Raw genomic sequence first — 70,446 nt, forward strand, 5'->3', positions numbered from 1 at the left:
AGCTAAGAGAATTCAGCACCACCAAACCAGCTCTACAACAAATGCTAAAGGAACTTCTCTAAGTGGGAAACACAAGAGAAGAAAAGGACCTACAAAAACAAACCCAAAACAATTAAGAAAATGGTCATAGGAACATACATATCGATAATTACCTTAAACGTGAATGGATTGAATGCCCCAACCAAAAGACATAGACTGGCTGAATGGATACAAAAACAAGACCCATATATATGCTGTCTACAAGAGACCCACTTTAGACCTAGGGACACATACAGACTGAAAGTGAGGGGGTGGAAAAAGATATTCCATGCAAATGGAAATCAAAAGAAAGCTGGAGTAGCTATACTCATATCAGATAAAATAGACTTTAAAATAAAGAATGTTACAAGAGGCAAGGAAGGACACTACATAATGATCAAGGGATCAATCCAAGAAGAAGATATAACAATTATAAATATATATGCAGCCAACACAGGAGCACCTCAATACATAAGGCAACTGCTAACAGCTATAAAAGAGGAAATTGACAGTAACACAATCATAGTGGGGGACTTTAACACCTCACTTACACCAATGGACAGATCATCCAAAATGAAAATAAATAAGGAAACAGAAGCTTTAAATGACACAATAGAGCAGATAGATTTAATTGATATATATAGGACATTCCATCCAAAAACAGCAGATTACACATTCTTCTCAAGTGCGCACGGAACATTCTCCAGGATAGATCACATCTTGGGTCACAAATCAAGCCTCAGTAAATTTAAGAAAACTGAAATCATATCAAGCATCTTTTCTGACCACAACGCTATGAGATTAGAAATGAATTACAGGGAAAAAAACGTAAAAAAGACAAACACATGGAGGCTAAACAATACGTTACTAAATAACCAAGAGATCACTGAAGAAATCAAAGAGGAAATCAAAAAATACCGAGAGACCAATGACAATGAAAACACGACGACCCAAAACCTATGGGATGCAGCGAAAGCAGTTCTAAGAGGGAAGTTTATAGCTATACAAGCCTCCCTAAAGAAACAAGAAAAATCTCAAGTAAACAATCTAACCTTACACCTAAAGAAACTAGAGAAAGAAGAACAAACAAAACCCAAAGTTAGCAGAAGGAAAAAAATCATAAAGATCAGAGCAGAAATAAATGAAATAGAAACAAAGAAAACAATAGCAAAGATCAATAAAACTAAAAGTTGGTTCTTTGAGAAGATAAACAAAATTGATAAGCAGTTAGCCAGACTCATCAAGAAAAAGAGGGAGAGGACTCAAATCAATAAAATCATAAATGAAAAAGGAGAAGTTACAACAGACACCGCAGAAATACAAAGCATCCTAAGAGACTACTACAAGCAACTTTATGCCAATGAAATGGACAACCTGGAAGAAATGGACAAATTTTTAGAAAGGTATAACCTTCCAAGACTGAACCAGGAAGAAACAGAAAATATGAACAGACCAATCACAAGTAATGAAATTGAAACTGTGATTAAAAATCTTCCAACAAACAAAAGTCCAGGACCAGATGGCTTCACAGGTGAATTCTATCAAACATTTAGAGAAGAGCTAACACCTATCCTTCTCAAACTCTTCCAAAAAATTGCAGAGGAAGGAACACTCCCAAACTCATTCTATGAGGCCACCATCACCCTGATACCAAAACCAGACAAAGACACTACAAAAAAAGAAAATTACAGACCAATATCACTGATGAATATAGATGCAAAAATCCTCAACAAAATACTAGCAAACAGAATCCAACAACACATTAAAAGGATCATACAGCACGATCAAGTGGGATTTATCCCAGGGATGCAAGGATTCTTCAATATACGCAAATCAATCAATGTGATACACCATATTAACAAATTGAAGAATAAAAACCGTATGATCATTTCAATAGATGCAGAAAAAGCTTTTGACAAAATTCAACACCCATTTATGATAAAAACTCTCCAGAAAGTGGGCGTAGAGGGAACCTACCTCAACATAATAAAGGCCATATATGACAAACCCACAGCAAACATCATTCTCAATGGTGAAAAACTGGAAGCATTTCCTCTAAGACCAGGAACAAGACAAGGATGTCCACTCTCACCACTATTATTCAACATAGTTCTGGAAGTCCTAGCCACGGCAATCAGAGAAGAAAAAGAAATAAAAGGAATACAAATTGGAAAAGAAGAAGTAAAACTGTCACTGTCTGCGGATGACATGATACTATACATAGAGAATCCTAAAAATGCCACCAGAAAACTGCTAGAGCTAATGAATGAATCTGGTAAAGTTGCAGGATACAAAATTAATGCACAGAAATCTCTTGCATTCCTATACACTAATGATGAAAAATCTGAAAGAGAAATTATGGAAACACTCCCATTTACCATTGCAACAAAATGAATAAAATACCTAGGAATAAACCTACCTAGGGAGACAAAAGACCTGTACGCAGAAAACTATAAGACACTGATGAAAGAAATTAAAGATGATATCAACAGATGGAGAGATATGCCATGTTCTTGGATTGGAAGAATCAACATTGTGAAAATGAGTATACTACCCAAAGCAATCTACAGATTCAATGCAATCCCTATCAAATTACCAATGGCATTTTTTACGGAGTTAGAACAAATCATCTTAAAATGTGTATGGAGACACAAAAGACCCCGAAGAGCCAAAGCAGTCTTGAGGCAAAAAAATGGAGCTGGAGGAATCAGACTCCCTGACTTCAGACTATACTACAAAGCTACAGTAATCAAGACAGTATGGTACTGGCACAAAAACAGAAACATCGATCAATGGAACAAGATAGAAAGCCCAGAGATAAACCCACACACCTACGGTCAACTAATCGATGACAAAGGAGGCAAAGATAGACAATGGAGAAAAGACAGTCTCTTCAATAAGTGGTGCTGGGAAAACTGGACAGCTACATGTAACAGAATGAAATTAGAACACTCCTTAACACCAGACACAAAAATAAACTCAAAATGGATTCGAGACCTAAATGTAAGACCGTACACTATAAAACTCTTAGAGGAAAACATAGGAAGAACACTCTTTGACATAAATCACAGCAAGATCTTTTTTGATCCACCTCCTAGAGTAATGGAAATAAAAACAAAAATAAACAAATGGGACCTAATGAAACGTCAAAGCTTTTGCACAGCAAAGGAAACCATAAACAAGACGAAAAGACAACCCTCAGAATGGGAGAAAATATTTGCAAACGAATCAACAGACAAAGGATTAATCTCCAAAATATGTAAACAGCTCATTCAGCTCAATATTAAAGAAACAAACACCCCAATCCAAAAATGGGCAGAAGACCTAAATAGACATTTCTCCAAAGAAGACATACAGACGGCCACGAAGCACATGAACAGATGCTCAACATCACTAATTATTAGAGAAATGCAAATCAAAACTACAATGAGGTATCACCTCACTCCTGTTAGAATGGGCATCATCAGAAAATCTACAAACAACAAATGCTGGAGAGGGTGTGGAGAAAAGGGAACCCTCTTGCACTGTTGGTGGGAATGTAAATTGATAGAGCCACTATGGAGAACAATATGGAGGTTCCTTAAAAAACTAAAAATAGAATTACCATATGACCCAGCAATCCCACTACTGGGCATATACCCAGAGAAAACCGTAATTCAAAAAGACACATGCACCCGAATGTTCATTGCAGCACTATTTACAATAGCCAGGTCATGGAAGCAACCTAAATGCCCATCAACAGACGAATGGATAAAGAAGTGGTGGTACATATATACAATGGAATATTACTCAGCCATAAAGAGGAACGAAATTGAGTCATTTGTTGAGAAGTGGATGGATCTAGAGACTGTCATACAGAGTGAAGTAAGTCAGAAAGAGAAAAACAAATATCGTATATTCACGCATGTATGTGGAACCTAGAAAAATGGTACAGATGAGCCGGTTTGCAGGGCAGAAGTTGAGACATAGATGTAGAGAATGGACATATGGACACCAAGGGGGGAAAACTGTGGTGGGGTGGGGATGGTGGTGTGCTGAATTGGGCGATTGGGATTGACATGTATACACTGATGTGTATAAAATTGATGCCTACTAAGAACTTGCAGTATAAAAAAACAAACAAAACAACTAATACTAAAAAAAAAAAAAAAAAAATCATAAAGGTCGCATCTCTGAAGGTCAGAGCCCTAGGATGTCAATGGAAGCACTGTAGCTGGGTCTGGTACATCAGTGCTGACAGGATCATACAGAGAAACCCAGAAATGTATTCCATTTAGATTACAGATTCAAGAACTATCACTGACCTTCTAGCTTCACAAATAAATTGTATGCTGAATATGAACACTGTTGATTCATTAAAAAAAAAAAAAAAAAAGAAAAGGAAAGGAAAAGAAATCCGAATACTGCAAATTGAGATCTACCCCCAGAAGCTGCAATTTGGCATTCTTCCTACAAAACAAGAGTCTATGTGGGAACTGAATTCAGCTAGAAAGGGTGACACACTTTGCATACTGAACAAATACAAAGTGAACAGAAATTATGACTTATTTATGAGGTTTTACAGAGTTCAAACTCGACTGAAAGTATAAAAATAAACTTGGACTTTGTTCATTCGGTTAGTCTTAGTGTGTGAAAGTATTTCTCTGAACCTGGTGTGTGCCAGTTGGGCAACACCAAGTGCGGTCTACCTGAACCTAGATTTTTTTTTTTCTGAGCTTCCTAGATTCTTAATTTGGGGTCCTTTTGTTTGATTTTTAAATGGTTTCAGGAAACGGAGAGTCCTAGTTTGGCTGTGGGTTTCACCTTTTTGTCTCATTTTCTTACAAGTGAGTGCACAACAAAGGAACCCTTTCTATAAATCTACAAAAAGGAGATCCCACGTTGATCTGCTTAGTTTTTGTTTTTTTGTTTTAAAGGCAAAAGACACTAAAGGAATGAGGTGTGTGTGTGTGTGTGTGTGTGTGTGTGTGTGTGTATGAGATATTGGAGATGCTCTGGTGAAGCTGCTGTGTTACTTTTTATTTTGATCTTTGCTGGTATCTCGTCACCCATCATGCTTTGCTCTCGTTCTCCTTTGTTTGTGTGGCATCGTTGGGGACCGTCTTGACTTCGCCTGGCGCTGGCTTCGTTTCTGTCTCCTGGCACTCCGGCTTTGCTTCTACAGGACCCTTCCTGCGGAGAATCAGGAAAACAGCACTGAGACCACGGTCTGCAGTAACGCACCCTCTGGCCAGTTCCTCAAAGGGGGCTCCAGTTAGAGCACTGGTCTCCAAACTCAGCTGCACGTCAGGATCACCTGGCATCTCTAAAAATCACTGATGCCTGGGCTGTGTCCCCAGAAATCCTGATTTAATTGGTCTGAACGTGGTGACTTTTAAAAGCACCCAAGTGGTTCTAACTTGCAGCCAAAGTGGAGAACCTCTGAATCAGCGGAAGGAGCACTTCCGGCCCTAATCTGATGCAGGGCCTCCAGCTTTACCTGGGGTGGTGCAAGTGCAGCAGGTGCAGCCTTTTCCTCACCCTGCATGGCTGCGGCGGCCCAGCTTGGTATGAATCATGTATGTTGGGCTCCCTGGTACTGATTCCGGAGGGCCCTCTGCAAACCACCTGTTCTTGCCTGTCCTCGCCCCCCCACCTCTGTGCTCTGCCTTTCCTGGTGATGCCTCTATGGCTTGCCCGGGCAGGGTAAGAAAATGCTCTGTTACCGAGGCAGCTTTCCATGGGAGTCGGGTGAGAGGCCAGAGTGGGCTGCCGGCCTGCAGGGGAGCTGAGTGGGGTGGAGTGGGCGGGGCTGTCCTTTTATTTTCTGACAGATTCGGGGCTCCTGGTGAGGGTCCCCTTGCTGCTCTTGGTGGCAGCACCTCTGCTTATCTGGGAGCAGCCACAGGAGCCTCTATAAAAGCCTCTGTCTGACTCTGCCTCTATCAGTCCCAAGAGTGAGAATCTGGTTTAAGGACGCACCAGAGCAGACTCAGACCCCAGCCCCAGCTGGTGCCCCTGCATCTTGGCCTCACACTGAAGAAACCTGTAAGCTGAAGGACCTGGCCTCGAACTTGGAAGACCCAGCGGTCACTCAGTGCTTGGGAGCTCTGCGTCTTCCCAGTCACTCAAGGGCAGGAGAAGCAAGGGTGGGTGTGTCGGTTGGAGTGTGACGGGGCCTTCTGGACCACACAGAGCCTCTCCCCACACGAGCCTCAGGGTCTGCCTCCTTACTTCCCGAATACCCGTGCCATTCTGCTGGGGACTCGGCCTTGCCCTGGATGACACACAGCCTGCGGGCCCCAGGGTGGCCGATCAGGGCACCTTGACCTCCTTTAGCTCACTTCCCAAGCTACGCTCATCCGTGGCCCGAATGCAAAGGCTCCTGCAGGGACGACGGACGCCACTGCTAGGACGATAAGGATACAACCTAATTAACGTGGCCTAATTAGTCAGCAGGCGGCTGCCTGCCGGGCCTGCTGCCTGTGCCCACGCTCTGCCTCGGCCCAGCCCCTGGCTGACAGTCGCCTCGGAGAAGCTCTGGAGTAGGCTGAAGACACATCTAACAGGGAGGACACAGCACAAACGCACACCACCACGGGACACCCCCCGACGACAGTGGACAGAGAGAGGCCGTACTCGGTCTTGGCTGGCGCAGGAGGAACAGCGCCGTCGGCCGTGGAAGGAGCAAGCTCAGGGGCTTGTCCACTGGCCCCGGCGGCGGGAGCAGGAGAGCCCAGGGCTGCAAAAACATCCTTTGCAAGGTCAATATCTGGGGTCTTGAAGTTCCCTTCATCCATTTTAAAGTCCTCGCCCTGGGCAGGGTTTGTGGTGCTGATGGAGGCCGCCTCGCTCTTCGGGCTGGCGAGGGCCCTGGCTGCCTCGGCTGGGCTCTTCGCGGTGCCGGGCTGGGTGGGCTCAGGGTCCGGACCTTTGGTGCCGGGAGCCTCCTGCTTGGCCTGGGGGGCTTCTGGGGTGGGAGTCATCGGTGCCACCGCTAGGGGACCGGCTGCCCCTGCCGGGGGGGGGGGACCGGCTTGCTGGCCGGAGGGGCCTTGGGGGCCTCGCCTGCACTGACAGGGGCGCTGGGGCTGAGCACGGCCCCCTGGTTTGCCAGGACGCTAGAGGACAGGTTGCTGGCGGCGGGGGCTGAGGTCGGGGGGTCGCTCAGGTCAACGAGGGGGGCGACCTTGGGGGCTGAGGCTGGGGGCGGGGAGGTGGCGGCGGCACCGGGCCCCTTGGAAGGGGTGGCCTGGCTGGCGGGCACAGAGTTTGAATCAGGGGTGGCCGTGGCCACGGGGGCGATACTGGAGGTGAGGGTGGTGGTCTCACTGGTGGGGCTGTTCTGAGCAGTGGCAAAGGTTTCGGTGATAGTGTCAGAGTTAGCAGTGACGGTGGTTGACAGAAGGCAGCATGTCCTCAACAGTGGCTGTGGTGTCAGCAGGCAGCCTGTGGGGAGGACAGGAAGTAGAAGAGATAGACGATGAAGCTGAGACGGACAGAGAAGCCGGGAAGGGCGGAGGCCAAGGCGGGGGCCGGGGGCTGGCATGCGGGGGACGCACAGGCATGGACACAGGCCCACAGAGAGAGGAGGACGCGAGAGAAAGCACACGCCCAGGCGGGCAGAAGAGGACACAGGAGACAACAGAGAACTCGGCAGTCTAACAGGGCCTGTCACCTTCCTCCCTGCTGACTCCCCTCCCGATCTGCACGGGGCTCCCTTCCCTACAGCCCTGGCGGCCCTTTCGGACCCCCGCCTGCATCTTGACTCAGGGAGAGGCCAGCTGGAGCTCAGCGTCCACCACCGCAGGCGTCATAGGTCCCTGCGGAATTGGGCCCACCTGCCCCGGAGACGAAGAGGGCTCCACGTGGTCCCTCAGGGCTGTGGGTGGTCCAGCCAGAGATTTTGTGCTTCCATGAAACTCCATTTCCTTCAAACCCACAGGACCCATGATACCCACGTGGTCATTACCATCACAGCTGGATGTGGCTTCTGACCGAGGGTCCCCAACGCTTCCGAGACCAGGAGAACCAGGGAGCTTTTACCAGGGCCCCAGCTTCCCTTGCCCTTTTAGGAAGAATGCAGAAAACCCTAGAATTCTTGGAAATCCTAAACAGAATCTGCTAAGCTCAGCCTCTCTCAATGAAGTTTTGTCTCCTTAAGCCATTTCCAGAATGTGTGTGTGACCTGGGCACAGGGTCTAGGGATCCCACGTACGCACGGAGGCTTTAAGGCATCCACAGCCACCCAGGTAGAATCAAGAATGCCTCGTGTCTAGGGAGAGAGTGGGGTCAGGCGCTCCTGGCCCAGCACTCCAGAATTCTGGCCTGCCATGCTCGGCGGGGAGCCGTGGGTGGGAAGCATGGAGCTGTGCGTAGAGTGATGCGGTGGGTGTGAGGCTCTGCTGAGGAGGTGGCAGCCCGACCCGCCCACGTACTCGGGCTCCGTCAGCGGCGTGGTCTCGTTGGGCTCTGTGTGTTTCCCTCCATCGTGTTTTGGGGTCCGCTCCTCCTCAGTTCGCACCTCCACGATGGGTTCCTTGGACTCATCTTTCCTGTGGAGACAGCTCTGCTGGCTCCATCCCAGGGAGCTGGGGGATGCAGGGGGCTCCCGGGGAAGCCAGCTACAGCTCAGGCACCTGTGCCTGGCCCGAGGCTGGGGGGTGGGGGGGCAGTGGGATCCAGAACCAGAGTCAAGTGCGGCATCTCAGCCCCCGCTCTCTCTAGCTGTGTGACCTGCTCACCCATACCTCCGTTTCCTCACCTGGAAAATGGGGCAAATAACAGTTTCTACCTTGCCTAGACGTTATGAACATTAACTGAGATAATGGATATAAAGTGCTTAGCACAGTGCCTGGCACAGTTCAGTGCTCAAGTCATCTATATTCGTATACACTTAAGTATGTACGCGTATGTGTATGTGTATACGTAAGTATGAACACGGATAAGTATATGATGTATATATAAGTATACGTGTACATATATGTACGTATGTATACGTGTAAGTATATGATGTATGTATACCTGTAAGTGTATACGTATATGTAAGTACATACGTGTATAAGTATAGCTATACGTATATGTAAGTAAAACATGTATACGTATGTGTATATGCATGTACATACATGTATAAGTATATGATATATGTATATGTATATACAGTGCCTGGCATGGGGTGGTGCTAACAACTTATTTCCTTGCTCCGTCCCTTCTCGCCTTGCTCCACCTCAGCCCCACCCAGTGACAGTTTGTGAAGGTTCCTGCTATTTGGCTCAGGATCTGTTTCTCCACAGATGCTGGAGCACATCCTCCAGGAGGATGCTGGATCGTCCTCCAGGAGGACAGGTATTTTCATCTGCTTTGTTCACTGCTGTCCCCTAACGCCTGGGGATGGCGCCGTGCCTGTAGCAGCTGCGCCATAAATATTTGTTGAATGATGGATGCATGAACGGCAGCAAGGCAAGTGTGTCTCTCAAATGCTGACTCCTCCCTGGTAGCTCCCCTCCAGGCTTAGCTCTGACAATTCCCCTCATTTTGACCTACGTAGGGATTTCAAACGTCTATGCGATTCTAGTTGTGGGGTTGGGTCCAGGTGTCTGCTTTTTAAACAGGTACCCCTGAAGACCCTGCTTTGAGAGACAGTTCTCTAATGCTCTGCTCCCCTCGGGGTTTCCAATGGGGAAGCTTGAGGTGGCTCCCTTGCTGGGTCCCAGGCCGGGGCAGAGTCTAGCACTCCGCAGCAGCGGGCGGGTCTGCACTCACGAGAAGGCGGCTTTGCCCTCCTCCATGTCCTTGCCCTTGGCTCCAGGCCCGGCTTTTCTGCACAGGTTGATGGCGATGCACATGAGCAGGCCACACTTGTTCAGGAAGTAGCAGGTGACGTCCACGGCCACCAGGAGCAGGACGAAGGTGACGACGAGGATGCCCACGATGGCGCCCGTGCTCAGGCCTGAGGTGGGGCTGCCGTTGGCTTGGTGGGGAGGGAGAGAGGGATGGTGTTGGTTAGTACACTGAGATGCAGACCTGGACCTGCCGAGCAACAGCCCTGGGGGTGGGGTAGAGCCCACAGGATGGCTGTGGCATCTGTGTTCAGAGTGACACTTTCCCTGGGGCCTTTCTACCCCTAGGTGTTGTGACAACAGGGTCTCTTTCTATCTTCAAGAGGGAAGGATGGCAGCCTCCTTTCATAGACCAGGGGACAAGGGCACAAGGCACCCACAGTCAGGAGGAGACTGGGCACTGTGTCTCCATCCCTGCTGTCAACCCACACTCAGCTGGTCTCCCCGTGAGCCCTGGGAGCTGCCAGGGACAGGGTCCCAGATGGGGCGACAGAGGGTTCCCAGGGCTTCCTTTGGGCTTGTGGTGACGTCAGGCACAACAAGATGCCCCGCGCACCTCCGCGCTTCCTTCCCCCTCTTTAGGAGCCGCTCCAGAGGATCCCGACTTTGGACCACATCCTTCTTCATTGCACCAGGAAGACGAATGAAGCTCACTTACTCTGGAGATATAGGGGCCTCGCCAGGCCCAGAGGGCAAGGTGGACGGTCTGGGAATACTCACCATCTGGGAGCCAGGCACGCTTGGATCAGATTTCAGGAAACCCAGCCGACTCACCCAGAGATGCACGCATGCACGCACGACAGGCTCACTCACACAGGACATGTGCCCACCACAGACGGACACACATTCTCACCTCTGAGCAGCACCCAGAATCCCCGCTCTAGCTGGACTCACTTGAATGACTCAACCTCTGTGTCTTACTCCCTGGTGTCCATCTAGAATCCCCTGGGGGCCCTGGGCTATTGATGGTATCACAGAAGGACCCCAGGCTCGGCTCCATTGGGTCCCCTTGTGATGGGTGCTAGGTGCCTGTGGTGGACCCCTGACCACTTGGTGATTCCCACCAGCATCTGGGAGGCGGAAGGCTGTGCTGGGGGAAGCAAGGACCCATGCGGAGCTCTGTGGAAGCCAGTGTGGAAACCATGACCCCAGGCTGAAAAGTGGGTACCCTGCTTCATTTTTCTTCTTCTGGGAAGACAGGGTTCCAGAAGGGGCAGCCCCATCGTACCACCAGACCTTGTCTGAAGCTTCCTCTGTCCTCCGGACCCACTGGGGTCACCCAGGCCTGTTGACTGGAGGCAGGAACTGTGGCCAACACAACCTGGGTCTCACTGGGCCTTTGCTGAATCTGGGCCAGGCTCAGGGGCCTCTGGCCACATCACGTGCCAAATGATGGAAAGAACAGGTAACTCAAGGTGACAGAGATGGGCCACACACTCTGTCTCCCTGTGGTTTGTGCTCCTGGGAGGCCCTCTGTGTGTCCCAGGGGCCCTGCTCAGGCATAGCGGGGCTCCTTCAACTGCTGTCCTATTCTGATGGCCCTTATTTCTAACTTCAATTCAGGGTATAGGCCACCGGCCAGCACATAAGAGACGACCACTCACAACCTAACTCCTGGCACCCAGGGCTCAGCTGGGCCTGCGCCGCAGGAGCCTCCTAGGATCTTGAATATTCATTTTTGGCTCCTTGGGACCTTGTTCTTGCTTCCCAGCCCCTCCTCAGGCTCCCCCACTGGTCCCTTTCAACCCCACACTGAAGACACAGCCTGTTCCCCAGGAAGGCCCGAGTCTGGCAACGGGCTCCATGCTCAGAGGACCCAGCTCTGGCCACTCTGTCTCTGGCCTTTGGCGGCAGGAAACCGGCCACGGGTCCCTGCGTTCAGCTAGAGCCGGTCTTCTCCCCAGTAGCACACCGTCCACTCTGCTTCCCCGTGGTGCTCACACATCCACACACAAAAGCAAAGAAATACATGCAGGCCTTCCTGGTCTTCAAAATACCAAAGCTGCTTCCCTGAACAGGGAAGAAATATGGCCTTGGGCTTCCTCCCCATCCCATGACTCAGGGCTGGAGGCCACCTGACACCCGTACCCAATAGGTGTTAAGTGTCTACTTCCTGCAGAAGGAGCCTAAGGTATTTCTGTGGGGAAAGAATGTCTGTATTTTTGGACTCAAAGGCACTAACACCATGTTCTGAGGTTTATACATAAATATCGTTTTAGGGAACTAGTCATGTCTCTAAGGAAGAAAAATAAACCACTGCAAAGCTGCTCCGTGTGGGAGAAGCAGCCGTTATCCACCTGTGCTCTGGGCTCAGCAGACCCATCAGAGGGCTGCACTGCTCTGAAGGCCAAGGCCAACACCTCCAAGGGCCAGGACGGCAACGAGACTGATAGAAAACAGAAGGTAGGGCAATGGTCTTCTCTCTCATTTGATAGAAAATTCAAATTCTTTCCCTTAGTCTAAAAGGTGCTACACGTGCTGTGGACTCTCCCACTCCTCTGAGCATCATAACTCAGGGCACTGAGCCCCGCCCCCCACCCCTGTGCTCCAGCCGGGAGCGCCTCCATTCTATCTGCTCACCACGCCCAGCCCGTTCCTGTCAGAGCGCCTGGCTGACGCCTTGCCTGGAACCCTCCAGCCCCGTCACCTTGTGGTGGCTCTTTGTTATCCTGCAGGTTCAGCTCAAATGTCACCTTCTTGCAGAGGTTCCCCCCTCCCCTGCCCCGATCTCTTATCTACTCAGGCACCTCTACCCAGTACCTACCACATTACCCTGTTTTATTCTCTTCTTACCACTATCTGCCATTTTCTGTTCATTGACATGCTTTTTATCTGGCTGCCCCACCCTCTAGAATATCCTGGCAGGTACCCTGTCTGTCTCTTGTCTCCCCAGCATCTAGGACAACCCAACTTACAAGAAACGTTCAAAGAATATTTGTTGAACAAAGGAACAGTGTTTAGCCTTGGAGATAAGAACACTGTCTCCAAATATTTAAAGGTGTGTCACGAGAAGGAAGTAGTCTTATTCAGTGTCCCTAATGGATGGCAACTATGGGGGTAGGAGGCAAACTTGAGCTCACATGAGACAGAACTAACACACAAGAGCTATTTAAGTGTGGTGTGAGCTGCCTTGGAAGAGCTCCCTGTTGCCAGAGGCATTCAAGCAGAGGCTGGAAAATCCCTTGGCCGGGATACCGTAATGCTCTGGATGAGTTTCCTGCACTGGGAAGAGCCTAGGATAGAGGATGTCTTCAGGTCCTCTTCAACTCTAAGAACCTGTCATTGCATGTGAGATGTCCTACAGTCCCCAGCACAGGGTACAGATTCCCTAATGTCCATGTCCTCCACAGTGTGTACTGAGCAGGACTTTTTCCTGCAAGACAATCGGTAGGTCCCATCTTTATTCATTGATTCTTATGATTTTATCTTTAGTTGAAAAATAAATACCTTTTAGCATAATGTTTCTCTACCTGCAGCAGAATTCCTGGGGTGCTCTGTTAAGAATTCAGATTCTGGGGATCCCCCATTCCACCAAGTCAGAATCTCTGGGGGTGAGGCTCAGGCTCAGGATTTGATGGAGCACCCCAGTGATTCTTATGCACCCCAGACTTTGAGGACCACTGTTTCTAAGTTTTCTGCCTGCATTACAATGAATAACAGCTGTTCCTATGACTCCCCACCCAAGGATGAGTTGTGCAGTCTTACCTGGTGGCCCTGACCTAACTGATGTACTGGATGGATGGAGAGAGAGCAAAGACTTATCCCCAAGGGACCACCCAGTTCACCATTAAGAGTCTAGACTTCCAGAGGAAGTGAGGTACCCCTCAAGCTGGAGAAAGGATGTGCGGAGCTTTTACAAAAAACTGTAAATAAAGGAAACACCGGATGCAAATGAAAGGGTATCCAAGTCAAGTCAACATTCATTACCTCTTGGCGGCTGTTACAGAATTGTTTAGTCCAGGAAACTAGAAGGACAAAGGTTATCTCCTGCATCCTGCTTAACATTTTACAAAAGGAAAAGAAAACAACTTTGGGGTCTATCTTTGCATGACCTTCCCCTGACCTCTCCTGGCTACCCCAACTGCACACCTGCATACCTAGAGTGCTTCTTGGGAGCAGTTCCTCCACAACCTCTGGGCTTCGAGCTGCGCTAAACGGTGGGGTTATGAAGCTGGGGCTGCCCATCCTCTGTGGTTCCTGGTCCGGGAGGTGTCGGCACTGAACACCCGGCTTGCCCAAGACTGAGACCTACAAGTGCCTATGCTCATAAATGCCTCAAAATGGGAAGATATCTCCCACCTTACAGTTGAGGGGGCCCGAGTCACTGTGTCGCGGGACATCAGTGCAGAAGTGTCCCCTCCTGCCTCCGACTCTCGGAACCATTAAGCTGAGGTTCTGGTTCACTCGTCTGCTTGTTCCTTCCTGGAATCTGCTGAATAGATGGCTGGTCTTGGGGCTTTCAGGAGGCATCCAATTAAGTGTGATTTTGAACAGAATAGGGCTTGCCAATGAGACCCTTCTCTTAGATTCTCTCTGTCACCACGTCACTCTGTGAAGCCTCTGATATGAAGTCGTGAAGGGAGCCGTGCAATCGGGAGAACTTGCAACAGAGTTGTGGTTCTGCTGGCCCAGAGTGTGCCCCTGATCCCAAGGTGACCACCTTCTGGCTCTGCAAAGGCACTTTCCCCTCGCCCTGTCTGCTGGGGAAAGTCCAAGGAGGCGGTGACCCACAGCAGCTCTTAGGAGAGCTGAGAAAACTGCATCACTCCTCATGAGGAAGGGAAAGCGATTCCTTTGGCTAGAACTCCACTCAGCAAGCTACGAGTTTGGGGTCCAATTTAAAGGGCTCTCTGGGGCAATCAAAGTAATCCAGGTACCTGTGAGGTGGAGGCAAAGGGATTTTGGCACTTTGTAGGATACACAACTATCAAATAAAATCCAAACACGCTGGTGAGTTCACATGAACTGTTATTTCCTTTAATAATGCGAAGGTGTAAATTTCATCAAGGCCTCGCTGATTATCTACACAATGTTAGCATTCTTATTAGTAGAAAAACGTGATCCAAACCTGCCGTAAAAATATTCCAAAAAATGAGCAGAGAAGCCCTGTGGCGTGTCGAGACTGGGCAGCACTGAGACAGGGCGCAGGGGCAGGGCGGCTGAACGGGGCAGCGAGCGTTCCCTCCTTCAGGGCCTATCTTAGGGGTTCCCGGCAGGGCTGAGGGCTGCAGCCACCATGAGAGAACTCAGTGTCCGGTGGGAGCGGGCGTGCCTGAATGCTGTCCCCCGAAGGGCATCCCTTACAAACCATGGGCCTGTCTGAATGGGGCCAATGCAATGACCCCAAAGTTTCTTCAGCTGAGGCCTGCTTGGCCCAGAATGAGCTGAGGGGACAGGGTCATGGATGTCAGCCCTCCCCACACTTTGGGCCAGATCTTCAGAAACACAGACATAGGCCCTTGCCTATGGGATTGGGACCAGGGTGGGGCAGACCTCTGAGATGGGCCCTCCTGGGTGAATATGCAACTTCTGCCGAAGATGATACCAAGAGCCTGCCGGGAGTCAGGGGACAGTGACGGGTGACCTGCGTGAGGACCACCTCTCCCTCCTTTGCCCTCCTAATGGCCCTGGGATTCTACACCGGGCCCGGAGGCACCATGGGCCTCTTCTTGATACTCTGCCTTGTGCCTAAGAACCGTGTCTGCTCCTGCTGCCGTGGTGGGACGGGAGATCGGGGATCCCGGGGGAGAGGTTCATGGCGGGGCTGGAGGCCAACGGGGCTGGGGCGACAGGCGCTGCCTGGCTGAGCTGTTGGGTAACCTGTGGCCTCCGGTGTGTGTACCTGACCCTCTAAACTGCCAGCACTGGGGACACGGGCCTGTGCCCACTGACACGGGCAGCTCTGCCCTGCAGACCATAGGATCATTTGGATTCCCAAAGAGAAAGGCTCGTCTTTGAACATTAAAAAATAACAACAGAACCAAAAAGTAAAGAAACCAAAAAGAACAAAGATCAAACTTCTGTGGAGATGCTCAGAGATGAGATATGTGGAATGATATGTGACCACAACGGAGGGGGCAGTTTTTATTCAGGAGAAGGTACACCCGAGCTCAGACACTGACGCCCCTGAGCAGGATTCACCCGAGTCTCTACGGGGAACTTTAACAAACGCACCTCACCTCCTCTCCTGGGCATGTCGTGGGGTACCCCCAACAGCAGAGGGGCAGCTGGCTTCCAACAGAATTTTTAAAATATCACTGAAGCCACTGACCGACAGGGGGTCGGGGCACTCGGGCAGTATGACAGGATGGCTGGGTTCCAATTTATGGGCACTCCGGGCTGGCCCTGCCTTGCGCTCTACTGAGCACGTGTGGGGAGGGGGGCGCAACTCGCGCCAGGCTCACAGTGGATGCTTCCAACCTGGGGGACTGATGCTTACGCGATAATGTGGGTCACAGTTGGGCCACATCCACCAAGACACGAGGTCTGTGGCTGATCTGTAGCCATGCAGCAGGTATCACCCTGACTGGGAGACATGCACCTTCCAGAGCCCACAGCTGCTGGGCACGTCCTAGGGTGGCCCTGTTCACAGAGCCAGCGCCGGGTGCTGGTTATACTACCAGGACCAAAGTGCCTCCCAGGATGTTGGATCAGCCCCAGAAAATACTCAACAAATCCAAGTTCTTCCGCTGCATGGGCAACAGGGTGACTTACTTTGCCCATCATGCCAGCAAAATGCTCCGGCGAATCGCAGCAGGCTTACCAGGGGCACTTAAATGCGAGCGAAGCCAACTACTTATTGAAGGGCAGCAGAGGAGCACAGGGTTACAATGGGGACACGGGGTGATTTTAACAATCTGATGCAAGCTTTAGAGAGTACTTAGAAATCCTTCTCTGCTACATCATTTTCAGGTAAGAACCAAAAATGCAACCAGTAGCAGATGTGCAGAAACTTTTCTGTAAACCTAGTGTAATGGTTTTTTGTTGTTTTTTAAAATATATATTATATAGAGAGAGTTTAAAGAGAAGAGCTCCCAAACATTTTTATACTGCTATGAAAAAGGGGGCAAACTCCTTATGAAGTGGCACAAAAGTATCTGTGAAGGGTAATAAGTCCGGAGGTCCAGCTTTTTCCAATTGCCAAACCTTCCTCTTCCACAGAGAGCTTGGTGGTGTGGCCATGGCAGTCCTGACAGATTCTTCCAAAGGGGGCACTGATCATTGTCATAGGAACTGGGCTTTTAGGCAAATTTAGTTTTTTGGCATTCAAGTTCCTAACAGAGCAAGAGAAGAGTCACTGCAGAGAAAAGCAATGAGACAAAGGTGTAGGACGCGGAGGAGCCTCCCAAGGTCACTGCAGGTGCCAAGCAATGGGTCCTCAGAGAGAATGTGGTTGTTTAAAAACAAATGTGGCAGTGGGGATGTCCCAGTGACGTCCAAGGTGATATGTGTGACAACAGACACAGGAAGGGGAGGGGGGAGGAGGAAAGAGAAGGAAGAGATAGAAACAGAGAAAAAAAAAATAGATAAAAAGAAAAAAAAAAGGTCAAATATAGAAAATGCACGAATCAAAGGTTAATTCAATTTTGTAAATTAAACTGACAAAGGTTAGAGAAGAGTTCAGTGCGGTATTATCACCATAAGGCCAGTTCCGAAGCTCAGCGAGGCCAGAAGCAGCACAGCAGGGTGAATTCAGGGGTTAGGGGTCAGCGAGCAAATGAAACTAAAGTGAGAGAACAGAAGCCTCCACAGGCAAATACAAGAGTCTGATTAGGAAAGTGTTACCTTTGATAAGGGGAGGTCTCTAAGATGCAGTCAGGAGTCTCCCCACGGCCTTCTAGTCTCTAGAGCTTTTTACACATTGGGGTAGAGATACATCTGATCACTGTAGTATGTGCAGCAAACTGTATGCAAGGACGGGGGCCACCTTTTCAGCAATATATCGGACTCTTCTTCCTATTGTACAATCCCCCCACCCATAGCGCTCTTAAAGAGAATCTAGTTCTGCACCTCTCACCTCCACCACCCACTGACCACAGAATTCCACCGTGAACGTACATCTCATAATTCAGAGGTTTTATTCGCAGGTCCCAGAGAAGTCCAACCAAGCAACCTCCTTCTAAAACCTATGCAGTAGAGGCCGAAGCCCTCTTGGGGAGGTGAGTAGCCCCTCCAACCCTCCCCTTTAACTGGGAGCCTGGGAGATTAGCCAGAAGGACTCTGACAACTCCAGTGGGCAGGACCCGGGGGACTGGTCTTCCCAGAATTTCTGTATCTGACACACAGTGGCCCCAACTTCTCCAACCCCAGAAGCTGATGCTGCTGGCAGTACCCAGCCTGGGAATGCAGTGTGTCGGAATCACCACCTACGAAGTCTTACCCAAGGAAATAGATGCCAGGAGAAATCTGTCTCACTGCAAAGGAATCACTCAAGGCTTCTCACTCCCCCATCTCCTAAGTGCCCCATAAAAGCCAAGCAGCTCTGGACACTCCCACCAGACTGTCAATTTCAGGGAAAAACTGACCCAAGAACGCAGAGAAAGAAGGGGCAGAGAATAGAGAGGGCCACCTCTATTTGGACAGCCTATGAAGCAGTCAGGAGAACATTGTTTACAGTCACAACCAGATGCCTTGGCTTCATCACTGACCACGTGACCAGTGCCTGCAGAGAGACACCCACCCTAGCCTACGCTAAGGGGTCTCCCTGTCAATGCAGAGGGGAGGACCACGGACACTTCTCACCTATGGCCGCCAACTCCCTGGGGGCCCGCACACATCTATCAGACACACACACTCATGCACAACCAACCATCGGGAAGCACACACTGATCTTACTTTGTTGCTGCTCGACTAACCCACTTCCACACACACAGCCCTGTGTCATAGTAGCCCATGTCCTTTCTGGCCTCTCTCCCTCTGGAAAGAGCAATCGTGGTCACTGAGCTGAGAGCTGGGGGCAAGCACTCTAGACAGGACAGGCATAATGGAGGCCAGACGAAGGCCACCGGGAGGTTGGAGCATCTTCCTACCACACTTGGACACTGCAGAGCATTTATGGGGACCCCTCCACTAGGCTGCAGCTGTATGTTCTATGCCCACCTCTCCTGCCTGTGGTTGGCATCTGGCTGCTCTGGAAAAGCAGAGAGGGACGATGAAGATCTCCTTCTGCTCCAAGGAATTAGGTCATTGAGGAGACTGGCCATCAGCAGCAAGCCAGCTGGGCCGGAAAGCAGAACTCTCACTTTATTCCCACACTTGAGTTGGTCCTGGATCCCTAGAGACAAATCTGCATCTCCTGGGAGAGCTGCTCCCATCCCGGCCTCTAGCAGACTGGACTGCCTTTCATGGATGGGGGTTTCCAGCGCCTACTTTCTCCACTTGTTCTGTTTCAAGTGGCTCAATTTAATCTTTGTTTCAATTGAGAGGCCCTTGGCAGAGAGGATTTTTAACTAACTAACTGGGCACCATATGTTCCTTCTCTCGGGGTTCCCACAGAGAAGAGATTTGGACGACAGTTGTGCAGGTAAGCAAGCATCAGATAGAAAGTGCTTAAAAATAGTTACGTGGTCCTTGTATGAAATGGTAGATAGCAGATAAGGTCTCAAAAAAGGATCCTTCCTCAACCAGCATCCAAAGCTTGGCTGGAGCTGGGGTCTTTCCCATCTGAGGGGTCCCACGGACTGGCTTATCATCAGTCCTCCCAGGCTGAATGACACAGGACCTTCACTCAGGAGGCTTGGCCAAGCCTTCCTGGGGGTCCAGTCCATCTCAACCTACTGCACAGCTAGGTACAAAGCAAAACTAAGCTTTGCATGGGCAACCGATCATGAGGATGGCTGTAAGCAAGCGAGTTGTCAGGGGCTGTTCAGGCACGTTAGGAGGTGCGGCACTTGTGCATTAATTCAAAGCGGGAAACTCACAGAAAGCAAAGCCATCATACCTGGGATGGCTCTGGGCTGGGCCGAGGTCCTGAACACAAAGTGAGCTGCTTTGGACTTTCCCTGCTGGTTCTCAGCCACCACACAGACCTCGTACTCGGCATTCCAGTCCAGGGACTTGAGCATGACGTGGTCACTGCCAGATGGGAGCCTGATCTCTGGTTTCCATTCGGAGGAGAGCTTCTGGGAGAAACCGGCAAGAAAGATACAAGACACCAGAAAGCTTTAGATGAAATAGCTGCTAAGACCAGCTAACAGGAGGAACATAAGGGATTGTGCAAAACAGAAATAAAAACCAAAGATAGGACATGGTCTTTATTCTTAACCAGCCTGAAAAACCCAAAGGTAAATGATCACGCAGGTCAGGAGGTCAACCGTGCGTGCCTGCAAATACAAACAGCGGCAGACTGCCAGTGTGGCATGGGGCCAACTCTTCAATGTCCTGTGCATCACCTTGAGAGTATGCAGGGACCCAAGCTACACTCTGGAATGCTGGCCCATGGCCTAAGGATGACCTAGAAGAGTAATCCAACAACCGTGTTTCTTGTCCTGTTTCAGAATGTTGGTCACACTCAGGTGTGTGACTCACCTCCCTGACATGGGAACACTGCACAGATTCCACTTTTATTAAAAATTAAAACTATCATTTATGGAGCACCCACTACGTGCCAGGCATTGGACTAAAGGCTTTCTGCACATTTTCTCACTGCATCCCTACAACAAGCCTGCCAGCGCTTTTGCCAGGCCCTTACTAAAGCTGATGACTGGGAAGGGAGGGAGAGGTCAGGTGACTTCCCCAAGCCACATGGGCAGTCGAGCTGTGGCCAAGAGCCTCTGGGCCCAAAGCCTTTCGTAGAAGGGAGCTCAACACACATCTGCTGCACTGAACTGGATGGTCCTTTTCCATGCAGTGTGACCTGGTCTCTGAGACTGGAGCTGGAGGTGTCACAGGTGTGAATTCTTCTGTCAGGTCCAAGGCTGAGGTGCCCAGAGTGCCTACAAGGTACATTCAGCTCAGCAGAGCACTGCCCAGGGCATGATTTCAGGCACGAAGCTGGAGTTATAGGTGCCCCTCTTTTCTCGAATGTTCTGTCCAGTTCTATCCTACACGTTTGCCAGTGAGTTTGTTCTGGGTGGGAGCCGTTGACCCATGTCTACTGGATATTGGGCTGCTCCCCGGAAGAGCAGAACATGCTAGCAGTGTCACCTGGAAGGTGGTCTAGCCCGTGGCTGAGGCTGGAGGAAGAGTTACATTCCAGGAGAGCCAGCCGTCTTCCCAGAAAAATGCTCTGTACCAGCCAAAGAGATGCCTTTAGGAATGGGATAGCACTCGTGTCATGGCCATGACCAGTGTGGGGAAATGCTGGAAAGGGGCGCGCGTGTCCTCAGAGTCTAACTGGAAGCCGGGCTACGGCTCTAAGTTGGCTCCTGAGAGTGTCAGCATGTGCCCCATTTTAAGTTAAAATGAAGAAATTCAGCTGTTTTTGTTCTCTTTCTCTGAAAGGCTTCTTTCCTTGGCAAACATCATTACAAAAGAGAGAGCCAGAATATAAGGCAAACATTACGTTACGTAATACATACTAATAATATATAATAATAGTAATGTTCAGCAAATATTAGGATTTTGAGGTGGAAGAGAGAGGACAGCTAAGGTTGTCGAAGTCTAACATATCCCAGTGTTTTGCCCCAATTGTCTTTTTAAGGCAGGCCTGCCTGGCACAGCTGGGACGGCTCTTCTGGAACACTGACACCTGATGTGGCCTCATAAGGGAGATATTTCCAGCCCCAGCCTGCATCATAGCAGTGATTATCACAGTTACCATGTACAGAGTTTTCCAAGTGTCAGGCACATTTCAAGTTCTTTGCTTATGTTATAACTAATCTTTACAACAGCTCGATAAGCTCTCCCCATTTTATTGATGGAGAAATGGAGATTATGGAAGACTGGGTGACCTATTCAGGTCCCAAAGCTGGAATTGGGTCCCATGTCTGTTGGGCCACATCAGCATAACAACACATAATAACATCCTCCCCCCACACTGCCCACTTCCAGTGGGCTCCATGGGACCACGTGCCCAGTCCCTGCATCTTACTCCACGGCAAGGAAACCACAGGGACCTCTCAGATGGTGGTGCCTCTGGGCTGGGCCTTAGGAAAGTCAACTGAGGCTCCTCCTCCAACATCAGGCTCACACCGGACTTCACAGTTAAGTAGGAGAGGGCTGAGTGGACTGACAGGCGGCCCAGCGGCTGAGACGTGTGCCCGGGAGCGCTCTGTGCTGTACGGACTCTCCGTAAACCTAACCGGGTTAGGGCTCCCACGGCACTTCAAGCAGGGCTGATCAAAAGGCAGAGAGGGAGTAAGTCAAACTTCCTGGGAAAAGCCTATTTGGGGGGCTATCTGAAGAAAGAAAACTCCTCTCAAGTTCATTATTTTCTACGGGCAAGAAATCCTAGCAAGAGGCTATTTCCAATGCTCAGAGGCTGCCTCTAAACCTCTCAGCAATTGGTTGTGGAAGGCAATGGCCAAGGGTCTTTCAAAAACCAAAAAAAAAAAAAAACCAAAAAACCACAATGGGATGATTTTCAGTTTGGGGGTCGGGGATGACAGGTGGAATGTCAGAAATCTTAGATGGGTGGTGGGCAAACCCAGAAGAAAAGGCTTAAGGCCAGGCTCACTGGTAGCCGGACAGCAGGGTGACAACAGCTCAGGTGGGCTGCACGAGCACTGGGGGTGGGGCGAGGGAAGGAGCTGGTTTAGGACCTGAGGCAGTCCAGGCCGGGGGCTAAGGACCCCGTCTCTTCAGGCACACAGACCTGGATTCAAACCCTGGCTGCCTGGCTGTATGAGTCACGTGGTCACTGACTGCATAAGCCTCACTTACTTCCTCTGTAAAGTGGGGATAATCATTAAGACCAACTTCGTAGGGTTCCTGGGGAGAAGAAAATGCATGTGATCATGGGCCTGCATGCCTGGCCTATGATACACACTTTATCCAAGTGTGATTATCAGATATCAGTATGTTATTTGCAAAAAGTACTGGGTGATGGCAAGATAACTTCGTAGAATAATTTAGGAAGCAGAAAAGTCAATCATGGTATGGATTTGTCGTCACCAAAATCATTTTAGAGGTTTTAAAATGGTCTCAGTGTGTTTATCCATGCTATATGTAGCACAGAGGACCATATTCAATATCCTATGATAAACCATAATGGAAAAGAGTATTAGAAAAAGAATGTGTGTATATATATATATGTATAATGGAGTCACTTTGCTGTACAGAAGTAATTAACACAACACTGTAAATCAACTGTATTTCAATTAAAAAATATAAAATAGGGGACTGAAAAAAAAGTGGTCTCAGTGTAGACATGATCTAAAGGCTGCAAGTCAATCCTGGAATGTAAAACCCTAACCTGGACCCAGGAGCCACCTGCCAGGCAGAGGCCGCCCCTGCCCCCCTGGGCTTTGCACGCTGCTGCTCCAAGAAGGCAGGTGTCAGGGTTGCGGGGTGGTGTGAAGCTCGGGAAGGAGGCCACTCACCCACCACTCGGTACTTGACCAGGTAGTGTCGGATCGGGGAGCCGCCGTCATCCTGCTTGATCAGGTTCACCTTAATAGAGTTTCCGTCCTCTCCCATCTGCCCTTCGAGCTTAGGTGCACTGGGTTCCCCTGAAACAGTCACGTAATTCGCATGACATTTTCATCCACAAAATGAAAATCCAATCCATCAGAATGGGATGTAGTGATGGGGTGGGGCTGGCCTCTTGCTTTCTCAGCAATTCAAATGGTTAAAAAGCAATGCATAGGGCTTCCCTGGTGGTGCAGTGGTTGAGAATCTGCCTGCCAATACAGGGGACACGGGTTCAAGGCTTGGTCTGGGAAGATCCCACATGCCGCAGAGCAACTGGGCCCGTGAGCCACAATTGCTGAGCCTGTGCGTCTGGAGCCTGTGCTCCGCAACAAGAGAGGCCACGATAGTGAGAGGCCCGCACACTGCGATGAAGAGTGGCCCCCACTTGCCGCAACTAGAGAAGGCCCTCGCACAGAAACGAAGACCCAACACAGCCATAAATAAATAAATTAATTTTTAAAAAAAACTATAGCTCTCACACGTGCACCCCCAATAGCAAACTTAAAAAAAAAAAAAAAAAGCAATGCATATAAAACTTTGAATTCCAGTTGGATGCCTCAGACTTAGCCCAAACTGAGAACGCCTTTCGGGAATGTTCTGGGAAACTGCCCTCCCTACTAGCATAGTCCTTTCACCATTTTAGAGAGAAGTGTTGTTTTTTTTTCTGTCATGTGCTTGTATTTTCTTTTAGCTGCTCTTACAACTGCAGATTTAACTTTTATGAACCTGGTACATTTTGAGGAACAGCCTGAAATATGGGAAAATGTAAGCATTTAAGGAGAAAACTTACACCCATCAAATAATTTTTCAAAGCAGCCCAGTTTTTTTCTCCTGGATATATGATTCATCCCAGCAGTCTAATCCCTAACTGGGGTGGAATGATGCTGCATTCTTGTGACCATCTTTGTATGAATTAAATTTTATTACTTAGATTCATTAAAAAAAATAACGAGTTTCCAGTTGTGATTAAGTAAAGCACTGAGTTGCTGTAGGCAAGTTTCTTGTAAGTATCCTGCATTTGCGGCTCAACAGCCTGAGTGATAATCCTTGGTACCTTGTATTAATGGAACGATCATTAAAGTCTTTTTATTTGTGAGAAGAGAGAGGGAAATATGTCTTTAGCATTTCTCAACAGAAAAAAGTCAATGTTTCTCTTTTCCTTGCAGTAGAACTCTGAATCCAAGGTCGAGAAGAAAGATAAGCTTGTATGGGACAAACTAGATCTGTTCTGTTGCCTGTGCTCTGAACCTTTTGTAAAACAATGTTGCCTATAGCCTGAAATATACAGGATAGCCTGTTCTCAGGACTCTGACCTTTAAGAGTCCATTCATATAGAGATAAAAAGTTGCAGAACAGAAAATAACGTTTTATTGGAGGTTTACAGGAACATCCTGACCTGACCTATGTAGATATCTGCAAGAACAAAGGATTCCAAAACTAAGAAGTTTGCACAACTAACCCCGCCCTCCCTCACCTTGCCTTTAATAAAAGTGTTTTGCTGAAACCCTTTGAGAAGTATGGAGTTTTTTGGGCAGAAGCCATCTGTCTCCTTGCATGGCCCTGCAATAACCTTTCTCTGCTCCAAACTCTGATGTTTTGGTTTGTTTGGCCTCACTGTGTGTCAGGTACTCGAAATTCGTTCGGTAACATGGGTACTAAAACAGATAAGGACACTTCTACTCTGAAACCTTCCAGCTTTCCAAAATGAGTTCACGTTTTTTTTTTTAAACATCTTTATTGGAGTATAATTGCTTTACAACGGTGTGTTAGTTTCTGCTCTATAACAAAGTGAATCAGCTATACATATACATATATCCCCATATCCCCTCCTTCTTGCATCTCCCTGCCCCCCTCCCTATCCCACCCCTCTAGGTGGTCACAAAGCACCGAGCTGATCTTAACACTGCCCCTGGATAATGTCAGCCCACAGGGTGCTAATGGCCCCGGAAGCTCCTCAGAGCAAACACAGGATTAACATCACAAATTCCTCATTGGGGAAACCAAAGTGCCAGCGCAGCTCAAAATCTTTTAATGTCATGCCTGCAAAATGCCCCTTCTTAATAAACCGGTAAATTTTCCAGCCTGGCACAGCCAAGCCTGGCTAATTCTTTTTAGACAACCAAGAGAAAACTCTAGCTTCAATTCTTTTAGGAAACTATTGGCCTAATTAAGCCCAACAGCCAGAATGCTAAATGCAAATCTTAGTCCTCCAGTAATTTAGCTCAAGCAGCAAAGCTACTTTCCCTTTTCTTGTTCCCACTAAGTATTTTGTCATCATGAATTGAGAATAATAAAAATAAACCGACGCCGGTAAATGTAACTCCAGACAGGGTACTGGGTTGTATGTAAATCTATGGGACTGACATTAATAAAATTCTGTTTAATACATTAAAATAGTATTTTATAGGAAAATTTCAACATGTGCCACAGAGAGGAGGCATGCTGAACCCATTGACATTTAGCTAACAGAATTTTAATAGACTTGAGCTGGCCTAGGAAAGAAGAAAAATAGGAAATAAATGCCAACCAGATGACTCTCTAGAGGATAATTCATTTTGGTTTTATGTGACATTAAATATCACTTCCTCCACCAAGGTTAGAACCTGCATTAGGCTTAACAAAGCAATTTTCACCCATTCCCAAACTCCATCGTCATGGTTGCCAGATCAACCCCAGGGTCTGGGGCACTGCTACCAACCATTCTAACAAAAGCAAGACAGTTCCCTGTGGGTGATGCCATTTTCCATTTGACTGTGCCTATGCACCCGGATCACAAGTACCCGTGGCTTAGGGAACACTGTTGGAACTTCTGTCCTCTTGGCCGAGTCTGACGGCTGGCTTGAGTTCACCTGGTCCACGGCTATCATTGGGTATCGCTCTAGATAGAAGCTCTGCAGCTCTGTAGGCAGATTCCCTCCTGTGGGGCAGGTCCAGAGCCCTCAGCCCTGGTTACTCAACTGATTAGTACTTCACAGGGCAGGGAAAGCAAAGTGCTCTCCAACCCCCAAGTGACCAGAGTCTTCAGAGTACTTCTCTCCTTCCTTTGTTTTTCTTCTTCCCATCCCCCTTTTCCTATTTACCTTCTTACTCTTCTTCCCATTTTCCTTCTCTTAAAACTGCCCATGAAGTGATATCTTAGCATTTGTCCAATGTTTTCATGTTCTTCTCATAATTTGAAGGTGATTTGAACATTTTATATTTCTTTCTAAATATATATATTTTAAAGGCACTAAAATACATTGATTTTTGTTTGTGCTCTGTCATCGTAAGATTTTGATAGTTTAAACTTTTGCTATTCTTGACTTGCTTTAAATATGAAAGTTTTTTTTTTTGCCTTTTCTTTTTTTTTTTTTTTTTGCCTTTCTGTTTTTCAATGGCTCCTTTTCATTCTATATGCTTCAAATGAGCACTAAACTTCAGTTGTCAAGTATCCGGGTTTTCTTATTTGCAGATTCCTTTCACTTGTACAGATTCGCAAGTTTAGTGCTTTAGTTCAGAACTCAAGCTTCCCTTTACCCAAACCTTTTTACTGAGCACCTACATAAGCCAGGAATAGGGCCAGGCACCGGGGGGTTCATCGTTCAACAAGATAAGGTAACTGGCTTATATTCCAGAAGGGGAGACAGTAAAGTCTACATATATAAAATATTCAGAGGTGTTGCCATGTGTTACAAAGAAAATCACTCGCATGCTTTGGGAGAACAGGCAGGAGGCCTGATTGAGATGGGTGGTCAGAGAAGACCTCTCCAAGGAGCTGGTTTTTAAGGGAGCCAGCTGGGCAAGGAGGTGGGGCAGAGAATTTCAGGGGAAGGAACATCAGGCACAGAAGCCCTGAGGCAGGAAGGAGCTTGCGTTTTCTAGCAACTTGGAAAGAATGTGTGAGCGACTGGGGCCCAGCCAAAGGGGAGAAAGTCACATAGGACAAGACTCAGAGAGCAGGACCAGAGCTCACAGGAGGCTTCTGAAGAAGCTGGATTTTATTAAGAAAGTCACTGAAAGGCTTTAAGCAGGGGGATGGCATGACGTAATTTTTGTGGTGTTTCTCTTTACGCATCACTCTAGGAGAATCTCAACTCCTGTCTCTGACTGCAGTCCAGAGTACTTTCTAACACATTCTCAAGACCAAATTACTAGTTACATCCACAAAACACACCAACATCCTGAATCTACCCCCAAATGAACTCCACTTAGAAGAAAATAGGACAATATGTACCTTTATGAACTCAAACATTTCTGAAGGCGTATAATCGACTCAACTGTAAAATGACAGATCCATCTAGTTTCTAAAAATTAGGATCTACAGCTTCCTGCCTGTACATATTTGGTTTTGTTTTATTTTTAATTCATCATCTCCTTAGAAATCACTAACAAGTACTGTAACATAATGAAATGTGTATAGTTTCCCCAAATATTTTATTGAAATTATAGAGCAGTTATTAAAAAAAAAACCAAGGAACACATTATAAGAAGAATGAAAAGAATACAAGATGTAAATAGGAACTAATAGCCACATATCTAAGTCAGTGTAGCTATTGAATTTTAGGTGATAAGCAGAAAGGAAATGAAAGAAAAAGTTAATCTTCTTTAGAAACAATCAGTAACATAATCCCCCCTTCCCTGCCCTTTATCTGATCCAATCAATCACACATTTATTGTGAACTTACTATTGGTGTGTGCTGTGATTCACTCCACCCACCCCTGACACAGCTGTCTTCCTCCACTTTTTCTGTCACTGTTTCTTTATGCTATGGCTCCACCTCTGCCTGTCAGTCTTCTCTTTCAAGCCTAGCCCTTGCCATCACCCTTGACTCAGAGCTCAGCTTCCCCTTGGAAGGCCTACTCCTCACTTTTGAAAGCCATAAGGGCTGTAAATGAGGCGCTGATAAGATACAGAATGGATCTGGCCCAGTGACAACTTCTCCCTAAGCCTGAGAAAAGCTTCCCCAGCAAAGGCAGTGGTCTTTTCTGAGACATTTAATAGGTATAATTGTTAATTACATGAGACTCCTTTGGGCTCATTTAGGTTTTTCATCTACCCCATCAGGGCTAGAAAAACAGCTGAACAAAAAGCAGGACTCCTCTCCAACACAGACACAGCTGAAGAACAAATGCTTAAGAAATAAGATTAATGTCCTCTGAGAGTACAAAGATTTAACAAGTTATTTTTAGTTTCAAGTACCTAGACACTAGGATACAAAGAAACCTCAGAAAAAGGAAGACTCAGCTGGAAAACTCTGACAAAGTCTTATTGGCAGTGGAACCTCATGAAACCAAAATTGAAAATAACAGATGATAATGCACTTAAAAAAATACCTTCTTACAATCACTGCTATTAATCACTCTTAGCCTAAGTAGTCCCGATGATATTGCAGATGTGGAGCAAATGACTGCTTGAGATGCCTATTTACAGTATTTTGTGTACTAAAAAATCTGTCATTCTTTTTCCTACCCCCTCCAAATTTTAGACGTCAAGTAGTTCCTTGTGATGATAAAAGATGTACGATTACTTGACCTTCATAGGTCACTGTATCCATTTCTGTTCTGACTATAAACTAAAAGCTGAGAAATCTCATACATTTATAACTGGCATGAAATTTACCAGGATTTAGGTGGTTTTTGCCCATTTAAAATTGGTTTTCCCTCAGTATAGCCAGACAAAGTTTCTGAGGAAATCAGTACTTTTCATTATCCCTGAAGTCTATAATCCATGGAGAGCAATTTCTGGATGGTCACCAAAACGTTTGCAATCCTTTTGTGGTTGGTTTCAAAGCAAAACAGCCAATAAGACCTTTGCCATGACAAGTAGATGGTCTGGGTTGGGGGACTGAGGGAGGTGGGGTGGGGAAGAGGTGGAAGGTACAGGCGCTTTGTATCCCTGAGCAGAATGCCATGGGTAGAGGAAGGCTCTGTTCATCAAAAACAGTGTAACTGACCCGAAGGCAGGACATCACGTTTGTAATTCAGGTTTCCTATAACATGGTGTGAAGATCCCTCGTAGTGGCAAGGATGCCAAAATGGGAATAATTTACATCTGAGCACTAAATGCATCTTGGGTTTTGTCTGTAGCATATTAGTCTACTCCCAGTTTTGCCAGCCACCAAACAGTTTATGCAGATGAAGTGAAATACACAAAACTGTGTTTCGAGAGCATTATTAGCATAAAGATATTAATGCTGCCCTGATTTTGTAACATTTTCTTGGCACATGAAATATTGAAGGCCAATTTGCAAAGAGAAACATGTAATTTATGTATTCTACACTCATTCTCAAAAGGATTTGAGGCAGAAAACAGAGAATTCATTTTACAGGGAGTGCCGACTTGAACTCACCAAAACCAGAAAGTGTAATCTTCTATATTCATAAAGAGGCATATTTTTATAAACATTTTTTTCTATGAAATTTTACATTGTTAAAAAAGTTCCAGTCATAATTCTAGATTTTAATCTGCTTTTTGGCCCCTTTCCCAAAACACAGTGGTACCTTTCTCCAAAGGCCAGGAAACACATGACAAGACCTCGAATGAAGAATTCCACCACACTTTTCTGAATGTATTGAGAGCAGAAGTGATGCAAAGTGCCACACTCTTTGGCAGCCTTTTCTGAGGTCAGCTTCCCCGGCACCTTCTTGAATAATATCTTTATTGATTGGACTTGCTCTTTGAAATGAGCAGACTAACCCAGAGGGAAAACAAGAAGCTTTACTCTCCCTGAGTCGATACATTTAAATAACTCGAAGCCTAAAACGAGTCTAGTTGTCTAATGGTTTGATGCAGATGGAAGGTTTTGGAATCACTTGAAAATATGTGCCAGCTGATCTGGCCCACTCTGGTTGAAGGTCCTCCTATCTGCTGCGCTGTCACTTCTGCCAGTCAGTGGCTTTGCAGGGCTGTGACAAGTTCCCTGGAGGAAGGGCTGCAATTGTGGTGCTGTCACCACGATCATGTCCTGAATGCATGGAACACGTCACCATTTGCCAACCACCGTGTCAAGTCAGCAGCAACTACAGAAATTAAGAGGTCTCCGCAGAAATTCACACACCCAGGCACCAGGTAATGGACCACAGGCAGACGTTCACTCAGCCTTTCACGTGTCCTCACGGAGGGCACGATCTCTCCTGGGCAGGGCGAGCACAGACACTTACCTGGAGTTTTACTACTTTTAAAATGCGTTGAGTCTGGAGCCTGTGCTCCGCAGCAAGAGAGGCCGCGACGGTGAGAGGTCCGCGCACCGCGATGAAGAGTGACCCCCCACTTGCCACAACAAGAGAAAGCCCTCACACAGAGACGAAGACCCAACACAGCCAAAAATTAATTAAATAATTAATTAATTAATAAAAAATTAAATTATATAAAATTAATTAAATATAAATATATAAAAATATATTTATATATAAATATATATAAATATAAATAAATTTATATATAAATATATAACATTAAATTAAATTTTAAAAATTAATTAATTAATAATAAAAAAATCAACCACTGCAATTAAATATTTTTTTAAAAAATGCGTCGATACAACCATGTCTCACTTTTGCTTGGGTCAGTCAGCAAACGCTTTTTGGAAACCCCTAATTCTCCACACCTCCTACCTTTCCGGCCGCCCTGCTCCTCAGGCCGGGTCCCCTTGGGAGGCGGGGCTGCGTGCTGACGCACAGCGGGTGCACCGACGTCCTCGAGCCCCGCCCCCACGGGGCCGCCTGCCGGTTGGAACGGCAGCCCCACGGCGCGGAGGACAATCAGGCTGGCGCCACAGTGAGCGGGGCATGGAGGGGCCTGCCTAACTGGGACCCGTGGCCCGGCGTCTTCTGGCAGCGACGCGGGTCCTGCGCACGCTGCGGGGCCGCAGCCGCCGGGCGGTGGGCGCCCGAGGGGCCAGGAGGCGAGCCGGGGCCCCCAGGCGGGTGTGGGCATCGTGTCCACAAGCAGCGTCCCCGAGGCCGCGCTCGGGGCCGTGATGACCGGTGAAGCTGCGCTGCGACAGCGCGGCCGACTTCTTCCCTGTGTCCAGTAGTGGTCTGGAGGGGTAAGGAAGCCTGCCTTTCAGTTTGAGGGAGCAGAGGGTTTGAGGTCCTCTCTCTTCTATTGCTCTAGTATACTGCGTAGCACCTAATAAAATACTGGGTTATAGTTGACATTTAAATCGCTGATTGATCATCAAGATTGGGAAGTATCCTTGGAAATGAAAATAGGAAGAGTCTTAAGATTTTTAGGTTTTTCTTTTTTTTCCTATGTCTCAAAAGGTATGTAGTATTTTACTGAGTGGTTGGGAATAAAGTTTGCAGTATTCAGTGTATTCAGTTTTAGTATCGAAATAGAATTAAACTGCTGCTGTAAAGTGGAATAACACTTTGTTACTGACAAGTTTTCGAATGCATCTGTTCGTCAATTACCTGTTTGGGAAGATTGTAGTTAATGATTTGAAGAATGTGGCTATAAACCTCCAATTGACTCAAGAAAAGCAAATAAGTCAAGACTGACAAATGTATAGGCTCTTCATCTTATTGTGTGTGTGGCTTTTTTTCTTTCTTTTAGTTATTTGTCAAGGCGTAAAGAACTCTACCACTCTTAAGACAGTAAACTTCACGGGGTGTAATCTGACGTGGCAGGGAGCAGATCACATGGCCAAGATCTTAAAGGTGATTTTTTTATGTTTGAACTTTCATGAAAACATATGTGATTGAAGCACATTAATATATTGATACAGATGGCAGTTCATTTTTGTCTTTTGATACGTGTGAGTGCAGCTTTCGTTTTGTTGAAAGAATATGACCAGTTTTCAGTTTGGGATTCTGCCATGTAGTAAAGATAGTCCACTTAATTTTAGAAATAAGAGATTTAATATATAATAATATTTTAATGTATTTTTAGTTACTGAAAACATTGATTGTGATACTGTGAAACAACTATGCCATTATGGTCTTCAAGACTTAACTGAATCAAGTGTTTACTAGCTGCTGTAGTTTATAAACTAATAAAAATCACTACATCAGCAATTTGTAAATACAGTTTTTAAAATAATACCTTAACAACTTTACAGTGGTTATAATTACTGTATTTAGGCCTAAAGTTATTTAATAATTTGACATGAAGCCTTCTGAATAGTTTGATGGTGCAGATCAAGGGTAGGTAAACTGTGGCTGGTGGGCCAGATCCAGCCCGTTGCCTGGTAAAGAAAGTTACTTTGGAACATAGTCGCACCCATTGTTTACATGATAGCTATGGCTACTTTCACCCTACGCCAGTGGGGTTAAGTCGTTGCAACAGAAACTGTATAGCCCACAAAGCTGGAAATGTTTAAATTTAGATTTTAAAAATTGAAAAATTTTTTGAGCCTCTACAGGGCAAGTCCATTGACCCCTGGGGTTGAAAACAGTCAAGAACTTGGGTGCCTAAGCCAAATGGCCTAGGTTCAAATTCCCTTTCTCCCATTTCATAGCAAGTGACCATGGACAAATCACTTAACCTCTGTGCCTCATTATGAGGTTTAAATGAACTCATTTGTATAAATAGTGCCTGGCACATACAAAGCACTGTGTAAGTGATTGCTGTTATTTCTGCTTGGAGCTTTTATAAGGTATTGTTAATAGAAAAATGACCCTAATGATTTTCGTTTTAGAGTGTCAAAGGCACTTTGAGTCTTTTATTTTTTCACGAATGTAATAAGACTTTTTTCATTTAAAGTCAGTGTTCCCTATTACCAAACTTTATTTTATGAATATAAAGAATTGAATGTCTTTAAGACAATACTTGTGGTTAAATGTCAAACCACTATCTTCCCAAGGTACATCCAACTGGCTGTGCATAGTCCAGGCCTCTAAAGTTTGTGTGTGTACCCTAGGGAGCATGTGAGATCCATTTTGTAAATATAGGTTTAAAAATAATGCCTGGGACTTCCCTGGCGGTCCAGCAGTTAAGGCTCTGCGCTCCCAATGCAGGGGGCCTGGGTTCGATCCCTGCTCAAGGAACTAGATCCCACGTGTCTGTCGTAACTAAGAGCCCACATGCCACAACTAAAATATCCGGCATGCTGCAACTAAAGACCCGGCACAGCCAAACAAACAAACAAATAAATAAATATTTTTAAAAAATAAATAAAATAATGCCTTAGGAGTTAGGAAAAGAACATATTAGAACCTGTTTAGCTTTGTATCATTTAAACACTATCTGTGTAGTTTATAATGTACATACATTATATGTATAGAACTTCATGTATATAATTTGTTAAAAAATAAGATGCATATTAAAAAGTTTTCTTATGGGTTGCCCAGTCAGGTGTTTGGAGACCATTGGAGGACAGAATGATGACATTTAGAGCCTCAGCAATGATAGAATTTAGAACCAATTCCCTGACTTAGAAGATAAGGAAAAGAATTCATAGACTGTAATTGAGTTGTCCAACTTGACATAACTGTTCAAGAGCAGGTCGTCCAGTGGCTGGAATCTAATCACTGACCAACTAGAATCTGGGTCACTGGACTCGTAAAGCAGCAGTGACTGTTTAATTTCTCAGGTTGATTCTCCTGGCATATATGCTTGATATGTGTGTGTGTAAATCTCTGACATAATAAGCCATACTCAGTAGGCACACCCTGTTTCCTTCTTCAAGCATCTTAATTTCATCCCATTAAATCTTTGAAGTATCAGACTACCGGAAGGCATGAAGAAACCTGGGCTGAGAGTCTTCGTTCCAGGAGACCTGATCTTGACTGTATGGCTGGTTTGAGGCGCATCACTCTGAACTGCAACACGCTCATTAGTGACCTGGGTGCAAGTGCTTTGGCAGAATCTCTGAGTGAGGATTTATGGCTTAGAGATAAATTCTAAAATTGAAAATATTGAATTTTTAATATGATATATGCTTAGCTTTTGGCATGATACTGTTGTGATAGGATTTTTTTTAAAGCCTCATTTTACTGATAACTTTTATTTTGCTTTTAATCTGTCTCTAAGAGTTGCATATATTCTTTATAGCAAATACAGAGTAACAAGAGAACAATTACCTATAATCTTAATACCCAGACTTAATCACTGTTCATTTTGGTGCATACACTTTCAGTTTTTTATTTTTCTATAAATATATTTGTACACTTAGTGATTACAAAAATAGAATTGTAGTATACTTGCTATTTCATATTTCTGCTTTTTTCACTTAATGATGTATCATGTAGTATTCCATCGTATTGATGTCCCATAGTTTAATCAATTCTTTGCAATTAGATTTACACAGTTTGCTTTTCCCTGTCAGAAACAATGTGAATACGTTGTATGTACATCTCTGTGTTCACTGGGATTACTTCTGTAGAATAAGGTCCTAGAAGTGGAATGACTAAGTGTGACATATTTTTAAGACTTTTTTTTTTTTATACTGCAGGTTCTTATTAGTCATCAGTTTTATACACGTCAGTGTATACATGTCAATCCCAATCGCCCAATTCAGCACACCACCATCCCCACGCCACCGTGGTTAGGTAGGTATATTCCTAGGTATTTTATTCATTTTGTTGCAGTGGTAAATGGGAGTGTTTCCATAATTTCTCTTTCAGATTTTTCATCATTAGTGTATAGGAATGCAAGAGATTTCTGTGCATTAATTTTGTATCCTGCAACTTTACCAGATTCATTGATTAGCTCTAGGAGTTTTCTGGTGGCATTTTTAGGATTCTCTATGTATAGTATCATGTCGTCTGCAAACAGTGACAGTTTTACTTCTTTTTTTACAACTTTTATTCCTTTTATTTCTTTTTCTTCTCTGATTGCCGTGGCTAGGACTTCCAAAACTATGTTGAATAATAGTGGTGAGAGTGGACATCCCGTTCCTGATCTTAGAGGAAATGCTTTCAGTTTTTCACCATGGAGAATAATGTTTGCTGTGGGTTTGTCGTATATGGCCTTTATTATGTTGAGGTAGGTTCCCTCTGTGCCCACTTTCTGGAGAGTTTTTATCATAAATGGGTGTTGAATTTCGTGAAGTCTTTTTCTGCCTCTATTGAGATGATCATATGGTTTTTATTCTTCAATTTGTTAATATGGTGTATCCCATTGATTGATTTGCGTATATTGAAGAATCCTTGCATCCCTGGGATACATCCCACTTGATCGTGGTGTATGGTCCTTTTAATGTGTTGTTGGATTCTGTTTGCTAGTATTTTGTTGAGGATTTTTGCATCTATATTCATCAGTGATATTGGTCTGTAATTTTCTTTTTTTGTAGTATCTTTGTCTGGCTTGGGCATCAGGGTGATGGTGGCCTCATAGAATGAGTTTGGGAGTGTTCCTTCCTCTGCCGTTTTTTGGAAGAGTTTGAGAAGGATGGGTGTTAGCTCTTCTCGAAATGTTTGATAGAATTCACCTGTGAAGCCATCTGGTCCTGGACTTTTGTTTGTTGGAAGATTTTTCATCACAGTTTTAATTTCATTCCTTGTGATTGGTCTCTTCATATTTTCTGTTTCTTCCTGGTTCAGTCTTGGAAAGTTATACCTTTCTAAGAATTTGTCCATTTCTTCCAGGTTGTCCATTTTCTTGGCATAGAGTTGCTTGTAGTAGTCTCTTACGATGCTTTGTATTTCTGCGGTGTCTGTAGTAACTTCTCCTTTTTCATTTCTAATTTTATTGATTTGAGTCCTCTCCCTCTTTTTCTTGATGAGTCTGGCTAATGGTTTATCAATTTTGTTTCTCTTCTCAAAGAACCAGCTTTTAGTTTTATTGATCTTTGCTATTGTTTTCTTTGTTTCTATTTCACTTATGTCTGCTCTGATCTTTATGATTTCTTTCCTTCTGCTAACTTTGGGTTTTGTTTGTTCTTCTTTCTCTAGTTCCTTTAGGTGTAAGGTTAGATTGTTTACTTGAGATGTTTCTTGTTTCTTGAGGTAGGCTTGTATAGGTATAAACTTCCCTCTTAGAACTGCTTTTGCTGCATCCCGTAGGTTTTGGATCGTCGTGTTTTCATTGTCATTTGTCTCTAGGTATTTTTTGATTTCCTCTTTGATTTCTTCAGTGATCTCTTGGATATTTAGTAACGTATTGTTTAGCCTCCATGTATTTGTGTTTTTTACGTTTTTTTCCCTGTAATTGATTTCTAATCTCACAGCATTGTGGTCAGAAAAGATGCTTGATATGATTTCAATTTTCTTAACTTTACTGAGGCTTGATTTGTGACCCAAGATATGATCTGTCCTGGAGAGTGTTCCGTGCGCACTTGAGAAGAAAGTGTAGTCTGCAGTTTTTGGATGGAATCTCCTATAAATATCAATTACATCTATCTGGTCTATTGCCTCATTTAGAGCTTCTGTTTCCTTATTTATTTTCATTTTGGATGATGTGTCCATTGGTGTAAGTGAGGTGTTCAAGTCCCCCACTATTATCGTGTTACTGTCGATTTCCTCTGTTATAGCTGTTAGCAGTTGCCTTATGTATTGAGGTGCTCCTATGTTGGGTGCATATATATTTATAATTGTTATATCTTCTTCTTGGATTGATCCCTTGATCATTATGTAGTGTCCTTCCTTGTCTCTTGTAACATTCTTTATTTTTTTAATTTTTTTATTTTTAAATTTTTTAAACTATTAGCACCTTTAGTTATTATTTATTTATTTATTTATTTATTTATTTGGCTGTGTTGAGTCTTTGTTTCTGTGCGAGGGCTTCCTCTAGTTGCGGCAAACGGGGGCAACTCTTCATTGCGGTGCGCGGGCCTCTCACTGTCGTGGCCTCTCTTGTTGCGGAGCACAGGCTCCAGGCGTGCAGGCTCAGTAGTTGTGGCTCACGGGCCTAGTTGCTCCGCAGCATGTGGGATCTTCCCAGACCAGGGCTCGAACCCGCGTCCCCTGCATTAGCAGGCAGATTCTCAACCACTGTGCCACCAGGGAAGCCCCATTCTTTATTTTAAAGTCTATTTTATGTGATATGGGTATAGCTACTCCAGCTTTCTTTTGATTTCCATTTGCATGGAATATCTTTTTCCGTCCCCTCACTTTCAGTCTGTATGTGTCCCTAGGTCTGAAGTGGGTCTCTTCTAGACAGCATATTTGTGTGTCTTGTTTTTGTATCCATTCAGCCAGCCTGTGTCTTTTGGTTGTAGCATTTAATCCATTCACGTTTAAGGTAATTATCGATATGTATGTTCCTATGACCGTTTTCTTAATTGTTTTGGGTTTATTTTTGTAGATCCTTTTCTTCTCCTGTGTTTCCCACTTAGAGAAGTTCCTTTAGCATTTGTTGTAGAGCTGGTTTGGGGTTGCTGAATTCTCTTAGCTTTTGCTTGTCTATAAAGCTTTTGATTTCTCCATCGAATCTGAATGAGATCTTTGCTGGGTAGAATAATCTTGGCTGTAGGTTCCTCCCTTTCATCACTTTAAGTATATCATGTCACTCCCTTCTGGCTTGTAGAGTTTCTGCTGAGAAATCAGCTGTTAACCTTATGCGAGTTCCCTTGTATGTTTTTTGTCGTTTTTCCCTTGCTGCTTTCAGTAATTTTTCTTTGTCTTTATTGTTTGGCAAGTTGATTACTATGTGTCTCGGCGTGTATCTCCTTGGGTTTATCCTGTATGGGACTCGCTGCGCTTCCTGGACTTGGGTGGCTATTTCCTTTCCCACGTTAGGGAAGTTTTTGACTGTAATCTCTTCAAATATTTTCTCTGGTCCTTTCTCTCTCTCTTCTCCTTCTGGGACCCCTATAATGCGAATGTTGTTGCATGTAATGTTGTCCCAGAGGTCTCCTAGGCTGTCTTCATTTCTTTTCATTCTTTTTTCTTCATTCTGTTCCACAGCAGTGAATTCCACCATTCTGTCTTCCAGGTCACTTATCCGTTCTTCTGCCTCAGTTATTCTGCTATTGATTACTTCTTGTGTAGTTTTCATTTCAGTTAGTTCATCTCTGTTTGTTTGTTCTTTAATTCTTCTAGGTCTTTGTTAAACATTTCTTGCATCTTCTCGATCTTTGCCTCCATTGTTTTTCCGAGGTCCTGGATCATCTTCACTATCATTGTTCCGAATTCTTTTTCTGGAAGGTTGCCTATCTCCACTTCACTGAGTTGTTTTTCTGGGGTTTTAGCTTGTTCCTTCATCTGGTACATAGCCCTCTGCCTTTTCATCTTGTCTATCTTTCTGTGAATGTGGTTTTTGTTTCACAGGCTTCAGGATTGTAGTTCTTCTTGCTTCTGCCTTTTTAAGACTGTTGATACACATTGCCAAGTTACCATCCAGAAACGCTATGCCAATTTGTAGTCCACGCCAACAGTGGATGTGAAGCCTGCCTCACACAAACACTGGCTTGTAGCACTTTTAAAAAAGTGTAAAACTACAAAAATGAGTACCTCTCCCTTTTTCATGCAAGTGGGATTACTCCAAATTTCATAACTTTTTTCAGTTAATTTAGCAAGTCAGTAAATTTGCATCTACCGCATCATTTTTCGTGACTGTTCAGTGTTCCATTATATGACTATGCCACAGTACACATAGCTTCTCCGTCCTTGTATATAAGCTGTGGCCAGTTTCCAGTCCCAAATAGTACTCTGATACGTGTCCTTGCCTATATCTCTGACTATTTCTTTTGGTTAAATACTTAGAAAGAGAGTTGTTGGATCAAAAGCGTATACACATTGTAAAGGCTTGGCTCAATCTGATAGGAGAATAACCACATTTTGTTTTATTTTGTATTCCATTGATTTACTGGTGGGTTTACTGGCTGTTTGTATTAATTTGGCTAGTTGGTTAATTATACCCTGTGTCCGTTCTTCTGTAGTGAGAGGTTGTAACGGTTGTATCCTATTCCTGTCAGATCCATATGTCTGACTTTCTGTTTCTGTGTGTCATGGGGTGTTGAAAGACTCCAGTTATTTAAATGTGATGCTCCACACAACACTTAAGAAAATGACTCATGATAGTTGCCTTTCATGTAATATTTTTTAATACCTGCGCTTTTGTGATGATCCCTTTTGTTTAAGTGAGTAGGTTGTTCAGCCCCAGAACTACTAGAATTCATGATCATTTGTTCTAGTTTTTGTCTGACCTTTTACTGAGAGAGTTCTTGACCATCATACTTTCATGATAGGTTTTTAGTATGTACTGTGTCTTCACACCTTCTTTGAATTTGTTATTATTTGTATCCTCCTAGACTTGTCTTTTTTGCTCTAAAACTAACAGTTAGTACATTTCTTCTCTTTCATTTTCCCCTTGTAACTAGTTTGAAGTGTGATTTGAAGCTCAAGACCATGATCAAAAGAATGCAGTGCCTTTCTCAGCTCCACCAGTTTTTGCTTCTGAGGTTTACATGCCACTGCTGCCCTTGCTAATTATGAACGGAGATTCATTTTGTGATTTTTTTTCTCATAGGTTATATACAGTTATTCTTCAGTTCTGTAATTGTAGAATATGTTGGACGATTTATTGGTACTAAAGGCAGGGTTATCATTGCACATCCAAAAAGTGCTTTTTTTTGTTTTGTTTTGTTTTTGTTTTTTGCTTTATTGGAATATAATTGCTTTACAATGGTGTGTTAGTTTCTGCTTTGTAACATAGTGAATCAGCTATACATTTTCATATATCCCCATATCTCCTCCCTCTTGCGTTTCCCTCCCAGCCTCCCTATCCCACCCCTCTAGGTGGTCACAAAGCACCAAGCTGATCTCCCTGTGCTGTGCTGCTGCTTCTCACTAGCTGTTTTACATTTGGTAGTGTATATATGTCCATGCCAGTCTCTCACTTCGTCCCAGCTTACCCTTCTCCCTCCCCGTGTCCTCAAGTCCATTCTCTACACCTGCTTCTTTCTTCCTGTCCTGCCCTTAGGTTCTTCATAACCATTTTTTTTTAAATTCCGTATATATCTGTTAGCATACGGTATTTCTTTTTCTCCTTCTGACTTACTTCACTCTGTATGACAGACTCTAGGTCCATCCACCTGACTACAAATAACTCAATTTCGTTTCTTTTTATAGCTGAGTAATATTCCATTGTATATATGTGCCACATCTTCTTTATCCATTCATCTGTCGATGGACACTTAGGTTGCTTCCATGTCCTGGCTATCGTAAATAGAGCTGCAATGAACATTCCAAGAAGAGGTTTTTAAATTGGATTATGCAGTATGTGTGTGTGTATACGTTTCTGTTTTTTTCCATACCCAAAATTACAAAGCTGCCATGGCTGGTCTTGTGCAGGACTCTTCCACACGTGAGAAAATGAGAGTTGTCTATATGTTAAATCTGTATGGACTTCGCAAGTGACCTTTTGTCTTTCATCGAAAGCACTTGACCTGCAGCAGTGTGGCCTCACCAGTGAAGGAGCAAAGGCTTTACTAAAGGCCCTTGAAAGCAACAGAACTCTGGTCGTTTTGGATATAAGAAAAAAATCCACTTGTTGGTATGTGGTCACTTTTTTTTTAAAATTGATTAACACATAGCAAAACAAAAAGAGTTTGTTCACGTATTGACAGTTTTTAAAACTTAACGTGTTTCACTTTCCTCATCGTATACAGTTGTCCCTTGAACAGCTTGGGGGTTAGGGGTGCCGCCCCCCCACGCAGTTGAAAATCTGGGTGTAAGTTTATAGTCAGTGGTTCCGCATCTGTGGATTCAACCAACCTTAGCTCGTGTAGGACGATAGTACATATTTATTGAAAAATATCCGTGTGTAAGTGGACCCGCGAGGTTCAAACCCATGTTGTTCAAGTGTCAACTGTACTTTTGTAATGTTGCACTTCCCTTATGTTTTTAGCAGATAATGTACTAATTAAAGTGAGTTAGTTATACCTTTAAATTGTTCTTATCTCTACTCTGAATAGAGGTGACCCTAGATACTAAGCCTGCTTCCACCAAGAGCATTATTTCCTTGTTGTGCAACCTCTGAATTCTTGCAAGGGGTACGTTATTCATTTGTCAGTTTCACAAGTAATTTATTTAATAGCTTCTGTGTGCCAGATACGGGTCAGGCACTAGGGATAAAGCAGTGAACCAGACAGACAAAAGTCTTGCCCTCGTGGAGCTTACATTCTAGTGAAGGGGTTCAGATAGAAATGAGTAAACAGATAAGTAATATAATTTTAGACAGTAGGAAGTGCAAAAATATCTTAATGTAAGGAGAGGGAGGGGGAGCAGGTAGGACTCCACTGGATAGGTTTGTCAGGGGACAGCTTCACTGGAGAAGTGGCATTTGAACGGAGACCTGAATGAAGAGAGGAGCAAGCCATGGAAGATCTGGGGTAAGCACACTCCAGGACAAGGAGGCAATGAGTATGCAGGCATGTAGGTGGGTGGAGTATTTAAGGAAAAGCAAGGAGGCCAACATGGTCAGAGTACTGAGTGAAGAAGAGTGTGTTATGACGTGAGGTCAAGGAGCTAGCCAGGGGTCTGATCCTGTAAAGTCTTGAAGGCCAGAGTAAAGGTGTGGATTATTCTAAATGAGTAGAGGGTTTTGAACTGGAAAAAGGCATGATCCAAATAGTATCTGAATAAGATGACTTGGTATAGAGAATAGACTTGGGGGGATAAAGAAGAGAAACAGGGAGACCAGTTAGGAGACTATCACAGTGGTCCAAATAAGAGATGTTCATGGCTTAGCTTAGGTTGGAAGTTTGGAGCAAGTGAAAAGTGACTGAATTCAGGTTGTGTTTTGAGGGTGTAGCTAACAGGGCTTGCCGATAGATTAGATGTGGGGTATGAAGGAAATAGTAACAAGGAGACAAGTCGTTGATGATTATGTGTGCAACTGGGTGGTATCACTTAGAAAAAGGGAACTGATGGGAGGAGCAGCTTTTGAGGGGATATCAGGACTTTGGTTTGATATCTTAGATGCCCTTTAGGTATCTAAGTGTCTGGACAGTGCTCAGACTGTACTTTCTATCCAAAGGTATCCAAAGCCACTTTAGATGCAAAATGTTTAAAGTTGACCTTTGCTGCTGCCAAAATAGTAGCCACTGGGGGCAGTCTGCAAGATGGCATCTTAGGTTTTTGAGGAAGAAATTAGAATACACAAAGGGGGAAATAAGTGTATAATTCCATAATGTAGATTTCATATTTAATTTTATGGGAAAAGCAATAATTAGTTGGCTTTTGGTTTTAAATGGAAATAGCCACTCACTGGGAAATAATTACTCTAATTTCAATTTATTTTACTTTAGATCATTCTGTGATGAAAGCAGTTATCCAAAAAGTTCTCCAGATGGAAGGAGTGCCAAGTCAGAGGTATATAACATGTTTTAGTTCTCTCGGAAGAGTTTCTCTTTAATGGCTTGTTTTTCTTTCTTTCTTAAAAGAAAATTATCAAGGTACTTTCTGCCACCTTAAAACTAAGTTTTTAGTCCAATGAAATGGCTTTTCTGTTTTTGAAAATGTTGTGTGATGCCTTAATTTAGGTTCCCAGAAATGCAGATTGAAAACCTTTGATTAACTTAAAGTATCTTAATTTCCAATGAAGATCAAACCCTCCTAAATTACCTGTAACTTAAATGGCATATTTATCATTTCTGTCTCAGTACCAGTGGATAACTTCTCCATCGGTGAAGGAACCATCCACAACTGCTAGACAGAAAAAGAGAACTATAATTTTGGGAAGTGGTCGAAAAGGAAAAGCTACTATTAGAATTGGTTAACTCTTTCTTGTTTTTAATGCTACTAGAACTTATACCCCTTATGTTTTCCGATGTGCTAAAATTAAAACAGCCAGTATTAACCACATGCATATTAGGAGGCCTATATTAGGAGTCGCCAAGTGTGTCGGGTGCCGTGGACAGCTGAGGCACGTTTAGCCCAAAGGCAAGTTCCAGCGCATTGCAGAGAGCAGACGAAATACCCGGTGGTGAAAATTCACTGTTGCTAAGGGTTGAAACGAACCAAGAATTCCTCCTGTTTCTCAGGGTGTTCCGTTTGGCTGTTAATGAAATGTATTTCCAAGGAATGCAGGCATGTGTCTGAAAAGGCCAGCGGTGCCTGGGGGTCACAGCGAGACCCTCCTATCTCGCCCCCCTCGGCCATCCTGTGCTCTGGGAGCAGAGCTCTCAGCTACAAGTGAAACATAGTAGCTTCCATGTCCGGATTCTAAGATTTTCTAAAGCCCTTTAAAGGCCCCCTTCTCTGAGTGGTGCTTGACCTGCTGGTGTTTGGGGCGGGAGGGTGGGCTGGGTGGAGGGTCTGAGCGCCATCCTGAGGGAAGGGCTTTGGAGGCCTGTGTGCACCTGAGACTGGGGGCCCAGTGCCCGTGTCCGAGGGGAGGCTAGCGCTGACTCCAGCCGTGCTGAGCCAGACGTCGCCCTCCTTCCCGACAAGCCAGCAAAGCCTGTCGCTCACCTTCCTGGCTGTGCTGCTTACACGTGCCCTCTGGGAAGGCCAGCCTGGCAGAGCTCTGTTCCTGCCCTTTGGGCTGCTGGTAACTGAGTACCTAGCCTGGGTGCTGGAGGGGAGGATCCATAGATGGTGGAGGCCCAGTGCCTGCCCAGGGTGCTGCCCCTCTGCTGAGGGACGCTTGCCCAGCTGGTTAGACCTGTTCGCACCCAACTGCCCACAGTCAGCGCCCAGGCTAGGAACAGCAGCCTCCCCATTTCCTCGGTGTCTTCTAGTTTTGTTCCTTTCTTCTTTTCGCTGCCTTCCTCCCCAAAGAGGCAAGATACTAATGTTCAAGAACCAACTCAGGCCATGATTTTCCAGCTAAACTCATGATAGTTGTGCACTTCTGAATGACTGGGTACAAACATTTGCAAGGATGAGCTCTTGGGTGAGGCGCCAGCCAACTTTTCTAGCTTCCTCTCTCTTGCTTGGGTGTGGGCACCCCCTGCTGCCCCAGATGCCTTGACTCCTCCATTTTCATATATTCCTTCTCCGAATGCTGCCACCACCCCATCCTGGCCTTTGGGAATGTTAGCTGGCTGGCTGTTCCCCACAGCATCCTGTCACCCTGGTCCACTCTTTCTAACCTCTGTATGCCCTCCTATGAAATCTTGTCAGGTCCAACTGGAGGAAGACCACCTATAGGTCAATTAGCTTGGGAAGGAACCCAACTGTGTGACCTGCTTCCCCTTTCCCAGTGTCTTTAAAATAACGTTAAAAAAAAAAAAGAAAAAATGTTGTTCTAGAGCTCCTATACCATCTCTTACCACCATTAGAAAACCACCCCCCAAAAGGGGGACCTCATTCATATTGAAAATAACTTCTTACCGTGTAGGCATTACCTTAGGGCATTCTAGACACTGGGGGAGGGAAAAGCCCTTGGTTTTTTTTCTAACATTCATGTTAAACTTCTTTCCAAAGTTCTTTAAACTGTGGTATTCTTACAGATAGACAATGTTGCTGAACAAGTGTTTGTTTCTTCCCTTTTTCTTCCCCCAGGCTCAAAGATTTGGAAAGAGATAGTTTAACAGAAAAGGTAAGGTAATCTCCACCTGAACAAAATGTATGATCAAATGTGACCATTTGACAGACACTATGTAGTTCCTAAAAACAAATTGAAGTGGAATTGGCTCTCTTTTCCCTGAAGTTGAGGATAACGTGGATGTTTTTGTCTAACGTGCTGGACTAATAGGCTATTATTGGTTAGCTTTTGGTAAGTCATCGAGTTTCCCAGTCTGGGTTCTGTACCATCGAGTCTGGATTATAATTTGTCCTGGTCACACTGTTTTTCCAAATCAGGTTTGTTCTAGTATGCTATTAGGTGTCTGTTTCACCTTTAATCTTTCCATTTTTCACCACTCTGGAGATGGTGTGATATGATCTTAACGAAAACAACAGGAACATGTCTTGTGAATATTTAGTTTCCTTTTTGGCCGACTCAGCATTGCCTGCCATTCAGTCATTGTTATGTGACCAGGCAGTGTAACTATTTGTGTATTAGTCCATTGGTTCCTACCTTGGGAATGTGGAGACTTGTAAACCTATATCCTTCCCTTAGGAATGTGTGAAGGAGAAATGGAATCTCTTGCCTGAATTTCTGCAGACAGAAATAAAGAATCAGTTATGTGACTTGGAAACCAAATGACATGAAGAAGAATTATCAGAGGTTAAGTCGTCAGCATCCCGGCGGCTAGAAAACGTTTCCTCCCATGTAACTTGACTGTGACCAGGGAGGCAGGATCATCCCACCTCTCCCTGTTACCTGATAGTTATAAAGGAAGCGCATGTGTTTCCTTATTCTCTCATGGCCACTTGTTGACATTCACTGCTACTTAAATTATCCTTTCCTGCTGTAGGAGGGCTACCTGGCTAAAGTCAAATCCCTTTTAAATACAGATTTGTCCTTGGAGAACATGCTTTCAGTCGGGAAGTGAATGGATGTCTAGAAAACGGGAGCCAGCCAAGTGGTGAGGAGCGCAGAGTGGAAATAGCAGAGAAAGAGAAGTCCCCCAAAACTGTTTCCAAACTTTGCATGCCCAGGAGAAGCAAGTCCAATGGAGAAACAAAATGTAAGAGCACTTGACTCGTTTGACCTCGTTGGAGTCTGGTACCGCCTAAGGGGAGGACAGACTTGGTGCCATAGGGTCTGTCTGTTCCCCCCACACACAACCCCTCCACCGGCAGTACTTGTTTTTTGTGTATCTTTTTTTATTTTTATTTTTTGGGGGGTGGGGGGTGGGGGGTGGCTGTGTTGCTCGGCTTGTACGATCTTAGTTCTCCAACCGGGAATCGAACCCGGGCCCTCGGCAGTGAGAGTGCCGAGTCTTAACCACTGGACCGCCGTGGAATTCCCTCTTGTGTATACTTCTAACTAGCTTAGATATATACTTTAAATTTTTGTCTTCGACCAAGTTATAGAGCATTAGATCCCCAAATGTGGTTGAATTGATGAGGTATAAGAAAACAGGAGCTGCTGATATTTATGATTTGTAAGTGACATGCCTGTTGAAGCTAAACATTTATTCTTAGACTCCTTCCCCCCTTGTAGTCAGAGTAACTCTTCTGGAATTTTTAAAAATAAGAGCCTGGGACTTGAGCTCAGGTCAGGTGCTTGGCCACTTCATCGTTTGACGAAATAATCAGAGGCTCTGTTTCCTTGTCTGCCTCAGGATTGGGCCCTTCATACAAGAGCTTGTGTTAAAATGGCCTAGCAAACTGGCAGGTGCTAATTTGATGACTTTATGAAGACGGTGGTTGCTTAGAATAAGAAGAGAAGGGTACTTAATCCTCAGAACCTGGTCTGTGCACCAGCTTGCTAATGCTGAAGAACTGTACCTTGGCTGTGAACTCTTTATTCTTTTTTGTTTCTTTATTCTTTTTTGTTTCTTTTCTGTAAGCAGCTGAAGTCTCATGGAGCCCCAGGATTACAAGGCAAACTACCAGGCAGACCACCATCACATCTCATTTCACAAGGGGGTCAGTATATAATGAATGGACAGCCCCCATTTTAGGGGCCAACTGTTTTTGGTAAAACACATATAGAATTAGTAGGATGTAACTTAGTAATTCTGACTTCCACATTGCTTAGGTTTTCCTTTTGATATTCTGTTTTTAGACATTCATGAACAGCATTTCTGAAGACCTCATCCATTTTTACTCTTAGCATAGGAAACTTCAAATGTACATACACAAAATACCAAGGATAGTAAAATGAACCCCTGTGTACCTATCACCCAGTATCAACAGTTAATAGCTCCTGGCTGTTGTTTCGTCTATACCCCCATATGCTCCAAGTGAAAACTATTCCAAATGAATTACAACTCCATACACACCCATGTCCCCCCAGTTGGATTACTTTGAAACAAATCGGACATGTCATCTTATCCACAAATACGATATTTCTAGATGACAAGGTCTCTTTCTCTGACAAGTTTTTTATTCATATTTTGCTATAATTGCTTACATCTAGCAAACAGTCTTTTGAAGAAGACAAAACATGCCTTACAAAGTGTAACAGTTCCTTACGAACAAATATATAGCAGTGTTCATACCTCCCCTTGTGTAACAGAGTTTGGTTGATTTGTTCCTTAAGCCTTTCAAGTGATAGATTCCTTATTTTCTTGCCATTTATTTAAAGAAAAGAGGTCTTTTGTCTAATAGCTTCTAGGTCTGGCTGACTGCATCGTTTCGGTGGTGAATGTGTTCCCTTGTGTCCAGTTTTCTGTCAACTGGTAGTTAGGTCTAGAGTCCTGATCAGATTCCAGCTTTGTTTTGTGCGACTTCATTGACGGTATGGGGCTGTCCATCAGAGACATGTAATGTCTCTTCGGTGATTCTAGCAGCCGTTGATCAAAGTCTAGATCCATTATTTCTTAGGGTTTGCAAAACGGTGGTATTCTAAACCTGTCATCCAAAGAAACATTAAGCTCGAAGCTTGTTTTAGTGTCCTGGCAAAAAGGGCTTCTCCTTGGAGGGAAGAGGGTGTCCATGGCCTGAATCTTTCCAAACAGAGGGTACTCTTGGTAGGGAGGAATATAAGTTGTTTTGTGCCCACTGCAAGTGTAGGGTCTGGCTGAGCTACCAGTTGGCCTTACTGTGTGTGACAGCCCTGCCAAACAGAAACCTGAGGAAGACCCTGAAAAAGCAAAATCAGGTGATTCTGTCGATGAAGAAGAAAAAGAGCAGGTAGGGCTCGCGTTTCAGTTTCTTAACTCTGCCTTATTTTGGAACACTTGCTGGTAATTGTGAATTTACACTTGGTCTGTCTATGGACCGTAAGTGACTGAGAGGGTGTTAGAACATATCCCTGGACCCAGGGCAGTACGTAGTGTATTATGGTTAGACCCGAGGACTCAGCAGGCCCGTAACTTTGGTGTGTTGTCTCCTGTCTACCTTCCTACCTCTCCAGCTGTCAAGATTTGACAGTCAAACCAGCAGATGTGATGCGTTTAGAGCATTTCCTTCTGATGTCAGATAAGCTCCTTTCCCACATCTAATCTGTCTATAAAAGCAGAGTTGTCGTGTTATTATGTGTATTGTAATAATGCTGCTTAGACTTTATAGGTTAGAAAACTGGTGGCTTGCCAAAGGCCTCCAATATAGAAAATGTCAGTCTCTAGCACTGTCCCGTGTGACTTGAGGGGCAAACCTAGATACTACTAGATGGTCACACGCTATCTATTTCATTCCTGCCACAGGATTAGCTGTGTAAGTCGGGAAGTCTGTAGGTTTACAGGTGGGTAGTAAATGCCCTGTTACCTGCTAAAGATGAGTATCCGTGGTTTGCTCTAAGGCAGGGTTTCTCAAGCAAGGCATTGACTTTTGGGGCCAGATAAACCTTTGCTGTGGGTGTGAGTCCTGTGCATCGTAGAGTGTTTAGCAAGGTCCCGACCTCTACTCACTAGAGGCCCGTAACATTCCCTCTCTCTCCTCCCAGTTGTGACAACCAAAATCACCTTCAGACTTTCCCAGGTGTCCCCTGGGGGGCACAATTGCACTGAGCGAGAAGCACTGGACTCAAGGCTAGCAATATCATTGAGGTAGACTTGACATCCTGTTGTAAAAGACATACTCATTCTCCTGTTTTTATTTTGGAAATTAGATGTCACTGTTCATGATCCTTATTCAGATGTCTGTAATGAGGTTGAGTCAGACTACCCACTCACAGGTGGGACACTGAGATAGAGGGAAACAGCTTGTCCAAGTCCCATGGCCACATCCCTTGCCTCCGAAGAAACCGTGTCACAAGGGAAAGCAAGCTGGCTCTTGTAATACTGACAAGTGTTTTTTTTTAAACAAATGTGCCAATTTTAGAGTTGTTCTTTGCCCTCTAACCTTTTGGAGGGCTTCCATAGCCTTCAAGCTTCTGAAGAAACGAACTGGGGCACTCTTTCCCAAGCAGGAGGCAGTTTCGCTGGCAGTGTGTGAGAGGCCTTGGGGACTTGGAGGATGAACACTTGTCGCAACAGGGTTTATCCCGATATGCTAGAGTAAGGCTCAGTGCACCACACCGGTGTCATCAGGTGGTGTTTGTTAGTCAGATAAGTAGTACTACAGAGAGAATCTTACTTTAGTCAATTTAAAGTTTTGAGATCTCACTATGTTTTTTAAAACAGGTATTAAATACAGGCATTTGGTAAAACAGTACAAACGGCTGTTTGGTACATAGCAGCCAAAGAAAAACAATGTGGCTATTCCATGCTGAGCTATGCTGTGAGCGTTATCAAATAGGTACTGGATTCTGAGGCCTTTGTTCAGGAACAAAAAAGAATATAAAATATCTGATTGCCACAACTAAGGAGCCGGCCTGTGGCAACTAAGACCCGGCACAATTAACTAAGTAGCTAACTGACTATTTTTTTAAATCTCATTAATATAGATTTTAAATAAGAGATTTTTAATAAGATTTTTAAAAATTTATTTATGTATTTTATTTATTTTTGGTTCCGTTGGCTCTTCCTTGCTGCGTGCGTGCTTTCTCCAGTTGCGGCGAGCGGGGGCTACTCTTGGTTGCGGTGCGTAGGCTTCTCATGGCGGTGGCTTCTCTTGTTGCGGAGCACGGGCTCTAGGCACGCGAGCATCCGTAGTTGTGGCTCGCGGGCTCTAGAGTGCAGGCTCAGTAGTTGTGGCGCACGGGCTTCGTTACTCCGCAGCGTGTGAGAACTTCCCAGACCAGGGCTTGAACCCTTGTCCCCTGCATTGGGAGGCGGATTCTTAACCACTGCGCCACCAGGGAAGCCCGAGCTCTAACCTTTTAAAAAATGTGTTCCTTCCACCTTCATGGAGCAGGCGTAGGGGATGGGGAGGAGTGAGAACCCGATTGGCAGGGGTCCGGTCGCAACCCCGGAAGGGGACGGGGGAGGATCTAAGAGGTGGCACCGGGCCACAGTCGACCCCCAGTGACAGCTAACAGCTGCACTGCTGCCCCTTCCTGCCCCAGGACCTGAGCCCAGGTCCTGGGGCGGCTGGAGAAACGCACTGTTTTTGGTGAGATGCTCTTACTTACTGTGTGGAGCTGCTCCGGCTGCTGCCCCGGCGCCCACACCCCTGCAGGGCCCTGTGCCCGTCCTCCCCGCCCCCTGCCCAGGGCTCGGGGAACAGCGGTCTCTGTGGGGCAACCTGCTTCCAAGTCCTTCAGTGACCATGGAGGAGTGGGAACGGGCTGGTCTGCCGGAGAGCCTGGGCATGCAACACCTGAGCTCAGCCCTGGGGGCTCACGTGAGGGCAGGGGCTGGGGGGGTGTGGGCGGTGAGCGGAGGGGCCTCCAGCCGGCGTCATTCTGGGCCCTGGACCCGGGGAAAGACCTCACCCTCTCAGTCCTGATCTGCCGCTCAGGAACCCTGTGGCCCACCAGCCCGAGGCCTGTGGCGCCCGCCACAGACTGCCCGGCACACGGCTGGGGTGCCAACGCCACACCTGGTTTTTGCACGGGGACCATCGGGGGGCTCGGTGCACAGGAAGAGGAGCAGCACGGGTCCAGACCCACCCTAGCGCTCCAGTGGGGCAGCACCCTCTCTGAATTCCTACTGCCGCCAAACCGCATCCCTAAGGCCTTTGGGCAGAATTGCTAGGACCCAGGAAGGCGGCCCCTTGCTGTGGTCCAGACTTCACCAGCTGCCGATGAGCGGAGGGATCCAGCCGGCCGGCCGTGAGCAGGAGGACAGGGCACGGGCATAGGGACAGCCACAGCCGGGCTTCCCGCAGCTGTGCCCACCGCCAGAAGCAGCTGCAGCCAATCACAGCCCCCGCCATGCCAAACAGTGCCGGGCAGGCGAGAGGCCAGCAGGAACCTGACACCCCCTCACTGGAGAGCCGGGCCGGCCAGGGTTGGGGGAGCCATCCCCATCTGAACTCACCCCACAGCTCAGCCATCTCCCAGTGACCCAGACGCTACACCAGCAGAGAGCAGCCTGCAACGGCCGCAGGGCTGATCCCCGACCAAGGTCAGAACTCCCCCCAGTGTGATGGCCCCCATGCCGCTCCTGTGGTGGAAGGGACCGCAGGCAGAGACCAGGAGTGGAGTCTTTTTATAAATGGCTGCGTTTTCAAAGAACCGTTTTGTAAGCAGGAAAGCTCCCCAGGAGGGGATTGCATTAGTGCAACAAGGGGGAGCCTTGACACCAGGCTCTCCAGACACGTCCAGGTGGAGACTTTTGGCTGAGGCCAGCCGCCAGGGCCTCAGGGGCTGGGAGGACACGCGGCCCCTCCCCCGCCCTGGCGGGGCGCTAAGGCACCGGGCCCACCTGGGTGGGCAGAACCCCGTGCCGTCAGCAGGCCGGCGGCTTGCAGCCCTCAACCTGCAGCCCTTTGCTCAGGAGGAAGGCATCCTGTGTGGGGTCGCAAGCCAGGAAGAGCTTCACCATGCCCTTGGCATCCTTGGAGCCACCTGGCCTCAGAATGCAGCTTCTGTAGTCCATGGCAACCTGCCGAGAGGGGGCGGGGCTGCAGGAGGGTGGAGCTCCGCCTTCATTGAGGGTGTGGGTGTGGCCACCTCTGCTGTGACTGAACAAAGGGCAGGGGAGCAGGAGGTCCAGGGCAGGGCTCTCAGAGCCTGGCTGGCCCAGGCGGGCGGCACAAGCATCTAGGCCCAGGCCAAGGACCTCCGTGTTGGTCTGCGCGGCAGGACGGCCTCTCACCTTGCCACTCAGGACGCCCTCCTGCTTGAAGCGTGTGTGGAACGTGTCCGCGGAGCACACCTCGCTGCACAGGTAGCCATAGGACTGGGCATTGTATCTTCCTGCCAGGCGGCCGAAGGTCGCAGGCAGGTGGGTCCCTGAGACACACGCGGAGAGGCTCCTGCCCGGCCCCCTGGCCGCTCCGTGCCCCTTCCCCAGAGCCCAGAGCTTGGGGCCTCAAGCAGCCCTGTCTGAGTCCCCTGCCACTAGAGGGAGTATTGGCCCAACACTTGTAGAAAACGGGGACCTTGCGGGCAACTCAGTGGAGGGACACAAATCAATCTTTGCCGACTTTCTGCTGAAGCTCACGAGGGTTCACCCCTAAGTCTCTTACAAGGACAGCTGCCCGAGGCTCCGAGGGATGAGTCAGGGCTCGCTCTCCAGCATGGGGAGAGCGCGGGTTAAAGCGCTCACGAGGGAGTGAACCGCGTGTCCGCACCGACACGCATGGGCAAACCTTGTCGACGCGTTCCGTCCGGGCTATGAAGCCCTCTCCTGCCTCTTCCAGGCTTTCCAGAAAGCACGTGCAGATACGCCCACCCCACCCTCGGACTCCGCGGGCCACAGCTGGAGGGACCAGCCAAGGAACCGAGGCAGGAAGAGGCCAGAGGTCACCGGGCCTCGGCCAGAGCCTGTCAGTCGGTCCCCTTTCACACACCACCAGACGATCTTCTTGACCTGGGCAGTAGCCGCCAACCGACCGCTAAGGTGGGCCCGGCGTGCGCTTGGCTACCTGGTGTGGCTGGGACCCCGAGGATCTCCTGGCAGAGGCGGGCATTCTCCTGGGCCGGGTCCGCGGGCGTCTGCATGTGCAGGGCCTGGTCCACCTCGGCCAGGACGATCTGGCGCAGGTTGAAGAGGCCTGGGGGGCGGGAGGAAGGAGACGGGGGGATGTCACTGTGTCCAGGCTGCGCTTTCCAGCCGGGCGGTCCAGGCACCCCCTTCCCTTCCCTCGGCCCGGCCGCACCTGAGTTGGCCTGCCGGGACTTGATGAGCTTGTCCCGCAGCCCCTGGGGGACGGCGCTGCCCGTGCCCCACCGAGACTGGCAGCAGCGCCAGGGCCTCACAGGGTGTGGTGCCCCCGGCCCCAGAGCCTTCCCTCTGCTTCTCATCACCGGCTGTCACCAGACTCGCAGGCAACGTGCCTTTCTTTTCTTTTTTCTTTTTTCCGGCCCTCAGCCACGCAAAGGGGTGAAGCCCTGACACTCGCTGCCACGTGCATGGACGCTGAGAACACGGTGCTCAGCGAGAGAAGTCAGACACAGGACACACAGGGTGTGACCCTACTGAGGGGAAACGTCAAGAACAGGTAGATCCACGGAGTCAGAGAGTGGGTTCCTGGTTGTCAGGGGCTGGGGAGGGGAGGGAGTGATAACTAAGGACGTGAGGGACATTTTTGGGGTGATGGAAATGTTCCAGAACAGGGCAGTAGTGATGGCTGCACAGCTCAGTAAAGTGTCCCCACGCGCTCCGGTGCAGCCTGTGAGAGCATCGCTCTCAGGACGAAGGGCTGACCGCAGGAAGACTGAACGACGAGCAGTGGGTCCTGAGCCCAGACGCTCAGCTCGCCCCCCCCCCGCCCCCCCCCTGCCGTGGGGAAGCCACTGGGACTTGCTGAGCCTCCACTGAGACTGGCAGCAGCCCCAGGGCCTCACAGAGCGCGGCGCTCCCGGCCCCAGAGCCTTCCCTCTGGTTCTCATCGCCGCCTGTCACCAGACTTGCATGCAACGTGCCTTTCTTTTCTTTTGTCTTTTTTAAAGGCAACTCTTGAGTACATGTACTTAACATGCAGGGAACCAGTCGTGACTCCTTGATCTGGGGCTTCCAGCCTCCAGAGTCTCGAGGACATCCATTTCTGTTGTTTACGCGCCCAGTGCGTGGGCTTTGATGATGGAAGCTGACACCGAGGGCGTCGCCACGTGCGGGGTGACATCAGCGGAAGAATCCCGTGGCGAGGGTCTGCCTGAGGACCACGCGCGCCCGGGCCCTCCCCGGCCCCTGCCCGCAGCCCCGCGCCCGCACCCGCACCCACCTGGGAGCGGAGCTGGTGCATCGCTTGCCAGAACTCGTGGAAGTAGGTCTCCAGCTCATGGTGCTGCAGCAGGGAGGGCGGGTCGGGCGTAGGCTTGGTGAAGTTGGCCACCATGGCCGCGATGGCGATCTGGCGCCTCCCATCCTGCTGCAGGCAGCCCAGCTGCAGGCCGAAGCAGGCCGCGTGCCCGGACTTCCCTTCCCTGGGGAGGGACGCAGGGTGAGGCCCAGCTTCCACAGAGGAGCCCCGGCCCACGGCCGACAGGTTCACGCACGCACGCACGCACCGAGGGTAGAGGTCCAGGTAGAACTTGCCGATGGATGACCTTGCCCGAGGCCACGTCCCGGACCGTGTAGAGCCTCACGTCTTGGTGACACACGTTGGCGCCCTCCTCCAGGTCGAAGGTCAGCCCCAGCAGCTCCTGGGAGATGCCCAGCCGCCCTTGCGTGACCACCTGCATGGGGAAGGACTCATTGAGCAGGTGCTGGTCCACGTGGTAGCGCGTCTCCTCCCCCTGGTTCATGTAGTAGCGCGGGTCCCAGGCATTGATGGGCCCGGCAAAGTGCAGGCCCCGCCTCTGGCACTCGGCCTTCTTTAGCTCCAGGATCACGGCCGCTCCTGCTCCCCGAGGGGCTTCAGCTTCTGGGCCAGCTCATCTGCGGGCGGAGGGGAGAGGCTCGGCTATGTCCCTGTGGCGGCCCCCCAGCCGCCCCACCCTGCGCCCCTCGAGGCAGAATGAAGGGTCCGGGAAGATGACCCCCAAGGGCTGACACAGTGGGGTCTCAGGCAGCACCACGTCCAGTTAAGGTCCGCCTGACGCCCTCCCCACTGGGACTCAGGTGGAGGCGGGGTTACCTAGGAAAGTGGCCACCACCTGGCTGGTCGTGGCCATGTTCATCTCCAGCACGGAGTCGGCACGCGTGCTGAACCCCAGCAGGCAGGACTTCTGGGCCTGCAGACTCACCAGCTCCCCGAGGATCGTGCAGTTCTCCTGGAACCCAGAGCCGGCCGGCGCTGGGGACCGTGGGCCATGCCCTCCCCGTGGGGCCCCGGGCCAGGTCTCTGCAGGCGGGCAGGGCTCTCAGGCCACTGGCGGGCACAGCCAATCCCCCTCCCTCCTCCTCCTGGCCCGGATTTCTAGACACTTTGGTGCTGTCCTAACACGTGGTCTTTCTTAACACAGGTCCTTTTGGAACCAGAAACGGCGTGAACCGTGATGGGCTCTAAGGCCAAGGGCAGGAAGAAATGCGGCCAGGCTCTCCAGGAGCCACCCAGGGGCCTCCCCGGGCTCAACATTACAAACTCGGCTGCCGAGCAGACAGCAGCTCATGCCCACGGCGCCCGAACACCCAGCCCCTGGACGGCGAGACGCCTGTTACTGCAGGTGGCCCGTGGCTGGCTGGTGAGGCCCGGCCCCAGGCATACGCCACCTTCTCTGGGGCCACCTCTCCGGTTCTGCGGTGGGGTTCTCCTGGGAGCCCCCAGTCACCACAGGACCAACGTGGCCTGTCTGCAGCCCAAGAAGGTGGGGACACAGGACTGTCCCCCGTGCCCCCCACATCACCCGCGAGGCCGAGCAAGCACCAGTGGTGTCTGCGGGGAAGATGAAGGGCTCGTGCACAGCCCCCATCTACTGAAGATGCTAAACGGGAGAAGCACAGGCTGCAGCCACACGCGGTATGGACCAAACGCAAGTGTCCTTGCAGGAACCGATGTCTGAATGTCAAGGCCGTACCCGGGCCACAGTGAGAAGGCCCAGACCCCACGCAAGGCACAGAGAGGGGATGGGGGGAACATCTGCGAATCTGAGCTCATCGGGCATCACCCCAGAGGGAGAGGGAGAGAGGCAGAAGGAGATACGGAGGGAGAGGGAGAGAGAGGGAGGGAGAGACTTCTCTCCCTTCCCTGGGGGTTCTCTAGTGCAGCCAAGGCCGAAAACCACTGCATTTCGGGAAATGGGTCCTCGTAGAAAAGTTAAATAGTAGCTCATGGCATTATGGACACATATTAAAAAGGCCCAAAATCTTGGGGAGTCAGGGAGGGGAGCTGGCGGCTGCCTCGTAAACGAGGAGAGATTGGGCATCAGAGAAGGGGCCTGTGCAGCCCGCTGCCCAGGGCCCCGTAGACTTCATCTCCCAGCTGTGGTCCAGGGCTGGAAGGCAGCAGGGAGGTCAGGCCGTCCAAGCATCAACGTTGACTTCAGAGCTGATCTAAAAGGTGCCTGGTGTCTGTTGAAGCAGAAGAAAGAGAAAGCAGTGGGGAGAGCATGGGAGGGGGAGGGAGCCCCCCTCCTCAGTCCTTCTCCCTCTGTTCCTCCCTCCCTCTCCCTCCCTGCCTCTCACTCTCCCTCTCCCTCCATCTCTTCCTCTGCCTCTCTCTGTCCCTTCCTCTCCCCCTCTCCTTCCCTCTCTCCCTGTCCCTCTCTCCCTCCCTCTCTCCCTCTCCCTCTTTCCCTGTCCCTCTCTCCCTCTCCCCCTTTCCCTCTCCCTCTCTCCCTCTCCCTCTCTCCCTCCCACTTTCCTGTCCCACTTTCCCTGTCCCTCTCTCCCTCTACCTCTTTCCCTCTCCCTCTCTCCCTCCCTCTCCCTCTCTCCCTCCCTCTCTCCCTCTCCCTCCCTCTCCTTCCCCCCTCCCTCCCTCTCTCTCCCTCTCCCCCCACCTCCTTCCCTCTCCAGAGAGGGAAGGAGGTGGGGGGAGAGGGAGAGAGAGGGAGGGAGAGGGGAGGTGGGAGAGGGAGAGGGAGGTGGGAGAAGGATAGGGAGAGGGATAGAGGGAGGGAGAGAGAGACGTCTCTCCCTCCCTCTATCCCTCTCTCCCTCTCCTCCCTCTCCCTCGCCCTCCAACTCTCCCTCTCCCTCCGTCTCTCCATCTCCTCACTCCCTCCCAGAGAGGGAGACACAGAGGGAGAGGCAGAGATGAGGGAGAGGGAGACAGGGAGAGGGAGGGGGGAGGGGGCAGAGAGGGAGAGGGAGGGGGGAGAGAGGGAGAGGGAGAGAGGGAGGGAAACAGGGAGAGAGAGGGAAGGAGAAAAGTCTCCTTCCCTCTCTCTCCCTGTTTCCCTCCCTCTCTCTCTCACTCTCCCTCTCCCTCACTCCCTCTCCCTCCCTCTCTCTCTCCCCCCTCTCCCTCTCCCTCCGTCTCTAGAGGGAGAGGAAAGAGGCAGAGGAAAGAGGCAGAGGAAAGAGGGAGAGGAAGGAGGGAGAGGGGGAGAGGGAGAGGGAGGGAGGGTGATGGAGGGAGAGGGAGAGAGGGTGAGGGAGGGAGGGAGAGAAGGAGGAGAGAGGGAGAGGGAGGGAGGAAGAGACCTCCCTCCATCTCCCTCTCTCCCTCTCCTCTCCCTCCCTCCCTCTCCCTCTCTCCCTCTCCCCCTCTCCCTCTCCCTCTCCCCCTCTCCCTCTTCCCTCTCCCTCTCCCCCTCTCCCTCTTTCCTCTCCCTCTTCCCTCTCCCTCTTCCCTCTTCCCTCTCCCTCTTCCCTCTCCCTCTTCCCTCTTCCCTCTCCCTCTTCCCTCTCCCCCTCTCCCTCTTCCCTCTCCCTCTTCCCTCTCCCTCTTCCCTCTCCCTCTTCCCTCTCCCTCTCCCCCTCTCCCTCTCCCTCTTCCCTCTCCCTCTTCCCTCTCCCTCTTTCCTCTCCCTCTTCCCTCTCCCTCTCTCCCTCTCCCTCTCCCCCTCTCCCTCTTCCCTCTCCCTCTCCCCCTCTCCCTCTTTCCTCTCCCTCTTCCCTCTCCCTCTTCCCTCTCCCTCTTCCCTCTCCCTCCTTCCTCTCCCTCTTCCCTCTCCCTCTCTCCCTCTCCCTCCCTCCCTCTCCCTCCCTCTCCCTCCCTCTCCCTCTGAGTCTCCCTCTCTCACACTCTGTCTATCCTCTCTCAGGAAGGAGTGGGAGCAGCAGGGAAGGAGAGGCAGAGAGGGAGAGGGACAGAGAGAGACAGACAGAGACAGAGAGGAGAGGAAGCAGGGAGAAAACAGAGAAAGAACACACCATCTACATTTCTGTCAAATGACACCGGGGATCCTTACATAACCAGGAGAAAATTACAGAGCGAGGCTCTTTCTCAGCTGGAACTGGAACTGCAGACGGGGCTAAACACCACCAGGCTGGCCACACATGTCCAGCCGCTGCCGCAGCCCCGTGAGTCCGGTCAACAGGGCTCTGAGTGTCTGCTCCAGGGAGCTGGGCTTCACCCTCTCACCCGGGAGGCCGGGCCAAGCCAGTAGGGCCCTGGGCTGGACACATAGGGGGAAAAGCATCCCCACAGGACAGCTTGTGCGAGCAGATTCAGCTGCCAGATTCTAGAGGTCCGGGATCACCCCGTGGCCCGTGAAACCCAGGAGCCATGAGGGTCTTGCATCGTGATTCCTGTCCGTTGGACTGTCAAGTTTATGTAGGGAATCTTGGAAACAGTGGTAACAAGACTGTATTGGAACGAGCTTTAGGCTATTATGGACCACTCTGAAGTGTGTGGGTTGCTAAAAACCCTCCCGGCTTCGCTCTTGTTGAACGTGAAGACCCCCGAGATGCAGCCGATGCTGTCCGAGAACTAGATGGGAGAACACTATGTGGCTGCCGAGTAAGAGTGGACCTGTCGAATGGGGAAAAGAGAAGTCGAAATCGTGACCGCCTCCTTCTTGAGGTCGTCGCCCTCGAGATGATTACCGGAGGAGGAGTCCTTCACCTCGCCACACATCTCCGAGACGGAGAAGCTTCTCCCTCAGCCAGAGCAGGTCCCTTTCTAGATACAGGAGAAGAGAGAGATCCCTGTCCCAGGAAAGAAATCACAAGCTGTCCCGATCTTTCTCTAGGTCTCCTAGCCGATCTAGGTCAAATGAAAGGAAATAGAGGACCACTTTGCAAGAGGAGTGGTGTACAGGAAATAACTTCATTTGACAGGAGTATGTACAGAAAATTCAAGTTTTGTTTGAGACTTCCGAAGCTTGGTGCACTTTTAAATGTTTTAGCTCTTCACATTTGTTTGTCTCCTGGGACAGTGACACATAAAGGTGTCATTCTCTATGGTTTGAAATGGGTCCTATGAGGCATGTAATATGAAGAATTGTTACCTTACAATGTTCCCTTAAGCAAAATTGAATTTGCTTTGAATTTTTGGTCTTGCCTAGACTGATAATAAAACTCTGACTCCTGCCCAGCTAAAGTGTGATGTTTACTATTATTATCTTTTAAAAATTAAAAAATTAATTAATTTATTTGTGGCTGCATTGGGTCTTCGTTGCTGCACACGGGTTTTCTCCAGTTGTGGCGAGCAGGTTTCTCATTGTAGTGGCTTCTCTTGTTGCGGAGCATGGGCTCTAGGCGCACGGGCTTCAGCAGTTGTGGCAAACAGGCTCAGTAATTGCGGCTCACGGGCTCTAGAGCGCTGGATCAATAGCTGTGGCGCACGGGCTTAGCTGCTCCGTGGCATGTGGGATCTTCCCGGACCAGGGCTCAAACCCATGTCTCCTGCATGGGCAGGCGGATTCTTAACCACTGCGCTAATAGGGAAGTCCTCAGCTTCTTCTTGATGCTCTTGATTTTCTGAAGGAAGAAGATGGCCGTAAAAACGGGGCGGGGGCACGGAGGGGGGTTCAAGGAGAAAAGGCGGATGAGGCGGACGAGAGGAGGGAGATGGGAAAGAAAGGGCCTCGGGTCCTAACTGTTAGGACCCTCCTCAGGAGGTTACCCCAAGGTGACAGCCTAAGCTTCAGCCGTTTCAACGGAGCTAAGTTTCTGTCCCTTCAGGGTCTATCTGGTTTGCAGAAACAGGTAGAAATGGACCAGCCTGGGGGAGGGAGCGACGTGGGGCGCAGAGGAAGGTGCCGGTTCCCCGGGGCCCCTGCCGGGCCAGCAGCAGGCAGGGCGCCTCAAGGACCTGCCCAGGCTGCACCCCCTGCCCGGCCCAGGACTCAGCGCCTCCGGCCCCGCTCCCCGGCTGAGCAGACGTGCCTGTCCGAGGACAGGAGGGGCGCTGGGGGAGCGTGCCCGCTGGCTCTGCCAGGCGCAGGGGCTCGTCGGGCACGCCTGGCTCAGAAGCAGCCTGAGGGACACCGGGCCTCTGCGGGCAGCAGGCGCCGTGCCGGGCACTGGCCTCCCTGCAGCCTCACGGCCCCACCGGCCACGACTGGGCAGGAGCACAGGGCGCCCTGGGAGGGCGGGGCGGCACTCAGGACCCCGCCCCGCGCCAGCAGGCCGCCTCTCCTGGGCGCCCCCCTCCACGGGCGTCCCCGTGGTCCCTCGGGCCAGCGGTTCTCAAGTGTCAAGGCGGTCTGCGCAGCCCCACTGTCCACACCCTCACCTCCCCCAGCCTCGAAGCTCCATGTGCCCGCCGCTCCGGTGGACTTCGGGGCCCACGTGCCCGGGCCCCACCCTGGATGCCGGAGTCCCACAGTCCTCTGAGTCCCGCTTTCCTCCACCGCAAGGCACAGCACCGGCCGAAGCGGGACAGCGTTTGTGTTGAGGAACAAGAACTGTCGCTGAGCCCCGGGTCGGGCCTGGTACCCGCGTTCACCGCGTCTGTCACTTTCTGACGCAAACCAGCCAGCGCAGGGCTGCACCCCAGCCCCTTCTGTACGGGGCTCCCACACTCGGGGCCACCGTCCCCCTGCCCTCATCACCCCGGAGAGGCCCGGAGCCCCGGGCTCATTCTAGCCAATCCTGAGCCTGCTCCTTCCCGGGGACCCACACCTCAGGCTCCAGTCCCCAGCCACCCCTCCCCTCATTCCTGCCGAACCCTCGTGCTCCTGGGAGGCCCTAGGTGACAAGGCGTGCCCCTGCCCAGAACCATGAGTGACAAGCTCTTTCCGCACCTGCTGGCCTCACTGTTCTCTGTCCTCCACACAAACCGACTCGGTCAGCCCTCACGACCACCTGTGAGGGGGTCCTCGGGTCACGCACGTTGCAGATGGTGAACAGGGACAATGGGGTCCAGTGACCGGCCTCCGGGGACACAGCCAGTTGGTGGCAGAGCTGGGTCTGATCCCGGCCATCAAGATGCGTGCAGCCACGGCGCCCCACGCCATGCACCGAGGTGACGCGCTCGACCATGGGTGGCTCGCAGTGCCCGCCCCCCTCCCCACCCCACGGGGCTGCCTCCCGGGAGGGGCCGGGCTGCCCATCGCCCGCCTGTCCAGGGTGCCGCAGGGACCCCACCCTGCTGGACCAGGAGTGGGAAGAGCTGGGGGCCCTGGGGGTCCACGCTGGGGGCAGAGGGGTGTCAGGCAGCTGGGAGGACCTGAAGGGACAGGCCCCCCGGGGGGGGCCCCACTGGGAACCCGCGGGGCCGCAGGGCTCAGCCAAGAGAGGAGGGAGGGGGTGAAGGTGGACGCCATGCTCTTCAGCCTCCCGTCGTCCCCCAGCCTCCGTGCCCAGGATGAGCCGCGCTGTGAATTACGGGAGAAAGGGGTCGGGTCTTGGCCCCCAGTCCTGGCACACAGCTCCTAAACCTAAAGCCACAGGCCGGGTTGCATGTTACAGTCCCCCTGCCTGCCCACCTCCTGCGAGGGGAGAGGGCCAGGGGTTGCAACGTGAATCCGTTGCCCATGGCCCCCGCTGTAATTGTGCTCGTGGAACAAAATCTCGGTAAACACGGGGTTCAGAGAGCTGCGGGGTGGGTGCCTGCAGGCGGCCTGGAAGCCCCGCGCCCCGCCCCACGCCTCCCCACCTCCTCCTTCCACCTGGCTGTTCCTTTCTAATAGCCCGGTGCTCTAGTCCGTGGACTGGGTGCCTGTGTTCTGGGGGCCCGCGCTAGACAACAAACGGAACTCAGGCTGGGGGCGTGGGAACTCCTGACACAGCCTGTCGGCCACAAGCGCAGAGGACGACGTGGACCTGTGGCTGGCGTGGGCCGAGCCCTGACCTGCGGGGTCTGACTCTGGGTAGATGGAGTCCGAACTGAACTGCAGAAACCCGGCAGTCCCAGCGCTGCTGCTGCAGGAGCCCCACGGGCCTGGCGTTGGGACGGAAGCTCTGTGGGAAAGGGGGCTGAGGGTGGAGTAGGCTCGGAGGCGGGGGTCCTTCCTTGAGACCCTCCCACCAAAGCCACGGGCGGCGGGGGGCCCGGATGAGGCGGGGGTGGGGCGGGACGCAGGGAGGGGCCCACGCCGCCCATGCTCTGGGGAAGCCCTGTGACCCTGAGGATCGAGGGCTCAGCAGGTGCAGAGGAAGCGCTGGTCCACGTGGACCTTCCCTCCTGGGGTTGAGGCGGCAGAGAGATGGGCAGAGGCCGGCACGCGGGGCTCAGGCCAGGCACTCCCCTACTGCGAAACTTCCTACAAAAGCAGCCGTCGCAGGACTCGGCAACCGCAGTCATGGGCACTTACCCCGGGGAAATGGAGGCTGAAGTCCACACAGAAGCTGTACACAAACGCTCGCCTGACTGGGAAGAGCCCCAGACCGAAAGCCGCTGGGGGCCTTCCCAGGGCAACGGATGACAGGGGCAGTCGTGTCAACGTCAGGATCCTGCTGGGACGCGGACTGGACTTGCACAAGAGGTGACACTGGGGAAAAGTGGGCAATGGCGGTTCGCTTTCTAGGGAGCTGGCCAACTCCTTTCCAGAGGGGCTGCGCCGTCTCTGCTCCCTCCAGCGACGACGCCCCTGTTCTGTGCTGCCTCGCCAGCACTGGGCAGCGGCTCCAGGTTCTGCTGGGAGCAGAGCTTAGGTTTTCTAGTTCTAGGAGAAGCTCCAGAGTGACTCGCTAAGGCCATTAGCGAGTAATTATTTCCCAATGAGTGGCTATTTCCAGTTAAAACCAAAAGCCACCTAATTATTGCTTTTCCCAAAAATTAAATATGAAATCTACGTTATGTAATTGTACACTTAGTTCCCCCTTCGTGTATTCTAATTTCTTCCTGAGAAACTAAGATGCCATCTGGCAGACTGCCCACAGTGGCTACGATTTGGGCAGCAGCAAAGGTCAACTTTAAACATTTTGCATCTAAAGTGACTTTGGATACCTTTGGATAGAAAGTACAGTCTGAGCCATTTTACAAAATGTGGGGCCATTTTACGAAACAGCTTGACAGTTCCTGCAAGTGTTAAACATAGAGTTACCCTATGACCCAGCAGTTCCACTACTAAATATATACCTAAGAGAAATAGAAACTTATGTCTGCACAAAAGCTTGTACGTGGATGTTCATAGAAGCATATTTCTAAAAACAAAAGGTGGAAAAAATTCAAATGTCAATCTGACAAATGAATAAACAAAATGTGGAATATCCGTACGATAGAATAGCATTCAGCTATAAAAAGGAATGAAATATTGATCCATGTTACAACATGGATGAACCATGAAAGCATTCTGTAAAGAAAAGCAGCCACTCTCAAAAGATCACATATTGGGCTTCCCTGGTGGCGCAGTGGTTGAGAATCTGCCTGCCAGTGCAGGGGACACGGGTTCGAGCCCTGGTCTGGGAAGATCCCACATGCCACGGAGCAACTGGGCCCGTGAGCCACAATTACTGGGCCTGCGCATCTGGAGCCTGTGCTCCGCAACAAGAGAGGCCGCGATAGTGAGAGGCCTGCGCACCGCGATGAAGAGTGGCCCCCGCTTGCCGCAACTAGAGAAAGCCCTCGCACAGAAACAAAGACCCAACACAGCCATAAAAATAAAAAAAAAAAAAAAAAAAAAAAAAGATCACATATTGTATGGTCCCATTTATATGAAATGCCCAGAATAGCAAATCTGTAGAGACAGAAAGGAGATTAGGGGTTGCCTAGAGCTGAGAGGGTTGAGAGAATGAAAAAACATTGTTAACGTGTAATGGGTTTCTTTGTGGGGGGACAGAAATCTAAAACTGGATGGTTGTGATGGTTACACACGTCTTTTAGTGGTTACACTAAGAACCACTGAATTGTATACATTAAAGGGTTAAATTATGGTATGTAAATTACATCCCGATAAAGCTGTGAAAATTATAATTTTATATTTATAAATTTGAAAATTCATCCAAAATTACAAATTGTTTTTTTTTTTAATAAATTTATTTATCTATTTATTTTTGGCTGCGTTGTGTCTTCGTTGCTGCACGCGGGCTTTCTATAGTTGCGGTGAATGGGGGCTGCTCTTCATTGCGGTGTGCAGGCTTCTCATTGTAGTGGCTTCTCTTGTTGCGGAACATGGGCTCTAGGCGCGTGGGCTTCAGTAGTTGTGGCACAGGGCTCAGTAGTTGGGGCACACAGGCTTAGTTGCTCCGCGGCATGTGGGATCTTCCCGGACCAGGGCTCGAAGCCGTGTCCCCTGCATTGGCAGGCGGATTCTTAACCACTGCGCCACCAGGGAAGTCCCCAAATCACAAATTCTTAAAACATGCAACCTAACAAGACTAACCCAAGAAAAGAAATATCTAAAAAATCTATATCTACTCAAAAAGTTGTTTGTATAATTAAGTACCTTTACAGAAAATAATTTCCAGGGATAAATGGCTTTCCAAGTAAATTCTTCCAAATATTTAGGGAATTAATTTTGGTAATCTTACATAAAACCCTTCCAGGAAACAGAAAATAATATATTGCTCAAAATTTTTATAAGGCCAACATAAGCCTCAGATCAAAAGTAAAAAGAATATTACAAGAATAGAATCATAGGCCAGTTTCTCTTTTGAACATGCATGCAAAATTTGTAAATAAAAGCACAAACTGTATCCATGGTATGTAAAACAGTAATATATCACAATCAAAGTGGCTTTCTTCTAGTAATGCAAGGTTGGTTTAATGTTCCCACATGAAACTGATCCCAGGAATGAATCAGAGTGGGAAAAGAAGTCATTTAAAAAAGAAGTCTTGGGAATTCCCTGGTGGTCCAGTGGTTAGGACTTGGCGCTTTCACTGCTGGGGGCCTGGGGTTCCATCCCTGGTCAGGGAACTAAGATCCTGCAAGCCATGAGGCAGGCCCCCCCCCAAAAAAAGAAAAAATGAAGTTTTAACCAGGAGAAGCACAAGAGTGAATAAACACAACAGATAACGCCTTATGAAAAGTAGGTCAAGATTATGGAATATTCTAAACTTTTAAAACAAACAGAAATTGCTAAAGATTCAAGAGGATGTGACAAATGTTGTACATAGGCAAAAAATAAAATAAAATAAAATATACAAATGATGGGAGCCCAAAAATCCAGATGCCCAAGTCGCATCTCTGAAAATCCTCATTCAATGGGTTCTGGATTTCCTCTATGTTTAAAAACCTACAGGTGATTCTGATACGATTCATAGACACAATGTAAAGCTTCTGCTTTACAGGAAATAATACCAGATTATTTTGTTATTTTATAGTTATATTAACAGCCCGTACTATTGACGGATAAGTCTGATGTCAAAATGCACTCCCCACTAGGGTTAAAAAAGGAACGAGTACTCTCTACTGCCACTTGGTGGCAGCACGCATATATTGCAATGGCAATTATTGTAGGAAGCCAAATTAATGGAACATTTTAGAATTGGAAGACTACATAGAGGTCACCTAGTCAAACTTCCAACTATTACAGTTGTGAAAACTAAGGCCCATATAAATGAAATGATTTATCTCCAAAGAGGGTTAGTGGAAGAGTACAAAATGAAAAATATCTCTGAACTTTTAATTTAGTGCTATTTTTTATTAATCTCAATATTAGCTCAAACTTCAGTGTGACAGATTTGGGATTGAATTCTTGCTTGAATTTAGTGGCTGCGTGACTTTTAGTAAGTTACTAAAACACTTTTAACTTCGCTTTTCACATATGTAAAATGGTGAGCCTTGACTGATATAGAGTATGAGATAGCCTAGCACTGTTTTTAACACAAACAAGTACTTAAAATTTTTTGCCTCTCATCCTCCCTCTTAAACAACCTCTATCCTCTTAACAATGAAAGTGTCTTTCAGCTAGCAAAGCACCCCAGAGCTGACCACATTCTGGCAAGAGATATAGGATTCCTTTCCTTGCTGAGGGCTCTTTATACCTGATATTTGAACTGCACTGAAACATGAACATCTCTTGTTTATACTGTATTAATGGATTTGATAGATGAATTTTCAAAAGTAATATGCAGGAGTTAAGCTGCATTAGTCTCAAGAAATATAATTCGATAGTGGTGGCTAGAATGATAAACAGTGTTTGGACAGGGAGTCCATATTGGATATGAACAATCTGTACTCCCATTCGTCTATTAAGAATAAATAAAATCCTTTCAAAATCTGTTTTAAAGGGCAGTTAGTTTCTTCTGCCTCATTTAAGTTACCTGCAAGAAAAAGACAATCTCCTGAATCCTTGTTTAAAAGGCTTTTAATGTAAAGCAAATAATTTTTTGCAACATTTCCCAAACTTTTCATTATCAAATTAGCTGAGGCTTCTTAACGATTATCATTTCACAACAGTATCTCCATTTTCACCTTCGTTAAATGAATTTGCCTAATAGATGGGCCATTAAAACAGAGCTTCACCCTCAACATACTTTAAAGTTTGTATTCAAACAGTATGAAGAAAACAGGATCAGGGAATTCAGCCATAAAAGTGAATGGATTACTACATCATGGATGCAACTAAGTGAAAGAAATCAGGCACAAAAGGCCACATATTGTATGGTTCCATTTATACGAAATGTCCAGCAGTGGCAAATCCATACACATGGAAAATATTATACAGTAGTGGTTGCCAGGAGTTTGGAAGAGAGGGAAGTAGGGAATGACTACTTAAAATGGGTGTAGGTTTCCTTTTGGGGTGATGAAAATGTTTTGCAACTAGGCAGTGGTGACAGTTGCACAGCATTGTGACAGTACTAAATTCCACTGAATCGTACAGTGAAGTGTAAAATGATCAAAATGGTGAATTTTATGTTATGTTCATTTTACTACAATAAAAAGGAGAAAGAAATAGGGGAAAGACTTTGAGTTTGGGAAAGTAAGGTGAACTGGTCAAGAAAAAGACAGCTCTACTATTCAGTTTTCTCTCAGCTCTCCCAGTGCATTAATCGTCAGCAAAAAAGTAGCCTGAACTTGTAGATGACAGTCATTCAACAGAGTCCAGGGAAAAGTGAATAAAATAAAACCCAACTATTCTGATTTAGCACATCTATGACAGGTTAACTTCCTGCTCAGCCACATGGACATTCATGAGGACGTTTCAAGTTAGGTGTCCTCTACCCCAGTACTTTACTCACAGCTCATTCACACATGTATGCAACAGCATTTCTTAATTTAATGGACTCTGCAGTGCTGGTTGTGATCAGTCTCACGAAAAGGAAAGGAGGAAAAAGCCTCCACACTGGCTTGGTGGTCTTGGGATGAAATGGATGCAGAAGACAGCTTGATTGTCAAACTGGAAACTTTTATTTTCCTTTTCCTCTTCTTTTTATCTTTCCTATCAGGTCTTCTGTCCACTTCCCACTGCCTTCTTTCAAACAGGAAAGACACTGATAAGCTGCTGGATTTTTTTTGTTAAAACAACTATTGTTTTAGATTTCTTGTTGTTCGCTGAATGTTATTGTTTTTACTGCCAAGTGAGCTTCGGTGGTTGATGTAGGGGGTCTCTTGGGAACTTAACTTTTTCAAGTTGAAGTGGAAAAGCTTTTTTGTTTGAATTGGCTTTTACTGGGTGCTTCAAGATTTGCTCTTAGCTCTTTGATGGGGGACTGAATAGCACTATGTTTCCTTCGAGGTCCCAGTAAATAAAGGATCCCATGTCCTCCTGGGCACTTTATCGGGATTTTGCTGTGTGTGCTCTCTAACAGCCAGATGCAGATTCCAGGAAAATGACATATAAGTGAATGTAAATAATCTAATATTTTTAGAATTTGCTTTGGCCATACTCCTGGTCTCATTCTACTTCTTGTAGCAGATGGCTTTAAAGAGCATTAGCTATGTATATATTAAATATAATATACATATACCAATGTTAAATATTATATTGGTATATAAATGTAATATATTACTGTTTATATGAATGTATAACAATTATGTATTATATTAACATGTATTTTTGCATAGCATATATTGTACACAAACTATATGACTAATGCAATGTATTTATATGTTTAATATGTTCACAGTATTAATATGATATATCATGTAATACTGATTATAAAACAATTATATCATAATATAGAAATATATCATTATTATTATCTGATATAATACATTATATTTAATGTATTCTATATAACACAATACAGAATGTATTACTATAAGACAAGTATATTATATAATATAAATATGATACTTATATAAAAGTATATATATTTTAATTATACACTACACATACAAGTATGTATAACTATTTATAATTTTATTTACGTAGGAATCTGTTCATAACAATTGACGTAAAAATATGCAATATTTTAAATCAAATGGGCCATAATCTCACTACCTACACATAACTACTTTTAAAATCTTGAACCCTGTCTAAATCATGCTACATATCTCTCAACCTGTTTTTCTACACATGCACATATACACACATTTATACACAATATATATGTATACTACCACTTTTCAGTTCAATGTATATAAATATATGATATATATAATTATATTCCTGTGTATATAGACAAACATAAATCAAAGGTATGTGTATAGGTATGTATTTCACAATTTATATAAATATATCATATAAATAATGTATGTGTACATAAATACATGATTATATACATACACAGAAATATACTTATTTAAACAAAAGAGACCTAAATAAACATAGTTCTCGAAGAATAAAACTAGTTATGTCTCACCATTTCAATAACAGTTTATAGTTTTCTACTGTATGTGCTTCTATAATTGTTATGAACAATTCCCATTTGTTGATTGTTGTTTTAATTTTTTGCCATTATTAATGAAGCTCTGAAGAATATGGTGGGCAAGATTACGTGAAAAACTCTCCTAAAAGAAAAGAGTTCGGTATGCTAGGTTAAATGTAAACAACTTATTTTTAAGTTCATGTCTGATTTTTGAAGTGTGCAGTAGAAATTTCCAGGACCCCTGAAAGAAGGGGGGTACATGTGTGAGAGTTATAGCTATATTAAGAGTGGACTGAAGATCTTGATCGCTTAGAACAGAAGCTGGCAATCCTGTTTTTATGGAGTGAAATAGCAAATATTTTAGGCTTTGTGGACCAAAGAGGCAAAATTGAGGATATTATTTAGGTACTTAAGTAACCATTTAAAATATTACCAGTTAAGATGTGAACATTATTCATAGCTCATAGGCCATAAAAAATAGGCAGCTGTCTGGATTTGGAATACAGGCCATAGTTTAATGACACACCTGACCTGACACAGAGACCTGTGGTTAAAATGGCCATGACCACATGGGAGGCAGGAGATAAGACTCCATCCCTCCTAGATGGGAAGTTAGAACTAAACCTATCTATCCCTAGGTTCACCTTTAATGAAAGGGTGTGCCAGTAAAAAAAAAATCTGCTGGCAAAGGGAGACTAAGACCAAATTCTCTTGGCCTCTGCTCTGGGTAGGAAACAGGTAGGAAATCTTGAGAATTCTGAACCCCAGATCTGTGTTCACAGTGTTTGGGTTGCAAATTTATTTGCTGTCTTGCAAACAGAAGGTAAGAAATTACCTTCAAATGCTCCCAGATGGGTGGTATTCCAAACACAGAACTAAACACTCTCTGGAGAAGTAGACCTTCAACCCAGGCCTATAGCGTTCCCACAGATAAAGTTTAGCTAAACATGAGCTCATGATCTAAATTTACAGAATAATGAAGAAATCAGCTACAATGGGAGAGAATCAGCAAAAACAATCAATACCAGAATTAGATTCCCAAGGCCATCCATTGAATGTTGGAATTATCAGGTGCAAGGCAGAAAATAGACATAAAACTAGAACTGAAACAAGGAACAGGATGTTTTAAAAGAGTGGGTAGGCTCTTTAAAAAATTTCTAAAGTACATGTCATTGAGAAAGCTAAAAACTCAAAGGTTGTGTAAAACAGCAGATTAATCATGGAGAAGAGTGAAATTATGCTGTTTTTAAAAATATGGCAAATCAGATTTTCTGCCTAATTATATAAGTAGATTTATCTTAAAAAAATACACATATTTTAAAGACTTATTGGCTGTAAAATAACTAAAGGATATTTCAGAGGGCTTCTCTCCAAAGAAAAGTGAGAAGTAGCAAAACACAGAAAGTCGAGGGGAAAAAATGTCAATATATACATTGCTATAGGGTGCACTAAGGCTTAGGCCAGCAACAATGTGGAGGTGCTGACCCTTAGATACTTACAACTAAGCTGGCATCTTCAAAAAGTTCAACTATTTATAACTAAAAAGATTTATTAAAATTAATAACCAAGTGTTTTAATTGACATCAGAAGAGCAAAACAATAAACCCTGAGAACATAGAAAAAATAGACAATAAAGATATGAGCAGAACGTCATAAAACAGAAAAAAGTATAAAATTGAGGTGATTTAGTAAGTCAAAAGAATACTCTTTGAAAAGATTTTAAAAACACACTTTGACTAAGCAAAACAAAAACATAAGTAAATAATACACAGAAAGAATCAGGACAATGTTACAGCAGAGAGTACAAACAGAGAATATATGAAAT

General features: G+C 47.3%; 1 protein-coding gene, 1 long non-coding RNA gene and 2 pseudogenes across 2 annotated transcripts; 2 read left to right on the top strand and 2 right to left on the bottom strand.

Moving 5' to 3' along the window:
- Window positions 1–5,061: 5,061 nt before the first annotated feature.
- LOC132369750 (neural cell adhesion molecule 1-like) lies at window positions 5,062–31,071 on the bottom strand (the record flags this gene model as incomplete). Its single annotated transcript, XM_059929425.1, is given in 9 exon segments — window positions 5,062–5,190; window positions 6,637–7,033; window positions 7,036–7,396; window positions 7,398–7,446; window positions 8,436–8,552; window positions 9,760–9,967; window positions 19,777–19,957; window positions 23,322–23,446; window positions 31,002–31,071. Coding segments are annotated over 9 exon segments (1,629 nt in total), but the record flags the coding sequence as incomplete, so codon positions are not given.
- A 53-nt stretch (window positions 31,072–31,124) lies between these two features.
- LOC132370444 (uncharacterized) lies at window positions 31,125–47,667 on the top strand. Its single transcript, XR_009504571.1, has 8 exons — window positions 31,125–31,435; window positions 31,945–32,048; window positions 34,784–34,880; window positions 40,566–40,767; window positions 42,524–42,587; window positions 44,724–44,760; window positions 45,621–45,793; window positions 46,625–47,667. It is a non-coding gene; the product is annotated as an uncharacterized LOC132370444 (long non-coding RNA).
- A 3,583-nt stretch (window positions 47,668–51,250) lies between these two features.
- LOC132369752 (thimet oligopeptidase-like) lies at window positions 51,251–54,822 on the bottom strand (annotated as a pseudogene).
- Window positions 54,823–57,342: 2,520 nt separating this feature from the next.
- LOC132369659 (serine/arginine-rich splicing factor 3-like) lies at window positions 57,343–59,072 on the top strand (annotated as a pseudogene).
- Window positions 59,073–70,446: the final 11,374 nt, after the last annotated feature.

Source organism: Balaenoptera ricei, chromosome 8 (genome assembly GCF_028023285.1).
Source record: "Balaenoptera ricei isolate mBalRic1 chromosome 8, mBalRic1.hap2, whole genome shotgun sequence".
In the NCBI taxonomy this organism is placed as follows: domain Eukaryota; kingdom Metazoa; phylum Chordata; class Mammalia; order Artiodactyla; family Balaenopteridae; genus Balaenoptera; species Balaenoptera ricei.